General features: G+C 40.2%; 3 protein-coding genes across 3 annotated transcripts; all 3 read right to left on the bottom strand.

Moving 5' to 3' along the window:
• Positions 1 to 4,020: 4,020 nt before the first annotated feature.
• On the bottom strand, positions 4,021 to 6,353 carry LOC139720811 (prolactin-releasing peptide receptor-like). Its single transcript, XM_071632147.1, has 2 exons — positions 5,424 to 6,353; positions 4,021 to 4,122 (listed from the first exon to the last, which is right to left on the bottom strand). Exons 1-2 carry the CDS (start codon positions 6,351 to 6,353, stop codon positions 4,021 to 4,023), a joined length of 1,032 nt encoding a protein of 343 aa, XP_071488248.1.
• A 21,510-nt stretch (positions 6,354 to 27,863) lies between these two features.
• Positions 27,864 to 41,651, bottom strand: LOC139720912 (phosphatidylinositol 3-kinase regulatory subunit gamma-like). The gene is made up of 7 exons (XM_071632239.1): positions 41,411 to 41,651; positions 39,273 to 39,395; positions 38,255 to 38,373; positions 35,671 to 35,847; positions 32,703 to 32,771; positions 30,984 to 31,148; positions 27,864 to 30,213 (listed from the first exon to the last, which is right to left on the bottom strand). The coding sequence occupies exons 1-7, from the start codon at positions 41,612 to 41,614 to the stop codon at positions 30,006 to 30,008; spliced, it is 1,065 nt and encodes a 354-aa protein (XP_071488340.1). The 5' UTR covers positions 41,615 to 41,651; the 3' UTR covers positions 27,864 to 30,005.
• An 8,246-nt stretch (positions 41,652 to 49,897) lies between these two features.
• On the bottom strand, positions 49,898 to 52,990 carry LOC139720812 (uncharacterized). Its single transcript, XM_071632148.1, has one exon. It carries the CDS (start codon positions 52,988 to 52,990, stop codon positions 49,898 to 49,900), a length of 3,093 nt encoding a protein of 1,030 aa, XP_071488249.1.
• Between the last annotated feature and the right edge of the window lie 19,099 nt (positions 52,991 to 72,089).

Below are 72,089 nucleotides of genomic sequence, written 5' to 3' on the forward strand. Positions count from 1 at the left end.
AGACAATATCTTTGGGCATTGCATGGATATGGGGAAATATAGCAACATTTTTAGCATTTGACCTTGACCTTTTGACCTGTGACCTCTTGCCAATGTCACTAAAATCTACTCAACTAATTGCCGTATCATACATCATCCTTGGACCAAGTTTGCTGAAAGCTGCTTCATCCAGTTTTGAGTTATCACGTAAAAAGTTAAATTTTAGGATTTTGACCTCTGTCCGATTTCACTCAAAAATTAATCAAGTAATTGTCCCACCATACATCATCCTTGGACAAAGTTTGGTGAAATTTTCTTGATCCAGTTTTGAGTTATCACGTAAAAGGTTAAATTTTAGGATTTGACCTTGATCTTTGACCTTTGATTTCTGTCCGATTTCACTCAAAAATTAATCAAGTAATTGTCCCACCATACATCATCCTTGGACAAAGTTTGGTGAAATTTGCTTGATCCAGTCTTGAGTTATCGCGTAAACAGATATAATTTCATGACTTGACCTTTGACTTTTGACCTTTGTCCTTCGGACGATTTCACCCAAAATCTAATCAAGTAATTGCCCTATCATTCTTTATACTTGGACCAAGTTTGGTAAAATTCCAGTAAATATTACTCAAGTTATCGCGTAAACGAATGCGGACGGACGTACGGACGTACGTACGGACGGACGGACAATCCGAAAACATAATGCCTCCGGCACCACTTCGTGGCGGAGGCATAAAAAACAAGACAGATGGTCGCTAAGACAGGTGGTAAAGATGGTAATTTTTCGTGCGCAGCTTTCATTGAGAGTTTCTCTTCCATCTCTACATAATATAGGTGAGATGAATGGTTTGCACATTTCCCGGCAAAATTGAACATTTGCACATTTCCCGGCGTCACGTTTGCACATTTCCCGTTGATGAAATTTAGAGATTTGCACATTTCCCGGCAAGTTGTTTGAACATTTCCCGGCGTTTGCACATTTCCCGGCGAGACGTTTGCACATTTCCAGGCGTTTGCACATTTCCCGGCGTTTGCACATTTCCCGGCTCCACAGGGGCACCTCATGGCAGCAACATCAGAATTGCATAACGGTACAATTAAATGCGAGCGAGCTTGAAAATGTTGACATTTTACAGTCCCCAAACTGCCGTTTGTAGCTATATTTTTCGCTTTGGAAATTAAGGGGAGGGGGCGCACCGGGCGCAACTGCTGGCAATTACTGACAGCAACATCAGGAGAATTGCATAGCCATTAAATGCGAGCGAGCGAAGCGAGCGAGCTTGAAAATTTGGACATTTTACAGTCCCAAAACTGCCGTTTGTAGCTATATTTTTTCGCTTTGGAAATTCAGGGGCGCGCACCGAGCGCAACTACTGGCAATTACTGGCAGTACCATCAGGAGAATGGCATATAACGGTTAAATGCGAGCGAGCGAGCGAAGCGAGCGAGCTTGAAAATTGTGACGTTCTATAGTCCCCAAACTGCCGTTTGTAGCTATATTTTTTCGCTTTGGAAATTAAGGGGAAGGGGCGCAACGGGCGCAACTGCTGGCAATTACTGACAGCAACATCAGGAGAATTGCATAACGATTAAGTGCGAGCGAGCGAAGCGAGCGAGCTTGAAAATTTGGACAATTTACAGTCCCAAAACTGCCGTTTGTAGCTATATTTTTTCGCTTTGGAAATTAAGGGGAGGGGGCGCACCGGGCGCAACTGCTGGCAATTTAATACTGACAGCAACATCAGGAGAATTGCACAACGATTAAATGCGAGCGAGCGAAGCGAGCGAACTTGAAAATTTGACATTTTACAGTCCCAAAACTGCCGTTTGTAGCTATATTTTTTTGCTTTGGAAATTAAGGAGAGGGGGCCCACCGGGCGCAACTGCTGGCAATTGCTGGCAGTAACATCAGGAGAATGGTATAACGATTAAATGCGAGCGAGCGAAGTGAGCAAGCTTGAAAATTTGGACATTTTACAGTCCCCAAACTGCCGTTTGTAGCTATATTTTTTCGCTTTGGAAATTCAGGGGGGGGGGCGCGCATCGGGCGCAACTGCTGGCAATAACTGGCAATAACATCAGGAGAATGGCATGATTATAACGGTTAAATGCGAGCGAGCGAAGCGAGCGAGCTTGACAATTTTGACATTTTACAGTCCAAAAACTGTCGTTTGTAGCTACATGTATATTTCTTTAGCTTTGGAGGGAGGGGGCGCCCGGTGCGCCCCCTGGATCCGCCACTGGTAGTCAAGGGTGTCGGTTTATGTTCATGATTGGGGGAGGTATGACCAGCGAGGGGGCGTCGAAGCGACCAAGCGGGAGAAGGATGTCCAAAATCTGCACTTTATATAGAGCATCCCCTAATTTGTTTGTGTTTGTGAGTGCACGTGTGTGTGTTTCATATAGATTGAAATGTTAGGAAATAGCCAAGGTCAAGTCTTATTATTGGCAATGCAAGGCATCTTAATATAGACTAGTATGTAAAGCAACACTGCAAAATCAATGATCAAGCTTTGATAGCAAATGTGTACTACCTATCATCACATTGCGCAACATTGCAGCGACTCTTTTTGCCATTCCGATGTTCTGAGTACACTGCGCACATTCTGCTTGTATTCAAAATGCCAACCAGGAATCACGCTGAATCACAATCTTTTGTCGTCTCTGGGCTTTTTGAACAATGTTTCACTATATATATATACCTCTTTAATTATGTGGTTAAAAGAAATCTTAGAAAAATATCTTTTTTCTTGATCATCCTTTCATGTCGATTTCAAAAGCAGTTTACTAACCCTTGAATTATCATTTTGGTAGGTTTTTTTTTTCTTTTTTTTCTTTTTTTTTTCTTTTTTTTTCACCAGCGGATTGGGGAGGGGGGGGGCACGTGCCCCTCCCCACGCCCCCCCCCCCCCGTAGTTACTCCACTGTGTGAAACTATCGGATTAGATTATTGGCTGTTGCGCATTTCGGCGTGCTTTAATAGGTAACAACTTTTTACTGTTTTTTGTTCATATGCCCTGTACTCTACACATACTGCGAAAACATTGAACGGGACAGCAAACTGGCTCTCGCTCGGTTTGTTGTGAATGAGTGAGTATTACTGTGATGCATTCTTGAATAGAAATTCTGTTTTGTTGAAGCGATATATTAACACCATATGGTAAAAGGCACAACTTCTAGAGGCACGCCACAAGGGTACAAAGGAAAGATGCTTGTTTCTTACTTTTCTAACATCTCTGTGCATAGAGTATGCTGTCTCACGTGTAGAAATGAAAGCAAACGTAATAATTCCTTTTTGTCAAATAAACAAGATTAAGGATGTACATGGCTGGGGTTTCCACCTCAACTGCTGTTATTTCGAGCCCCGAATGGCTCATTACAAGCTAATTATGCATATAATACATATGATGTAGATGTGTCCAGATATGTCAGGAATAAATGGTTTGTTCCTGGGAAATGTTTATCAAAAGACAAAGTGGCTCATCAGCTTTTATTTGACACCTTGCTTGCAACAACATTGTCATGGATCACAGGTAAAGGTATTTCAAAGGTGAAGTACAAAACCTACTCTTTTTTTTTTTTACATTTTTGGTTTGTAATACGATACCAATTTTTCTGCATGTTGTTAGTTTGATCATTTGTTTGTTTTTCACAACAAGTTTGAATTAAATGCTATACCCTCTGGTAACATTTTGAGAGGGCCTGTAATTTCCAATCTCTGGTGAGCACATCATCCAGCCCATACCTTTTATGCACCAACAACTTACACGTGTCCATCTCCGCTGTTGACACAAAGCTGTGAACGACGCTGCATGTCTCTCACTGCTCTTCTAACCATTGCAGGATCATGACGAAGAATATCGACCTCAGGCCAAATATGCACCTGCAAGTCATCCAGATCACGTGGTCACCGTGGTGGGGATGTGTACCCTGCTCTTTAGGTATCCAAGAGGAAAAAGTCACAGGGTGTCAAGTCAGGAGATCGTGGAGGCCATTCCACCTCCTGATTGAGGGCTATTATGTATTGGTCAAATAGGTCTACCAGCCTCTCATGGAGAGCTCGAAGACGGTGAGCTGGAGCACCATCCTGTACCTATCAAAGGTGCCGGAACACTCCCCCATCCTGTCTTTCAAAGTTTTCTTCCAGATGGGGAACATTGTATTCACTGATCAAGTCTAAGTATATGCCACCATTCACGTTTCTGTTGAAGAAGAATGACCCAATCATTTGGCCACCTCGAAACAAGAAAGCCCACGCACTCCATTTTTGTCTGCTCATGTTCACGTCGTAATTGAACTCTGGTGGACGTCCTGCAGTCATGGCAGTCGCGTGTTCCACGAGTTTTTGGATGTTTACTTTCCAGTCCATGCTAAGTGTGGCTTCGTCGCCAACAACGAGGTTTTGCAGGAAATTTGCATCCAGGAGCCACCTCAAAAAGTTGATCCATCTCCAGCAGTTGATGACGCTCATGCACTTGAATACATGCATACATGCATACATGTAAAAATTCAATAGCGCAATGCATGTACGATGGAAAGTTGTTGGCATTATCCCTTAGCGATTACGACGTGCAGTTGTCTCCAGACAGCCTCAATGTTTTCTGGGCATCTCCCACTCCTCGGCCTGCCAGAATTACCCTTGTTCCTTTAAAGGTCCATTCCGTATTGTTGGTATTTGCGCACAAATAACAATGTTGACGCAAGCAAGTTGTCAAATTAATTTTTATTAAAACTGATGAGTTACTTCAGGTTGTAGTAAAATTTCACCCAAAAAATAAATAAATCATGTATTCTTGACATAGCTGATCTTAGAACTTCGGTTACACTCTTTTTAGGAACACACTGTTTAGTGTTTTACATATAGTATCTATATACCCACGCATGTGTGTAATGAGATACATGTGATATAAGTATACATTTAATCATTATATAGTATACATCAGTGCGTTATATATATGACGCACGTGCGCTAAATAAAAACTTGAATATCTAATTTTGAAATGCTCCTAAATGATGTATCTCCCACTCCTTGGTTTAACTGTAACATGTGCGATAGCGCTTATCACAGTAATACAAGAACGGCAGAGTTGATTTTCTTTTCCTGGATCTGAAATAACCTTACTATAGAAACATTGCATACACCTAACGTACGTGTCAACGGCGGCAACAAGAATCCCTTTGGTATGCACAGAAATTTTCTTTTTCCTCGATCGGTTGATATCAAATTATCTTTTTTATTTTCTACATCGAAGATATTCGATACATCCTTGCCGGAACTTTCGGTTGACGATCAAGTAAACGAACACGTTGATAAAATGATTGCAGTTTTTCAGCTGCAACAGGACGTTAATTGCTGTTAGTGCGTGGGACGCATGCCGAGCGAAACGCTGCTTAGACTCCGGGGGAATCATACGTAGTGCCACGGACGGGAGCCAGCAAACGAAGAAGATGACTGTGATGAGCATCAGCATCTGGGTTGTCTTGTGGTCCGCCTGACGCCGTTGCCTGGCAATAGATTTGGTAAGAAGGACTCCGGCCGGTTTACTGTCACGGGCACTTGAAAATGGAATACGTGCTTTACTCACAACGACTTGGGGGTCCACATGGCCCTCTTGCCCATTGTCTGATGTAGACTTGATTTTACAGCTACCGGCACGGGCTATGTTTGTGTCAGCCAGTGAAACCGAATGACCTTTTGATGGATGAATAATTGGCGTCTCATCCACGTCAGCACTGCTATTTCGTGGTGCAGCAATGGTTGAAACAGTTACGTTACCTGTCATCATTAGCTTTCGGAGTTTCTGCTGTTCTTTGATAACAATGTACACCCTGGCATAAAGAATTATGATCGCAAAGAGCGAAAGCAAGAAAATGAGAGCGGGAAATATGACGTAAAATTGTCGCGCCTGCGGATCATACCCGAACGCGTCGCAAGTGTAGATGTCTCCCCGCTTCTTGGAGGTGGCGGTGAAGATGAGGGGAATTTGGACAAGGGTTGCAAGGATGATGCAAGTGGCGGAGATGAGCCACGCCCTTCGAGCCACAATCATTCGGGAAAAAGGATGCAACACCGCCACGTAGCGATACACTGCGAGTGAAAGGGTGATGAACAGAGCCGAGTAAAGGTTTGTCTCCACTACCATGGATTTTGCGATACATGTCCAGTCAGCTGGGCCATGGAACGGGTACACGACAGCTTTTGTCGCCAACGACAGACAGCTGAAGAGGTCGACGAGAGCTAGAGTGATGATGGCGACATCTGTTGCGTTCTTCTCCTTCCGGCGGCCGAAGACGACGACGATGAGAAGGTTACCCGGTACGCCCAACCCTACGGCAACACTGCCAACAGCGAGCTGAATTACACCTGTCATGATAAGACCGTGTGGCGTTCGACCGTCAATGAAGACCTCTGTCGCGACTTCTCAGAGAAATGAATATTTCAATCTAGATATATGTGTTCATTCTATTGTGATCGTGATAGTAGGGGCCTACAAACCAGTAGCCTTCACCGATGCCCCGGTCAAAATGCGTGGTTGCATTTATTGTGTCTTGTGAAATGATGATCGACCTAACCAATTTTCATTACACACTTCTGATTGGTTGGACATGTTAAAAACTGTACCCTATAGAAACATGGACTATTCCATTCTGCAATGATTTTGAAGAAGACGTAAATCTGTTACCTGTCACTAAAAAGTTGCACAGTCATTCTCGGTAGAATAAAGAAGCATTTTCGTATATTCCATTTCTGCACAATCTATCATAATCATTATCACATTACCATATGTTTTTCTAATAGAAGATCATCATTACCAATACTACCAATACGGAAGAGATTACAAAGTTAAGAAGTAATGCATATTCAATACGCCTTCTTTGTCATTTCTTTCGTACGTCTTTACATGCATGCTATATCTTCTCACTAATGGTTGTGATTCTAAACTAATGTTCCCCCAGTTCTGTGGGTTCTTTTTTTTTCTTGTGGTGTTTCATATTTTATTCAATCTAGTGGTACAGGCGTACCACCTTTAGATAGCTATGATTTCCCCCATGAAGGCTAGAGCTCTGACCCGTCTTGCAAAGTGCATTTTGCTTTAGACATTTCAAAGATTCGTTCGCTCCACTGACATTTTTCTAGACTGCCAGAAAATTATCGATCCTTTTAGCAACATCCATCATAATCGTATTGATGGAGGATTACATGTTTTTCTTCTATCTCCTTTCTTACGTTTTCTCTCTCTCTCTTACTCATTCTCTCCCTCCCTATCCGTGCTTATTCATCATTTTGCCTTATTTTCATACTAACATAAAGAAGTATTATGACAACACATTCTAAATCACGAGTACTTCTTTAATGTAGACATAAAAGTAGTCACTATTGAATAAAATATCCGTGGACTTTTTGCGTCATTATTTTTTATTTCTCCTGGTATGTTTGTCTGTAGTGTCTGTCTGTCTCCCTATTCATTTTGTTTGTCACAATCACTTTTATCATGATCACAGAAAGTTCACCAACTAACCTTTCTCGTTTACTATATTTGTATTATGCCTGCCGTAAAGTACAACTCTCAGCAAACAACAAAATAAATGTGGGCGTATCATGGCTGAAATGGTAAGAAAATAATAGTGCACAGACTTCTAAGGATGAACTGAGATGGAGAACAAATACCCCCCCCCCAAAAAAAAAAAAAAAACTCCTACAAAATAACCATCCACAGCATGTACTTTACATGCTGTGGGACCCTGTGGACGAACAGTCGTATTTTGCAAATATGGCTGAACGGGCAATCTCCCGTTTCTTCATACCGTATATGGATTTTTTTCCCCTTGCAAACTGTGTGTATTTTATCTGAGGGCGGAAATAAAAACACAAAACAGCAACAACATTATGCAATCATCTTTTCCATCAGTAAAGCATGTCGAGGATGCTTATAACGATATGTTGGTTTACTTCAGACTCCTAAGCGAGGAAATCTTCTTCTTATCATTATTATTATTATTATTATTATTATTCTCTTCTTCTTTTTCTTCTTTCGTCTTTAGTAATACTCAGATAGGTAGATGGATAGATAGATAGACACGAATACGTATCATGTATATGAAATGATAAACACAAAATTGCTTCCAGACTCTTCACGAGAGCGTACATAGTTGTTGTACAGGCGTGCTATTTAATGACTGGGAGCTCTTCTAAGGCGTATCCGGGCAATTACCCCCAGAGTGCAATTATCCCCCGGCTAAATACTGGTTAGTGGTAAGGTTAGAGTAAAGATTAGGGTTAGTTTAGGTTTAGGGTTAGGAGTTTGGGTTAGGGTGAGGATTAGGTTCAGGATTAGGATTAGGATTATGGCCAGGGGAAGGGTCCGGGGTAATTGCCCTGGGGGTAATTCCCCTAGACCCCTTCTTAGGTAATAACATCGTTTCCAGTTTCCAATTATATTTTATGTATTACTAATTTATCTCATATTATATTTCACTCCGTACATGGTAACAGCGGTATATTCTTAGTAATATTCACAATGCATTTATAGAGTGTATTATACTCATGATATGCCAAGAGTAGTACTGGTGATTTTCTCTTTGCTCCGATCATGTTTTCTTAGTACTTTATGTTATTATACGATGTTCTTGCGATTACTTCATGCTATTAATGTAAAGCAACCAATCCATTTAGCCTCTGGCTGCGAAAGGGTGTTATGCGGTGTAATCAATAATTTATGCGTGCCTGTTTGACAGGTAATTGTTTGACATTCAATATTTTTTATGAATAAATATACCCTTCAATCCAACAAGGAAACCACAAATAAGCCATAAACTCAATATGAAGTTTTTTAGGACTTTCTTTGCTTTTCACACATCTCCAGTAGAGTTTAATTATTTTTTTTCCAGAAGATTTTCCTTTTTCGATCTCTACAGTAGGCAACTAGACGTTTGAGGCATTTCAGTCCATGGTTCCAGGGTAATTACCCCCTGTACAATTTTCCCAGATCCTTCCCCAGGCCTAGCCCTAACCGGGCCCTAACCCTAACCGTAATCCTTTTCTTGAACCTAATCCTAACCTTTACCCAGACTCTAACCCTACCCCTAATCTTTACTCTAGTCTTATCACTTAGTAGACTAACCAATATTTTGCCGGTGGGGGGGGGGGGGGGGTGGGGGAATGGGGGGTGCGGGGGGTGGGGGGGGGACGTGTCCTCAGGGGTAATTTGCCCTAATGCGCAATCCATACATACCTAAAAGTAATGTTCGTATACAGACGTGTATTGATTGACGACGATGGGGAAATCTGTTTTAACTCCAGAAAGTTCGGGCTTCAGACATCCAAATATTTGATTTTTTTTTTAATGCAATTAAAAAAATCGATTTAAATCCAACAGCTGCATGTTTGACATTTATGGACTGGCAAAAAAAAAAGAAATTAATTTTCTTTCCTCCCGTCTCTCTTTTTTTCAGTTTATTAGTCCTCGATTGATGCTAAATAAATCAATAGCACTTACTGGCATTTGATGCGAACTGAGAAAGATGCTTAATGTATATTGCGTCTCGACTCACTATTCAACTCTCCTTTTTTCAATTTGGACAAATTGCAGATTCAATGAAAATAACAGAAGTTGATGTCAATGCAACCTCGTGTAAAAACGGAGGAGGGAATTAGCTATTTCTTATAGCCATGATAGTGGTGAAGACAGCATCGGAGAAGAAGGAAACAGAACAGAAGATGAACAAAGAGACGAAAGGGCAGTGACAGTAGTAGTAGCAGTAGTAGGAGTAGCAGTTAGTGCAGCAGCAGCAGTAGTCTATTAGGGCTAGTTGAAGTAGTAGTTGTTGATGCTGTTGTAGTAGTAGCACTAAATTACCATGATGATGACAATGATGTACAGTGACGCACTGTAAGTAGGGTGTACTGATAGCACCACCTGCTTCACAAGCACCAGGAGTAAGTAGTAGTGGTAGAAGTAGTAATAGTTATAGTAGCAGTAGTAGTAGTAGTAGTAGTAGCAGCAACAGCAGCAGATGTAGTAGCAGTAGTAGTAGCAGCAGCAGAGGTGGTAATAGTAATAGTATCATAATAGTAAGTAGTCGTAGCAGTGGATATTTGTAGTAGTAGTAGTAGTAGTAGTAGTAGTAGTAGTAGCAGTAGTAATATGCCTAGTAGTTAGTAGTAGTAGTAATAGGCCTAGTAATAATAGTAGTTAGTAGTTATAGTAGTAGTAGAAGAAGTAGTAGTTGTAGTAGTAGCAGTAGTAGTAGTAGTAGTAGGAGGAGGGGGTAGTATCGGTAGTAGCAGTGGTAGTGGTGGTTGTAGTTGTTTTCCAGTTCAATTTCACACTTATTGTATGCCAATAGGCGTGTCACTCAATCATGTTCATAGTGCATGAGGCGTATTAATTTCGTAGATACGTCATTCAATTCCGTAGACATGGTAGATAGGACAGCCAAAATCGCGAATTGACATTCAAATTCACTGTAGTAGGTCAACCAAAGTCACTGGCTGGCGTACGAAGTCGTATATAGGACAACTAAACTTTACAAGTGGAGCCACCTCGACCTTATGCTAGAACGTTAGATTTCTCCGTAGTCTAAGGAACTGTTTTGTGCATTCAATTCTAGCATAGTATGTATATTTGTGTTCAATACCATTGTTTTTATAGCTTGTCTTCTTTCATTCGATTTAGTTTTCTTTATAGGGGATCATTCATTTCATTCTGTATAATAACGTTAAGTCACCAAAGAAATAGTGATGATAATGATAATGGTAATAAGAATAATAATGATAATGAATAACACTTATATTGCGCTTGATACTGACGTTTCTAACGTCTAAGCGCATTAATACGGAAAAAATATTACATCAAAATACAGCATTATGCACATATAATATACAAAAAAATAGCATAATTATTTCATCGCATGGCCCCAAAATAGGAAAAATAGCACCTGTGTGCGAACTTGTTTTCGGTTACTCTAGGAACGTAATATATCTTTCTTTCCGTTTATAATCTCCAGTGTCTTTTTTTATCTTTGTATTTTTTCATTATTATTCTCGTGATCATTTACACAATTTCTTTCAATGCATGAACTAGAGACAGAAATCGGGATGTATACATAATACTAATATATGATTTTCTTCGCAAATAGGCCCTATCATACACACACACAAACACACACACACATGTATAATTTTTGTATATAAATATCATATATACATAATTTTGATTGTTCATGTCGACCCTGAAGAAGACGTGCGTATGCGTCGAAAATTTGGTTTGAATAAATAGCACTATTGGACTGAAATGCATTACTATCCTACTTCGTTATCTTATATATATATATATATATATATATATATATATATATATATATATTTATATGTACGAAGTTGCTGGTTTGGATGAATGAATCTTGTAAATGCACAGGAAAACGTCACGATTAATTGTTTGATCCTGCAGTATATCAGACATGTTCAATGGCACTATCTTGTGACGTAACACACCTATTCATTCTGATTCTGTTTCCACAGAGCCATGAGTATTTTTTCAGGTAGGCTAAAATACTTTATAAAAGTCCATTATTATGATTATTATTTTCATTACTGTTTTTATTATCATAAACATTTGAAACATAGATAGTATATGGAAACCAGAAAAGCAAAATATTATTCTAAAGAAGTTTCTTCATTTATGACGAAACGGATCCGTAAATCTACAATAAAATAAAACAAATTAAAACATACAATATACATATTCATTCATTATGTGTTATAAGTATTACTGTATACATATAAATACAGTGCTAAGTTGAATACACTGGTTATGAACATGAATTCCTTTTGGCGAAATTAAATGCTTTGACTTCAGTCTCTTGTCCTTCAGTGCTAAATTTTAATCCACGACGGCGAATACAAGCAAGACGAATTATATTTTTATTGCTCTGGCAAATTCGAGTGACCATTGTGCATTGTGGGCTGCTCGATGACTATTTTGAATGAATATGTTGTAGTTTTGGTTGAACTGTGTCAAAATTGAATAATCTTTTGCATGGACTAAGTGTGACATTGAACAGAGAAACATAATGCAATAATAGAGGTTTTCCCGTTCAATTTCGCACTTTATAGTGCGCTCAAAAGTATAGATAGCTCATTCGATTTTGCACATAATAGAGCATGTGGAGTGTATAAATAGATCCGTCAATAGGCCCTATCGTGGAAAGAGCAGGCAAAATAGCCAACTGGCATTCAAATTTGGAGTAGGGCAGCTCTAATCTCTTTATCACTTTTCTTCTTGCACTTTTAATGGGCTCATTCATTTTTTTCTTACTATATAATCATTTTCGACTATGAAGTCGCCGAATAATGATCTCATTTATCGAATGGCCCCATTGGCATATAATGAGGAAAATAGCACATGACGTGTATATGCGAACTTCTCCGTTTCATGTTTTATATAGTTGTAATGCATATTTTCTTCTGTCATATTCAAGTGAACTTTCTGTTGTTGTTTTTTTGTATTTTTTTCCTGTACATTATCTTTCATCATGCATTTTCTTGTCGTCATTTACACAATATTTTTTAATCATAGCATGCGTGGACTAGAAACTATGGATCCAGCTTTAGGAAGACAATTTATGTCTCCTTAACGTTTTTAAGTATATCATATCAAATATATTTGAATCTCATGCTTTATACAGTATATTTATATTTAGATATTTTCTATAGCACTTGAATATGTGCGAACTTTTGTGTTTGTTTTGTTTGTTTGTTTTTCTACTCGATGAATATTTATTTCCTTTTGTTAAATGTACCTATTTGTTGCCTACCTCGGACGACATATCATGGCGGATGCATAAAAACATGTTAGCCATTTTAACTCACCTTTAAGGCCGTGTCACATCTTTCCGGGCAAGCCTCGCGTGCGACTTGCGAAGAACAATTTTTACTACCCGGAAGTCCCCGCAGATGACCCGCACGTGACAGTACCTAGCACGTATTTCACCCGTAGTCTACCGGAGGTGCACACGCAAATCCTTTTACCCGCAACCATGTTTAGGCCCTGTCACACCTTTCCGGGCAAGCTAGGCGGGCTTGTTGCGTGTAGGGATTTTCCAGCATACCGGACAATTTCTGAGGGCGGACAAGGATTTGGGCGAGTTTTGCATGTGTCTTACTTGCTGGACGCGTTCTACTTAAGTTCTACTTGCGGGTATTCTGTGTTACCTGCGTGCCAGGCGCGCGGGGGCTGACAACTCAGTGAAAGGAATTCCTTTACAGGAATGGCAGAAGTCCCATAGAATGTCATTATCTTGGCCGCATACGGGGACTGCGAAGTACCTGCGTGGGAGTTGCCTGCTAAGGGCCTCCTACTGGCGCTCTGCGTGGACCTCTGCGGGCAATCCCCGCGACTCACCCAGAAAAAGTTTTGGTCATACTCAAAACTTGGCTGCGGATAAATCGGACTTGCGTGCGCACCTCCGGACAACTTCGGGCGAGATATGCACTAGGTACTGTCAGGTGCGGACCAATCTGCGGAGAGCTCCGGGTAGAAAATTTGTTTCCCCGCAAGTCAATCCGCAAAACCTCCCCAAATACGGTATGACAAGGCCTTGAGCATGCTCAAAATTTGTTCCCAGTGAGTCGCGGGGTTCGCCCGCAGATGTAAACGCAGAACACCAGTAGGAGACCTTTACCGGCAGCACCTCGCAGGCAACTCCAGCGCAGGTACTTCGCAGTACCCGTAAGTCGCTCGTAACAGAAAACGGATCGGTTTCAAAGCTCTCACGCAGGTCACACGGACTACATGCAAGTAGAAGGTAAGAAGCACGCGTGTAGCAGGTTAGACACAAGTGCGAAACTCGCAAGCATTCTTGTCTGCCCGCAGAAAATTCTCCTGCGTGCTGGAAAATCCCTACTCGCAATAAGCCCGCGTAGCTTGCCCGGAAAGGTGTGACACAGCCTTTAATAACTTAAAAAAAAAAATGGATGCATGAGATAACACTGTAATTTATAGTGGTTATACGTGAATAGTGTACAATTCTGTAGGAGGGGCAAATTGCAAATTTCTGGCTTGCACTTTCACCGCCTACAGACTCCAAACATGCAGTTATGTCCACAAATACCGGCAAAAGTGTACATCAGAGCTGTTTGTTGTGAAAGTATTTGAAATGTGCCTTATTGGAAAGCCGATTTTATCACTTTTCCGCTCAATTCCAACAGAAAAAAAAAATGATACCGTACAAAATTCATAGTGATGTTCTTTAAACGACAGTATGTCAGATTTGTGCACTGACGTACCCAGTCGAGTATTACTTTTTTGGTTAATCTTAATTTCATTAATATTTGTGTAATTTTTATTCGAGCATCCCTAATATCACTAATCTTTTACATGGCATGCATGAAGAAAAGTAATTATCATCCTAAAGACATTATCTTCCTTAGAAACTGCTGGTGACAATAATTATGCAGTAGGGCATGAATCAATGTCTTCCATCTTTGGTAAACATTTCAATTGTTTTGGAGTGTTGGTTTCGAACATGGGTCCGAAGGGAATAATACATCCTCTGTGATTCCATCTCTTGAACCTCCTCTATTTAATGTAAGTGGGTACTCATTGGCCTGGAGACTAGGTGGTGCCCTGGCAGCGATCGAGTATCCTCTGTAGTGTACTATGAGCATGACAGTATACGAACACTACTTGCAGACAGTCAACCACGACGTACGAAACGTGCACAACTCATGCTTGATTTTGAGACCTTTCCCGGTTTCAGCTGGTCTCGGAGAGATATTAGGACCAGGGCGTTCAAAAAAAAAAGAAGAAGAAAGATACAACTTTGTTAAGTTAAGGAGTATGCCTGGGTAGTCTTGGACCCTTCCAAAAAAAAAAAAAATCGTCAGAGCGGTGGAGATGTGCAACGCCATTGTACACGTTTCGTCGTGGATGACTGTCAAAAAGCCAGTTACTGCCGTGTTCAGTAGACTACAGTACTCTACAAGAAAGGAGGACATATAGCAGAAAGTCTACAGGGTTTACAGTATTCTAAATTGTCTGGCAGATCTCTAGTCACCTGCACGCTTCATACCAGTTGCTGGACCATCAACACGTGAAAATTCACAAAAGCTTCAGGTTCCATTTGTCAGAATTCACTTATTTCAATCCACATTCTACTCGCATGCTATTTGGCTGTGGAACTCTCTTATACCACCTTCAGTCATCAGCTGCATCTCCTTGGAGATCATCAAAAAGAAGGTGCAACTTCAGGGGTGGATCCAGGAATTCCGTAAAAGGGAGGCGCCTTTACAAAATTAAAGGGGGCGCCAGCTGCACATAGAAATTGGTTGAGGATTTTTATCTGCACTCTGTACACCCAGCACTTGACAAATAAGCAAGGTACAATATTATCCCAGCGGTGGACTGTACCAGACAGGAAGAAAAAGAAGAATAAGATGATGATACTGAAATTGACTTCAGATTTCAGGGTTATGGCTGAATAGTAAACAATTGTGTTGAAGGTAGTTTCGACATGATGTGAACACTGGCGAATCAGTTTTGTGAAATCCATGTTTACTCTTGATGTTACGCTCCAGATATTGCTCACATTCCGACAATCTTTTATGTACATGTTCATGGCTGTGTAAGCTAGTTCCATGCTGTCATGCTGTGAATTCCACACCTTGGAGGCTCTGGTATTCACATTTCTCGCCTAGAGTAAAGTCAATAATAGTGTAAACTATAAATGTCCAAGGGATTTTTTTTTTCAGTGGATTTACAGTAGGCCCTGATCAAAGTATACTTAAACTTTCTTCAGTCAGTCGAAGTTATAGCAGTGTTGTTATCGTTGATGGTGACGATCGGAAATTCATTTTGTGTTAACAGAAGATGAAAATGTTTCTTAGAATCAAAGCTGTGTATCAAATGAAATGTGCAGCCCAGATGATGAGTCATAATTGGTTACCAGATAAGTCTCCCTGTTGTAAGAATCTTCTGGAAGACTAGTCATGCTAGTTGTGCGTAGAATCTTCTGATGGAAGGCTAGGCTTAAGACTCTTAAATAAGGGCTGAGTTCCCAAGCCAGGGGAGTTTCCAGAGACCTTGCTCGTGAGAGGGTTATCACCACCTGCCATCTGGATATCGCATGCTTCAGTGCCAGCATATTCTGAAATAATCAACGGATATTTCAATTTTCTGTTCAAAGCTTCATTCCTGCACCTGCAGGAACTATTCTCCTTTATACACTCAGCAAAAAAAAAAAAAGTAAACACCTTTTCAAGTTCATATTTCTTATAACATATATGGCTGAATATTAATGTTTTATATGCCATTTTAAAGGTAATCTAATTGGCAATCAACCTGGAAGGTCAATATAAAGGGAAGTTTTATGCACAAGTGAACACATTGTTTTTCTCTTCCAAGGAAGAACAGAAGAAATTTTTACTTCTGTGTTTTGCAGGACAAACACGAGTGTGTTCACCCATGCGCAAAGTCACGCTCTGTACTACATATTTTCACCTGTCATGGTGATGGCCAGTTGAATTTCCTTTAATGGGATTATGATTCACTGACTTTTATCTAAATCTTATATATATACATATATATATATATATATTACATGAATTGGAAAAAAAGAAAACATAAAATGGTCCTCGCCAGGATAAAGTGTTTTAGTCTAATGCCATTTTAGATTTTTATCACATATATATACGACTTGGAAGTGTTTTTTGTTTGCTTTTTGTTTTGTTTTATTTTGTTATTCTTTGCTCCGTGTAGATGAACATATTACAGTGGATGATCACAATTTCGGAACTCGTGAAAGCTCGTCTAGAATTTCGGGGACACTTCGTGGGATTTTAGGCAAAAATAGGTTTTCAATCGGTTTCACCTGTGGATCAGAAGTCAAGACTTTTCGATTAATTTTCCATTGAACTTTTTCTGGATCATACATTTATTGTTCAAATTTGGACTAAGTCACCTCATTACTTAGAAGTGTATTAGTATAGCAGCCGCTTTCATCAGTTATTCCTATGCCCGTCATCTGCATTTTGTTATCTTGTGTTTTCGTTGCTCATGACACGGAAAGTTACCGAACATGATACACTACATTATTTCAATTTTATATTCGTCATTTTGGGCGATTTCTCCAGGTCTAAAACGTGTCACAACAATCATATATTGGGTTTTTTTCACATTTCTTCCGGGGTTATTAATTTCTGCTATTTTCAGTTTATGAGACAAAAACTGTTTTGTTTTCGCATACTATCATTCTGTTAAATGCCGGGGGGGGGGGGGGGAAGCTGCATCATGGTCTTGAAATGAATTCAGTTCAATTCTATCTAATTCAAGAGGACTTGTAACATGGAGTAATGAAAATAATAGAACGGGACGAGTTTCATCAAATCGGGCCTGATAAAAGCAGCTAATAGAAATTTATCACATCTTTTTACAGTGGGTTTGGTGGGTTCGCAACCATCTCCCGGGTTGGCAGAAAACCAACACAGACACATCTTCGGCACACACTGAAACAGACATTCATACATACATTGCATTGAAGTTGTTTTATTAGCAAAATTCTGCCGACTTTCATGTCTTTTCTTCATACAAGTATCTCAGAGTCAACATCTGAGTACGCTTGACATTCAGCATGGAAGAAATCAAATAAACATTTTGCAACTACATGTATAGCATCATTACCAGCTATATCAATCACGGTGACAAAATACACGAAATACTATAAAAAGAATCACACAAAGTACACAATATACTTTCATGGTACACTTTTCAAGTTCCTTTTTTTTTTACATTATCAACTGACCACATTTAATCTCTTATCAACGACAGCTTAATTTTCTTATATTGGGCTTTTTTTACTCTTTTTTTTCTCTCTTTGTGGACGCTAGATAATGGGAATTGTCTTCTGCTTCCGATAGGGCAACATTACACATGTGTACTCTCACATCTTCCCCATTGCTCACGGCAGTCGGTAGAGTACATGCAAAACGTCACTCTGATAGAGAACTACAGCCTCAAGTCTGGGAGGGACATGAGTAAGACATAGGCCTCTACTAGGTCAAAGTGGGCCGAGTCCTTTCTTCACTCTGGATGGCAATGAACAGTACAAGTGAAGTTTACCACTGTTGGTCTTCTGTTGGTTTGGACTGTGGTATGGATCAGTGTGACATAGCATGATTTCTACCAGAGGAAAAAAAAAAAAAATCCCACAACGAAGACATAAATTGTGTGCAATCGCACGTGCAGACAATGTCTAGGTACATGAGTACATGAACATAAATAAGAGAGCATGCATTCATTTCTTCTCTGTTGCCTACAACACTCCTTTAAGAATACATACGTGATAATTTTGACTGGTGTGTGTGATGGTGTGAATATTGGCTTCCAGGCTACTCTACATGACTGTACAATGTTCTCCAATGTGATTTAATATTGAAGCACACACTGAAGTCAAATCGTTCTAAGGTAGGCTTCCTACTACCAATAGGACAATGAACATGCTTCATATGGATATGTTTAATCTAAGTAAAGCCATCACGATCACAAATTGCAATCAGCTACTGCTCGGGACCCAACTCAGTTGTGCCATTTCAATCTTCAATCTTCTATTCGTGGGTGTACAAGCATCCAATCCATCAGAAAAAATGTTTGACAAGAAGTATTTGAAAATTATGTACTAAGTTCACGAATCAATATTTTCCTGAAAATACTCTGCCACAGCAGTGAGCATACTGCTACCCTCTGACACGGAACACATTTCCAACCAGTAATCTCAAGTAAGTGACTAGACTTCCTGAAAGATGTAAATCACTTTTACCACTCTCTACTTTATCTGTTTCAACCACTTGTCCCTTCATTCTGTGCCATGGCCACAGATTCTGACTCAAGTTCAGGGGAGGTGCTTGGTATAATGAATTAACCATTACTTTCATATACAGACAGTAAGATAATGCAATTTATAACTATATATTTGATAACAGGGAGATTTATCCACTTAAGAGTCTGGAAAGAGCATTTCTGCACATACAAAGATAAGTAAACAAAAGACACATCCGGAATTTATCACTCTGGTGACCGCACCTACATGTAGCTGTTTGCAAACGACTATGGATGATGAATTTGCCAAAAAGCAGGATTGCACTGCCCTTGTTCACCAGAGGGTGATCTAACAAAACCAGGATCCATGGGTATATACACAATAGAAAAGGTGAAACCCCCACCCACACACACACACATCAATCATCTGTCAGCAGGGATTTAGTTAACGTTACAAGCATTGTGGTATAATGTAATAACAAGCCTTCTTTGGTTGTTCAAATTCAGCAAAGGTCCATTACTTCTTTTTCTGCCTTTATAAAAGAACACACAGTCTTAAAAAAAAGAAAAAAATTGAAAAAAATATTCTGGAAAAGGAATATCCCTAATTTAAAAAAAAAAGAAGAAGTAGTGTTTAAATCTGTTTCCCAACTTACATGTCTTCAATTAGGGTGTATCAGCTCAGCATTCTTAATATTTTCTGTTCCACTTACAATATTGAGCACTTCAAAAACAAACATTTCCTTCTATCCTTAATCCATCCCAAACATGTCCACTATCATCACAACTTGAGGTCTAGGGCAGAGTATATATGTTTAACAAGAAACATATCAGTTATGCAAAACGAAACCCACAAAAATACAGAGCTTTTCCCTTCTTTTGTTAAGTGACCTCTTTTGTTTCCTGTCTGAAACTGAAAAAGGAGCTTGTTACGGCTGGTGGCATCAGAATTTACCTATTGACGTCATTGACATCCAAAAATGAATCTAACAAAAAAAGATTGTTCCATGCAGGGGACAAGGTCTTAGTCATCTAGAAATGACATGGCACATTCCCTACAACAGGCAATATTTATCTTTCTCTTTCTCTTTTAATTATTTCATATACAGTACCATACAGCATCTACCAATAAAAAACCAACAAGGAAATCCCTCACTAAAGGCCTTAAAATTCAATCAAATAATGGTCATACACCATTAGTAAAGACAAAAAAAAAAAACAAAACTTGTGTGCCTGCAGCCCAAGGCAAAGTAGACAAAACTGATTACATGAGCAATCAAGTAACAAAAACACAAATATCTTAGCTCTGATTAAATTCACACCTGAATTAATCAGGTGTGAAGTAACCTCAACCATCTAAATGCACCAGACCAAATACTTCGAATGTCTGTTTTAATGTTGCTTTGACTGTTATTTGAACAAGAACAGACTTTGTTCAATCGAGTAGACGGGGGTGGGCCATCAATACAACCACACAGGATGATGCTAAATCTGACGTTTGACTTGAAAAACATTACCCCCTTGCATAAAATTTCACCCAAAATCAATTTCTTGTCCATAACATAACCTGAACAGTTTTGAAAGCTCTTTCATATGATGCAAACATTATTTTTCGAGCCTGAAAGCATCAGGGCACTTCTGCCGGGCACACGAAGACCTATAAACAGTACGCCAGTGCCAGCACCCATCACCTCATACAACGGAAGGAAATAAATGAAAAAGGAATGCAACTACTGTAAAGGTGGAAATTATCGCACATTTCGCGCAACCAGAAACTAGCGCGAAAATAAAAGCACACAAATATTTTTGCTTGCCATATGTTCCAATAGTTGATGTCTTGATTCCGCGGAATTAAAAACACGTGAAACTCTTCTTACCCGGCAGAGCGCGAAAAATTGGTCGCGCAAAAATATCCACTTTTACAGTATATGTATTGACTGTTCAAATTACCATATAGTAATGTTTAAAGATTAGAAAATTACAACAACAAAAAAACAAATGAGAAGAATGGGTTACCACCAGCAATGTTAAGAGAGACAATTCTCACTTTAAAATAGTGTCAGACACGAAAGCCATCTATCTCACAGGACATCAAACTCGAGTCATGGTTGTCTGTTTCTGATGTAACAAAAATTATTGACTGCTGCAATCTGCAACTATCAGCAATGACACACCTGCACTCTTGTTAATGAATCATGTGACTGTTTCCCATGGAAATTCACTTGGGATGCGAAGAAGAAGGGAACATACCATTTTCCAAAAAAAAAAATCCAACTCATTGCCTCTCTCTACTGTTTTGATGTAGCTTAAATTTGGCCCACTAAATCAATGTCAATCATGAATTATGAAAAAAAAAAAATCTTTTCATGAATTCCTATTAAAACTCTTTGCTGTGCATGTGTATGCTGAATGAATAATCAGAAATGTGAGAAGCTTTTTTTTCCTCCCATCGTAACTTGGAGGTGATGTAGCAGTGACACAAAGTAGAACCTCGTCAAGATGAGGTCGGATACAGCAGGATATCCGATTTAACAATTAGGGATACCAGTTAGAATGAAAGAGAGGGCCTGAAATATATTTAACCCTAATCCCACCAGGTTTTTTTGAGTGACTTGAAACCATGGGGGGGGGGGGCCATTTGCCCCCCCCCCCCCCTCCAGATCTCGGTCAGGGATCGCGCGATCCTCGCGAAAATTTGCACTAAGGTAGAGGCCAATGTAATCTACAAGACTGTAAAGTTAGATTCTTCAAATTTTAATCTATGTATTTTATATCAATTAATTTATGCTAATTTATGCAAAAAAAAAATTGCCTATAAATAAAAAAAATAAAGCTCCAAGACTAATTTTTGGTGAACATATTCTTTTCAATATCCTCAATAATAATATTGAAGCAAAAATTCGGCTTCATAATTATTTGATTTTTCATTGTTTATTGAATTTGTTATGTATTTCGTTGATTTTTTACTTTTTGTTTTTGTTTTTTTTTGGTCAAAATTTGTCGCAGAAACTTTTTAAAGCATAATCAGGCCAAAATAAATCATTATTAGTCATTGAAAGTTAAAATATTTATTTTTATATGAATTAATCGCACAAACACAATTTACATTGGATTTGTACACAAAATCAGGTTTTTGAGCAATTTTTGGGTCGACGAATTTCTTCCAAAGCGGTGTGGCTTCAAAACAGTATGCCGGGAGCGACAAATTTGGTCTCAAAAGTTGCGCAATACTTGAAAGAAACTAGAAATGTCGCTATGGCGACTGGTATGCCTCCGCCATAATGCATGATTCTCCTAATAGGTCTATAGTATATGTGGACAATGTGTGATTACATTTTCACAAAATTGGCAAAATATTAAAATGACATGTTTGTCACAAATGTATTGAATGTTTACCTTCCTTGACCTATGTTTAATTGGATGAATAGGAGAGCATGTATTTGGGGATTTAAGAACTTTAACTTGACTTTGACCATTTCATAAGTTTATGCACTGAGTAATTTTCAAGGTATGGAGAAAAAGCGCAATTTCTGTATTGAACAGTAAATTGTTATCATTTTCATCTGGCCTTTGATTTATAAGAGAAGCACTGTCAGGCAGAACATACATAAATTCAGCATGTACTAAGTTTCAAGATAACTTGAGCCACTTCCGAGATATGGAGAAAAAAGTAAGTTCAGCACTTTCACTTGATCTTTGACCTTTTGACCTTTGACCTTCTTGGCAAAAAAAAAATCCCAGAGAAACTCTATTGGGTTAGACATGCATACATCAAGTCTTAAAAAAAAAAATCCTGCTGGCATTGCATAAATATAAGGAAAATAGTAAGATTTTGAAGTATTGCCCTTGACCTTTGACCCCTGACCTTTGACCCCATGAACCCTAAATTCCCTAGATAACCACTGCCAGTCAGTAGATGCATATACACTATGTTCCATGAAGATACCTTGAACAATTTCCAAGATACAGAGAAAAAAGTGAAATTTTAACATTTTACTTGACCTTTTGACCTTTGACCTTTTGACCTCATGACCCCAAACTTTCACCAGAGAATCTTAATTGGGTAGTACATGTATACACTAAGTTTCAAGAAAATATCTTTAGGCATTGCATAGATATGGGGGAAATTGTAAAATTTTGAGCATTTGACCTTGACCTTTTGACCTTTGACCTTGAGCATGTGCACCCAAAAGTTGATAGGCACAACTTCACCCCCTAATACACATACATGCCAAGTTTCATTAGGATACCTCAAAAGGTTTTGGTAGTTACCCTGTCCACAAAATTCATTACGGACGGACGGAAGGACGGACGGACGGACGGACGGACGGAAGGACGGACGGACGGACGGACGGACGGAAGGACGGACGGACGGACGGACGGACAACCCGAAAACATAATGCCTCCGGCACCACTTCGTGGCGGAGGCATAAAAAGTCATAAAATGTTGTGGCGAGAGCATCACGCGTTGCGGAATAATCACGCGAAACGTCGGGGGGGGGGGGGGAATAGGGTTAAATGAAGCTACTTTATATACGGAAAGGCCTGAACTTTGATACCAGTGGGGTCTGAATTCAGGCTTTTACCTGAAAACTGGCATTCCTGAACAATGTACAGTTGTAATCCCTGATTTAAGTGTATAACAAGGTACTTGAAGTAAGAAGGAAATTTCAGTGGTCCAAGGCAGGTCATTATAACAAGGTTCCTCTCTACTTCCTCTTCCATCTCATCACAAAGATAGAAATATGTGACCCGCTTCAGCAACAGGATCCGAAAGTCGAAGGTGGTCAATTTTCTGAAAATGACATGACATTTTTCCCTTACCCTTCCGCTTTTAATTTCATATATAACATGACTCATAAAAGTACTAGGTTGCGGAGATAACAATAATTTTATGAGAGCATGTCGAGTGGTCTAGGAAATCAGCGTTTCGAGAAAACCACCTTCAAAGTTTTCCTTCCGACGCAATAGTGATCAAGGGGAGGTAAGACAGTTTTCATCTCTTGCCACTAGAAGGTATGCTCCTATCAACCTCCGCGATGTTCATTCAAGCAGGGAGGTGTTAGAAAAGGAGAAACAACCCCTGCTCTCCTTTGAAGTCATGCGCAGCACTGCCGAGAAGTTATGCGCTTAACTACAGGTGGAAATCGGGTGCTTTGACAAAAGAGAGCATCAATAATCGGGACTAGCGCTCTCACATCTAGAAATACTTGCCCCTACTGCATTTCGCTCTCTCTCTTTCAACGTGATGGCAACAATGAATTAGTGTACCTTGAATTGGAGCAGCGAATCAAAATGCAGTGTAAAACTGACAATTTTAACAGCAAATAGTTTAAAAGCACGCCGGTGCACGCTTTAGCGGAGTACATTATTTGAAAGATCAAAATATCCCAGATTAAAGGATAGAAAACCAACATGCGGAAATGTGTGCATTATAGAAAAATATTATGTTTTTAAGATGGCCTAATTTTCATTTCATTTCAATTTGCGCATTACAAAGAAACTAGAAATACATAATATTGAATTTTCCTAAACTACTCTTAATCAATTCAAGTATTTCATTCAATATTTTACGGGGAAATAAAGCTTGTAATTCAACGAAAGGTGAAATGCGTTCTTCGTCTCCGAACTTCGCCTTGCAACTAGAGCGGTGCAGAGCATGACTTCAAAGCATATAGTGGAATGCTAGACATCCCATTGTAGCGCTTTGAACCAAAACATGTGTTTGCATGAATTACGTAGAGTTGTCTCTCCTTTTCTAACACCTCCCTGATTCAAGCTTAGCGCCAGTGGTCTACACATGACCAATCAGTAACCAGGATGCTACACACTGACCAATAAGATCACTCCCTCGTTACTAGGGGCGGAGTCTATATGCGGCACTAAATCTAAATCTTCGGACACATTTCTGCTCCGTTGAGAGTCAGAAAATCACAGCTCAGAAAAACGCTTATTTCTTTCCTTTCCTTTGATTATTTAGCTTCAAAATTTCAGCACATGATAGTAAAGACATCAGACTACAAAATTGTATCAAAAACAGAAATTTGATGGTTTTGACCGATTTTGATGATTGACTTCAAACTTGATTTTCTCGGTTCAGCCATCAGCGACTTTCGGATCCTTTTCTTGTAGAGGTCATACATATTAATAGCTCAGATTTGGGGGCAGATCAGCAGGTTACTCATGAAGCGATGACACCATCGTCTCTTCTTAGATGTACTTGTGGAACTTGCCATTAATATCAGCATTACTTAAAAGCATGCAGAACTTTTAAATGCAAAACATAATTCTCAAAAGGGCTCAAAATTTACCATCAACCATTTGGACTTTGCTTGCAGTATGCCAAATGAGTCTACTTAGAAACTTGCCTGGCTAAAGCAATTTGTCAGGATACTGAGTTGCTTTGGAGTACAGTGCACTCCCGTTATCACGAACACGGTGATAACGAAATTCCTGTTACTACGAAGTCAAAATTCAGGCTGCAACATTATCCAGTCTATGTATCTTTATTGTTTATTTGTTTGGTTATAACAAAATTTCGATATAACGAAAAAAAACTGGCAGTCCTGAGGACTTCGTTATAACAGGAGTCCACTTGTATTTTAGATCAAAAGTGTAGGGCCTAAATAATAAATATTAGTGTACAAATGTACCTGACTTTAATTCTACAAGAGCCTTCTCTGTGCAGCAACACTTGGGTAAAACTGATGATCGATTGTGACCTAGCAATCGTAATTCCCAACAAGCTGCATGCGATTCACTCTCGTGCAGAAGATCAGTGGGTACTGCTATGGCTAAATTTGTTGATTATCAATTACTGATTGTAAAATATTACTCAGCAACACAAAATTCAGATATGATCTCAGACTGCGATACTGTCAGCTTTACCTTTTTGGCTAATATTCTCTTTTGTTGTCACCCAAGTTTTAACAGCATTATGTCACACAGTCTTATCCATATGTATTAACTTTACAGCAAAAATCAAACAGTTTCTACAGGCATATAGAAACTGTTTTACCTTTAACATTCATGTTTCTTCCTTGATGTCCGTTTCTTGTGAAAGTTCCACCATTCTGTTGTTTAACTTTCTGCCAAATCTATTTAAAGCCAATTATTACTGACAATGAGTGGCATTGTACGTAGAAGACATGGAATTTGTCTTGAACAATAAAGGAATTTACTCTACAACATGCTTGTGCAGTAAACTGTGATCATTAAATATCAGTGAGTATAGATACATCCTAACAATCACGCCACTAATACCTTCAAGATTGACAATAACTGAAAATCTCAGTCGGATTGCATTGCGCCATCATTACAGATATCCACCCACGCACACTTTGTACACATATTTTGGATTCCCGCTCCGAGGAAATGAGGGCCATAGGAAGGGCTCTGAATAGGCAATCTACAGTATTACAGGGCTGCCAACCTTGAGTGAGAGTTTGGCGAGAGACACTGTGAGGGAGCGGAGCGACCTCCTGGCTAGCGCCTGGCGGCCTGCTGTGCGGCCGTACGTACATACAGTACTACATACACAGTCAGTGTATGTAAAGTGATGTAAAGCACACATCATAGCCATACATGTACTGTAATTTGCCAAAAGTACAAGCTACGCTTACGTGGTATAGGTAAAAACCAATCGTAATCCAATACCTCGTCTTTGCGCGCAAACAGAAAACGATTATTATTGGTTATGCTTTACACCCGCGCAGGAAAATCTCGAAATTTTGGGCTTGGGCATATCGATATTCGGAATATCAGAGAATTTAGAGATATATTTATTTTTGTAGTCATGTACATTCCATTTTGGGGGTTTAGCGTGAGATTTCGTTTATTAGAGTGAGACAGTCAAAATTGGTTGAATTGCATGAGTCTCACGCTTTGGCAGCCCTGGTATTAAGTTACCAAGTATACATAGATGTAATTGCAGACTTCCTCAAGGGGTTCAGTGTATAGCCATAATGATCTGTATCAACAAAATCATTGCATGACCTTCAACATACATTCTTTGCATGCAATGCTGTTCAAGTAGCAAATGGTACACTCATATTTGAACTGGACTACAGTAAAAGCTGTATAGGCAAATTTCTGTATGAATATCTATCAAAACCATATCTAGCACTTACTTAGGCCCATCACTCTGCCATCCCATGTGAGTTGAAAATATTACCCCCTTTGGGGATATGTTACCAGGATGACAAAAGTTCAGCTATACAATGCTATCTTTATAATTCACTAACTCAAGCCAGCTACTGTAAAAGCAGAAATTTTTGCCGAAGTGATTTTCAACACTCGGCCGGAAAGACACATTTCACACAAGAAATTAAAGATATACTATAGATACAGATGACTTGCAGGTTTGAGTGAGTTGGTAGGAATAGTGCCCTCTGAATTGTTTGGCCCCACAAGGTGTAGTCAGTGGATTGGGTTAAGTCAGAGACACTGCATGTAGACAAATTTTACTAACCAAGCAAAAGAAAAATACTGTTTAGTCATCTGTTTTATAAAGGGGTCAAAAATTCCTAATATTATTGGCTTAAAGGTACCGTATAGTTTTGGTTAAGACCTAATTTCAGGTTTCTAACATTTTTGGTGAGATAATGAGAAACCTTTAATGAAACATACATTGTAAAAGAGCATGTAATTCTATGAGGAATTCAACGTTTATTTGATGAAAATTGGCTTTGAAATGGCTGAGATATCAAAAAAAGAGCAATTCTAATAAAGTGTGGGACCCACACTTTCTTACAATTGCTTTGTTTTACTTTGATTTTGGATGTTTCAGTCATTCCAAACCCGATTTTCATCAAATAAACTTTGAATTCCTCTTAAAATGGTATGTTCTGTACTACGTCATAAGTGTTTTCTTAATATCTTGCAAAAAGTTAAAAGCCCAATTCTCATCTCCACCAATACTGAACCATCCCTTTAAGTGCGCGCCAACTGTAGTTTACTGAATCCATGGAATATCATGCATCTGGTACGTCCAATAATTACATGTACTGGACACATGGTTACGGGAATTGGCATAACCGAAAGGAAAGCACGAATCGGGGGGGGGGGGGGGGATGAAAGTATTGCATGACAATTATCCAATCAGATCGCAAGAATACGGTAACCAATCTTACAAAATATCATTACATATAGCAAGCAGGAAATGGGCACTTTTAATTTTCACGCTAGTTCCATGTTGTGTGAAATGTGCTACATTTTCCACTTTTACAGCAATGTAGTCATTCATACATGTATGTCAGGATGACTGAAAATGCTTGTTGTTGGGACAATTTTACTGACATCTCTTATTCAATCTGCCCTATAAAAGAAATATTATCATTAGTTTTTGCATACAACTTTCACCAATAAAAAGACAAGACTGCCTACTTCTTGTACTTGGCGCAAAACAGCTCAGCAGCAACAATGTTCTAGACAGATCACATCTCCTTTCATTCTTTCGTTATCCTCTTTGTTCTTGTACTATTTGGTAATTTGGAGGGTTGTCATCAAGGGGCCATTCACTCCAGTTCAATGAATATGTGACAAAATAAAAGTGATGTGTTTCCATGGTTACCCCTATACTCCAAGAAAGGCGGGGTAAGCCAAAGAATGCAGTAGAAATAGTGTCATATTTCTATAGCAAGTTACACTCAAAATGTGTTACTGTAAGCCAACAATTCCGAACAAGAAGATACATGTAAACGCTGATATAAGCAACCCAACAACGCACGTACAGTAAGAAACTGTGGCACATACACTTCAATACAGCACAGCTTTTGTACTGAAAGAGTGCCTCACAAAATTTTCCATTCAAACAACCCCTACACCTAGAGTTATCACAGTTACCACCTACTACCTGCTATCCACATTTCCACTGTAAATCACTTTCTGAGACAAGGGTGAACGAATGTAAGTAAATGTTAAATTCATTGCATCCCTTTGTCCCTGATATCTTTTAGGAAATGACGATTCCAACAGAAACTAAAAATACAACATATTACTTGCTTACCTCAGAAGAGGATTGATAAGCAGAAATCAGAAAATCTCCTAAGTTAAGTTTGGTTTCACTCTAAATACTTTCAGCAAATGGAAGCCATTTTATATGACGGGGAAAATATACCATCCCATCATGGTAGTAAAACACTATTAGCAAAAAAAGAAGGAATAGTATAATGTTCTTTGTTATCATCATGCCTTTCTAGAGATCTACAGTGTTTATCAAATCAACCCTTATACAGAATTCATATTTTCTCTAGTGCATATTGCAAAATGTATGTACTCTATATATTAATTGTGGCACTAAAAGAATGAATTCATAGATATAGTGCAATACTGAAAAGACATAGTTCGGAAAAGAGAATTTCGATAGAGTCATAAAAATCTAGCATTGACAATGACAATGTCTAACATTCTGTCTTGCTTTTATCTACATTTATCGTCCACATTACGACGTATAACACATTGTGAATAGCATTGCAGGTTTTATACGTTGAAGACATTTCCTGATCTCCCCATGGCAGAGATCTCATTCTGCAAGCCAAGGTCAAGTTGGAAGTGGCTTCCCTGCTATACAGCAGCACTGAATATGCATGTAGGGGCATTGTGGCATTGTTACAGACATTCTGAGTTTCAAAGTTCATCATTTCTTTCATACTTGCACATTGTAATATCATTACAAAAAAAGCAACAACAAATTATTATCATGGTACAAAAGAAAATTACATAAATTCATTTGATAAACATTAAACAGAGTCTCCAAATATGTCAACTGCAAAAAATTTACACTCTCAATGCATTACACATATGCATCAAATAAACGTAGAACTTCTTAACCACGTTAAACTCATGATGCGTGTAAGTCAACACTCACTAGTTTGATGTTAGTCTGTCATTCTATACACCAAATGAGTGCAACCTTGCCTACATATGACACAAATGCTCCCTTGAAGGTACGGTATTGACTCTTTACCGACTGTCCACAACTTTCACACAGTCGATAGACCAAATCTGCATCCACATCACAAGAAGATTCTGACAGCTTCACCAGTGTAAGCTGTAGCAGACTTTCAGTGTAGCTAAATGTACAAATATTCATGTAAAACATACATACGTAGATCGCTTAGAGCTCAGAACACAGGGTTAAGATACCAATGAGGGGTGTGTTGACCCCCAACCCCACCAGCTGGTACGGGTGGAGGTGGAGGATAGAGACAGCTATCTGTTGTTTCCAGTTGGCTGGGGGCCATAGACGGGATACTCCAGCATGGTGTCAAGCTCCTCATTATGCTGGGCAAGGTTGATCTGTTTGTAGGCCAAGACCAGTTCCTGGAGGGATGAGTACAGGTTGTAAGGCTCCGCAAACCCAAAGCCAGTCAATGTGTAGTTTATCTTGCAGTGACACACTTCTCCCTGGTCCTTGGCCCTACAATATGAGGTGATTTATACAAACACAAGATACAAAGAGTGTAAACTAGGAAGGCTTGCAGGAGAGAATGTACATATCATATAGACAGCTCAAAAGACTGCTTAATACCAAGCTCTTCATGCATGTGATAAACACTGTATCATAGTAAAATATTCCATATATTATACGTGTAGTCCTCAACCTAAACAATTTAAGATATGAATGTACAAATATTTACAACAGTTGACGTAACAAGTCAATGATATTTATGAAGAAGTGGCAATTTAGCATATCAGCGATGTGATAATTCTAAACTCTATTTCTAAGAGCAAAAACACAATGCACACAATACTTACATACACAGACACACCACAAAGCCCTGATTGTTATTGAGATGAGAATACCATATGAGGGGGAAAGTATGATTTTTATATGACGTACACAAAGACAGACACTCACAAACAAACACACAAATGCACTCAACAAGGAGTATGGAGTTCATTCAGACAGACCCCCCCCCCCCTTTCCCCCTTTTTCTTACTGTATACGCTGTTATTTTCGCGAGGGTTTAATTTTCGCGTATTTCACGAATCACAGTTGGATCGCGAATTGAACAACACGCGAAAATGTCTACATGCGCTTTGTTATTAACTAATAGAGCATTAACGTAAGCGTTGGCGTCGATTCGAGAAAACAACATCTCGGGAAAATGTCTATGACCTGGTTATTCGCGAAAATAACAGCATATACAGTAACACTGGCTACACCAACAAGCGTCTACGGCTTACACAATAGAACAGGCCCAGTCGGTCTGCTCTCTGGTCCGCCTGATGAGGAATGTGCCCTTTGCCTTGCCCCACAACAGCTGCTCCGCTTTGGCCCTCGTTGTATCCGGTAGCAGCCAGAGAGCGTCGTTGTGATGGGGTAGTTCCCTCTCCACTGGACCGACCATGCTGCACAAAACACACAGAAAAAACAAAAACAGAAAACAGTATGTCTCCGGCGACATTTTGTGATGGAGGCATGAAAACAGATGGAGAAGGAGGAAAATAAAGACAAGTGTTGACACGACTGAAGGAGATTCATCAGGCTGGAGAAAGAACTATCCAAGATAAAGGACTTGATGTCTGTACCATAAACTTCTGCATACATCAAAAAAAAAAAAAAAAAAAAAAAAAAATATATATATATATATATACAGTGGACTCCTGTTATAACGAAGCCCTCGGGACCGGCAGTTTTCTTTCGTTACATTGTATATAAAAATTTCGTTATGACCAAACAAATGAACAACGCAAATACATAGAGCGAAAAATGTTGTGGCATGAATTTTTATTTTGTTATAACCGGAATTTCGTTATAACCATGTTCATTATAAGAGGAGTACACTGTATGTACCAATAACTGTACACATGGCACAGTACATGAAAAATACAGAATATTCAAGTAATTATTACAAAAACAGATGCCTTAGCCACAGATATAACTGACTGGAGTTGAATTGAGGGAGGGAAAAAGATAAGAAGGGAAGGAGAAAGAGAGAGAAAAAAAAAAGTAAAGAGAGGAAGACAAACAGAAACAGAGAGATAAGCAATGGTTCCCATAAGGCACTACCTAATACACTGCATGTGATCTGTCAACATGAAAGCCTAATGAAGTCACCATAAATTGAGTTTATGATTTTGCTTTTCATATTGCTTTGTTGGTGGTGTATAAATTTGTCCCTGAATCCAAGCTCGGAAATGATGTTTAGAAAAATTGGTCCAACAGTGTGACAGCCAGCCATAAGACAAACAACGTTATGAACAAAATTGTCTTAAAACAGTATATACAGTGGGGTGTAATGGGGATCCAAGATAGATAAACAATTGCTACATATACTAAACACACCGTAGAAACTCCTAAAACACAAAACACACAAAAAAGTAACAAACCCAAACGTAAGAAATTAGAGGTTATAATGCAGAAAGTTTGAGACAATGTTTGCCATTGGAAAAATCTGAACAACATGGTCCTACATGCTACCACAACTTCTTATCTGTAAATATGGAACTATAAAAAAAAAAGAAAATAGGGTTGAATATAAATGGTACTTTGTAAGTGCTTCAGAGCAGTGAAAATATGAATAAGTGGATTCATCATACTCAATACTTCCCATAGACAAAAGAGTCCAATAAACCATTCAGTAAAACACCTTCTTAGCATGATGATAGTACTCTGTGTTTCGCTCGAGAGTGACAGCTGAATTGTCAAATTTATGCTGAAGTATTTCCTCATCATCATGCAGTTCCATAATTATGTTCAAGAAAACTCACAGAATTTCTGAAATTAAGCCACCCTAGTGTTTGTTTAAAAGACATGTCATCTTCAATGTCTGTGACTTTATCGGAGTAACAAGATGACAGGACATTGTAAGCATTTCCTTGACTGACTGCCAAAATGGACATCTTACATGTGATTTATGCTTCTCGCAAAACAGCAAAAGACATCACTCGGCTTGTACTTACGCATCCTGATTTTCTGCACTCAGCAACATGTGTATCTGATCCTGTTTGACGCCATTTGATGCAAGCCACCTTTGGGGAATAGACAGGAATGCAAAACAGTGTCAACAACAAGGACAGTAAAGCCCCCGTTCCACTATCACGATTTGGACCCCGATCTGTCCCGATCTAGCAGATCGGGAGAGAGCGGCAAAAGTGTACGGGGATCGGAAGCATCGTAGCAGCAGCGTGTAGAGGTCGGGGTTGGAGCGGGCAGTTTTTCAGATCGGGAAGAAACTTTGAACCGGTTCAAAATTTCTTCCCGATCTCCCCGATCAAAATTGACATATTTTTAATCGTACAGCAAGCGGGGAGAGCGTAGTGACAGCGTAAACGCAGCGGGGAGAGCGTAATGACGGCGTAAACGCAGCGGGATGAGCGTAACAAGGTCTTTCTGAGCGTAGTAACATCGGCACAAGAACGGGAAGTAATTTTAGCTGTAATTTTCGAAGAAGAAGAAGAGATGAAGAAAAAGAAGAGAAGAAAGCAGCGAAGTGGCTACCCAAAAGGCGAAGAAAGAGAGACTGCACGTGATGCTGAAAGAGGAGGAAGAGGACATAGCAGAATTTTGAAGAATATGAAATCATCTACAACTGGAGGAAGACGGACTATAAAAGCAAGGACATCAAGAAAAATCCTTTGAAAAATCATCACGTCTTTGTTTATACAATGCATTGCTGCAAAAGAACCGTGAGTTGAGGAGGCTCTTCAAGTTCAAGTTCAAGTTGATTTATTTCACTTCCAACAAACAAATAATAAAAAATACAAAGAAACGCTCATATACACAGACGTCATGAAGTCAGTACCATAATGCGATGAACAGAATAACATTGTAAAAGAGATACAGGCAAATTATTAACAGAGATACAAATAACAGTTACGTCACTGTGGTAAATGCATACAAAATATTGCTGGAAATGGAGGGGACTGCTAAAAAGCAGAGCTTGTAGTATTAGAATGCAGTCCCCTCATAGAGAAAAATACATAATCGCAAAAAACAACAACAACAAACTTCCCTAAGCGGTAGCAAAAAAAAAAAAAAAGACAGAGAGAGTAATACACACATACACGCACACATACGGACGCACATTAACAAACACATGGCGGCTCTCTTGTAAGGAAAAATTGATGAGAGGATAGAAAGATATAGTAGTGAAGAAGGTAGTAAGTCCGAGGTGGACAAGGGGGGGGGGGGGGGGGGGGGAGGAGGGGAGAGGAGAGGGGAATGGTGGGTCATAACCAGGGCACTGGAGGCACAGAAGCACGGGCTCGCTGATGAAGAAAGAGTAGTGAGAATAACGAAGCAACAACAACTTTGAAAATCAAAAGTAAAAAAAGAAGAATGAATCTTCGAGGTCCACAGTATATTTCTTCGGTTCTGCATGCTAATAAGTTGACTGACTGCTGACCCACAGTCGAATCGGGGTACATCGGGGCACATCGGGCACTTTTCAGCTCTCTGAACGGGGTAACAGCGTGATAAGATCGTATAGATCGTTCAGAGCGTAGATACAGCGTGCATTGATCGGATAACATCGGCAACATCGCACTAACAGCGTAGCTACATCGTTCTAAAGCGTACCGGCAGCGGCAGAGATCGCAATGTCTAATTCCCGATCATCGTAGTAAGAGCGTAGCAAGCACTTGGTAGTCGTAACTGCAGCGTACTTAGAGCGTCCTAACATCGTACTGTGTCCAGATTGGCTCAGGTTTTACCCGAGCCTTCCCGACCTGAGAAAATTGTCAAATCGTAGCGAGAACGGCATAGTGGAACGGGGGCTTAAGGAATGTATGTGCATTAGTTTGTTTCTTGTTATTGAATAATTAAAGAGAAATATGACTTCACACTGGAAACAGATAATGCTTCTGACAGATCTCACTCATACGGCTCCATTTTATTTCCATCATTCTAAACTTTCTCTGCATGACCGACCACTCCCACTATCACTGACCACTCCCACCATCCCTTCCCCCCCCCCCCCAAAAAAAGAAGAAAAAAACCCATTAGTAATACATCAAATACACTGGATAGAACTATTCAATGCCATACGACCCATCCATGGCAAGGCATAACAATGGAAATTCTTGGGAGTGGGAAAATAATGAGGACGGCAAATGCATGTTGATTCATGAGGGCCAGTTTTGGGGGGGGGGGGGGCATTTTATTAAAGGGGAAATCCACTCCAAATACACCATGTATATGTTAATCTGATAAGAAAGCGTAAAATCTTATGAGTTCAACGGTATAATTTTGATCAAAATCGGATGAAAAATAAGGAAGTTACAACATTTTGAAGTTTTGCTAATTTTGGGGGAAACAGTTCTTGAACAGTCAATATGAATATGCAAATGGTAAAGTGAGCATGTCATCCCCTCACAACTTGCCATATAGTTTGTGCATAAAATTTTTTAATTTCCAGTTTTTCATTCAAATGGAATCATGCCCGAGGCTTCAATCCTCGTATATCTAACTGATCACTATTCTGAAGTTATTTAACCAGGAATAACAGCATGTTTCAGACTTCACTGACAGAAACATTAAATTTTCGTCATTTTTTGTACACGATCAATGGAAAATTGCGACGTTAGGGCATGGTTAGTTCACTTATTTGCATATTCATATCCACTGTACAAGAAATGTTTTGCAAAAATTAGTAAAACTTCAAAATTTCATAACTTCCTTATTTTTCATCTGATTTCAGTCAAATTTTTACCGTTGAACTTCTAAGATTTCACTCTTTTTTATTGGACTAACTAATATATAAACTGGATTTCCCCTTTAAGCATTCTGTCAGATTTTCCAACAAATTTGCTCTCAGCCATTAAGATGCAAGGATTTCTACAGCTTAAACAGTTTGTCAGAAAAAAAATATTTGCTAAAACCCTCGACGGAATGCCCCCCTGGTGATCAGTGCACACAGGAGCCACTTACAGGACGTATTGGTCGCGCAGATTGCGCAGGTCGATGATGTTGGGCTTGAGGCTGTTCATGGTCCGGTCCTTCTCCCGGCTGGCATCAACTTCCCTCTTCAGCTCCTCTTCCAGCGCCTCCTTGCTCTCCTTCACCTCTCGTAGCCGGTTCTCAAGGAGCTCATAGTTCTGGAGCAGCCTGTAGGAGGGGGTTGGGCATAGGAGCAGATCATGGAGAGGGTGTCACTGAGGATACTCACACCAAAAAAAGGGGGCCTGCAAACTTTGTTACATCAAAAATAGGAAGGTGTAACACAGCTATCAGGGAGATACTACTGTGTTACTTGCATGTCCATAGCCGATATCAATTCCCAAATCAGGGGAGTATCTAAAATCTATTGTCACAATATGACAAGGGTAGCTAACATTCTAGGGAGCCTCCTACAAAGCTGCAGAGACTTGGCAGGAGTGCAGTTATGTATGACAATCATACAACAGATGATAATGCCTATTACTTTGGTATGGGTGACAAATATCATAAACACAGCTTTAAACAGCTACATTTGTTCCTCACAGCCATAGCACCAGTGTCTGCCATGAGATAGCTCCTGTCATGTAATTGTCTTCTTCCATCTGAGACAGCAGCACAAGATAACTTAAACCAGAAATAACTAGAAATGTCGCTACAGCGACTGGTTATACCCCCGCCAAACAACATTTCATAAGCTTTGGTCAAAAAACTGAGGAAGTAGTTAAATCCGCAAGATCTTTCCTTGATCTTCTGCCATTAATATGCCGTTACCATGGCAACGTACTTTCGGGTACTGTCGAAAAATGCGTCTTGCACATCTACAACCAAAGGCACACATCTGTACCAAGTTTCATGGAAATTGGGCAAAAACTGAGGAAGTAGTTTGCAACACAAAATTTTCCATCATTTTGGCTCATAATATGTGAGCTGTTACCATGGCAACATACTTTTTGTCACTGTCAAGAAATGTGTCATGCTGACCTATATCCTAAGACAAACATTCAATATGAATTCCATGAGAATTGGAAGAACACTGATGAAGCAGTTTTGCCATGAAGCATTTTGCCCTATATTTTACCAATAACATGACGTTACCATGGCAACGCACTTTTTGCCACTGCGGAAATATGTGTCTTGCACATTAACATATTCAGATGAACATCTGTACCTAATTTCATAAAAATTGATCAAAAACTGTGGGAGGAGTTTGCGACGCAAGATTTGTACCCATTTTTGCCCATAATATGCCGTTACCAAGGCAACATACTTTTGGGTACTGTCAAAAAATACGTCTTGCACATCTACAACCCAAGGCACACATCTGTGCCAAGTTTTATGGGAATCGGTTGAAAACTGAGGAAGTAGTTCGCGACGCAAGATTTGCAACGGACCGACCGCCCGACCGCCCGACCGCCCGACCGACCGCCCGACCGTCCGCTGATTCCTATATACCCCCTTCAAACTTCGTTTGGCGGGGGTATAAAAATGTGACGTCCAGAGCTATGTTTCTTATAAGGGCTTTCATGTATTCAGACATTTTAGTGGCTTTCAGCTTGCACAAACTGTCACAGCACCTTCACTGCGGCCCAGTTGATGTGACATGAAGTTAAAACTTTGAAGCAATCTGTTCCAGCAACAAATGGTTAAACGAAGGGGTCAAAAGGACTTCACACACAAAAGGTTAAGGGTCAAGGGTTGAAAGGTTTATGGGTCAAGAAGGTCACGGAGATTACACCTAGGTATTCCCTACATGACATAATATCTGTACTATGCGTCACTGTTTCAAAAGCACAATGTTTGTATGATTTGAATATATGCAACTATAAAATCCCAACAGAGAGCATGAGGTGGAAAACCACAACCTGTTTGCAACCATTTAATCGTAACGTCCTCCATATTGAATTGACTTTCAGACGTGGGAGACTGGCAGGGGAAAGATATTCAAAGAATGCTCTGACCACAAGCTTTGTAAAGCTACCATGAGAACAATACACCCCTGGGCTGAATACCGTACATCACTGAGGCTTTAAATCCATGTTGTGGGGACTTGTGCATACTAAATCATAAAAACACTCAAATATGATTCATTTTTCGGCACAGAACAGTTTAGGATTTATTAATATCAACAGCAATCTGGCACTTCTTCATGGCTGCAAATGGCAAATCAGTGTTAGGGTTCACCAAAAGAAAAAAAATGGTCATAAAATCATTATGTAAACTTAATGATAGTCACAAGCATAGTTTATTATATATAATATAAACATTTGTAATGTATAGAACAGTGGCCTCTGGTTTTAAGCACCGATGCAGAAATACAAGCACCTGTCCGTCATGACATCACAAAAGGGAGCTATCAATCTGTCGATCAAATAGATTACATGCTACTGTCAATGTTGTCTGCAACTATATAATTAAGTCAATACACTATTGTTTCAGCACTTTTGAACTTTACTCCACAATGCACTGCCCAGTTTAACCCTTTACCCCTCATGACTGGCTGTGCTCTGCAATCATTAAATCGAGTGTGCTAACTCGTACGAACAAAATGGGTTAATAGCCTTCTTGGTGAACTTACATGGCCTTCTCGGTTGGCGGACAGTCTTGATGATATCTCTTGTGGATCTGCAACTGTTCCCCCAGCATCAACACAATCTCATTGAATGCGTCACATGCCTGACGCTTGGTTTTGATTTCCTGTTGACAGGCCACAAGATGACTTACTCACGAAATACCACAATCTACAGTTTTCACCAACATGAATATCACTAGAACATCATGGGCTTCAGAGCTTGATATATTCATTTTCAGATCATTTGGTAGAAAACATTTATTGCCATGTTAGCTTTACATCTCTGTCTACTACAAATATTCATGGCACAATCACAACTACATTTGGTTTCAATGTACTCTGTTCCATACATGTGAACTGTAATTGTAAGTAAACACAGCACAATGACTAGTAAACGGTTGCACATTTCAATGAAAAACCTGGTCATGGCAAAAGTGTGGTCTGGAATGATGCAATTACAAATATTAGATACAGTGTGAAAACCACCTACCTACATACCTTACCATGAATATTGCAGAGATGAATACACAAAATTCTTAGCACTTTTGAGCCCTATTTCCTTACCATACTCTACCCAGCCACTCCACATCTGGATGAATGAACAAACTTTTTATGCACATACACAAATATGTTGCATGGTGCACATGATTGATCTTTATCATAACATCTACCTTGCACATCAGTCATGATTCACTGGCAAATGGGACTACACAAAGCTAAAAGTAATTACAGGTAGCTGATGCTAACATGATAGTGGTGGTGATTAAACAGTGGTATGCAGAGGCTTCAAATTCAAGTGAAGAGACTGGACGAACAAATGTCCCCACAAATTAATCAAATTTACAGAAACCTTCCAAACAACGGTTGATAGACTCTGAATAGTACTTCTGAAGCGGCCATTGTAAGGAAACAGAACAACCCCCACCCCCCCCAAAAAAAAAACAAACAAACAAACAATCAAATAAATAAATAACAATAAAAAACATCCTAGAAACAGAAGCAAATCCTAGAGAGAATGACATACCTGGGCCAGCTTGTTGTATTGATCATAGAGCTCATCATACTGACGTGTCTTCTCCAGATACTCCTTGTTTTTGCCCTTGAGTTTCTGGATAACCATGCCTATATCACTGTCTTGCATGTCCTCCTGTAACAGAGTGTACAAGATTGAAATAATACCAAATGCCATTGGCAAGGAGACCACAACCTACAAGGCATGCAGATGTATATGATTTAGGGAAAGATGATTGGCAAGGGGATGAACATACAAAACCTTCTACCAAACGGGTTTGAAATACTGCTGCGGACTTGAGACACCTCACTATAGCGTCAGTCCGGAGAAAGCATCAAAGGACTTATCACCTTCTCCGAAATAGCATTTCAAAGAATAAACTGGTTTTGGTATAAATATTGAGTTCTCTACATACAAAAAAATTGCTGCATTTGGCTGTGACAGTTATGAGGATGGGCTGTCATCTTTCTCAAACGATGGCTAATGGGCAACAGATGTTTGACTACTAATCAGCAATCACCCAGGTAATAGTGTCCTCGTCCATCCTTATGAACTTATTTTGCAATAAACTGATTTGCTAACTAATCAAAATTTTGTAACTGCCACTATGATAAAGGTCATTTTTGACAACCAAAGAGTTTGCCCGAGTCTTGCCTGACATAGCAGTATGTAAAGCACGCACACTGGATTTGACATATTGGAATACACTGAATATGTACAGGTTGATGAGATAGCCAGGTCCTCAAAGGGAAAAAAAAAAAAAAACAAATCCATAAATCTGAATACATTTGTAAACAATCCCATTGAATCTCTTTACTCTTCAATACAAATAATTTGCCACTTCAAGACATAATAAAACGCTAGAAGTTTTATTGTATTGTTAAAGGGAATGAAACCAAAATACATGTACAAATGTACACTGCAGATTGAGTGAATACAGTAATGCTAGTAGACTTTCAAGGAAAGGAGAAAAATCAGACACTCCATTAAAAAATTTTGAATTTTCAAAGTTTTGGTGCTGCTATCGCTGGCTAGAGAGACTGCAACAGTCTGCAATATCAGTAAAGGACAATGATATTAACTAAATATGAAGAAAGAAAATCTACAAAACGTCATTTTGTTTCCTGAACAGCACACATTCCCTCAATCGTTACTGACAGACTATAACAGCTGATACTATTCCCCCTACTTTCTGAAAGTCACATGCTTTTCCATTATGCTAGAAAAGAGAAAAATATGCTGAATTATTGATATTAAATGAATACACTTAAAGACATATCATTCATTTTGCATGCAAGTTTTTGAAAATTTGGTGAGAACACTAAGGTATTGAAGAAAACAGTATTTGGAAACCTCCTGTAAATTTTGAACTCAAGAGGGTCTTTATTTAATGAGTTAAATTGACCATTAAGATTCAAATAATTGTTTTCGTACTACAAAAAAAATTACAAATCTAAACTACTAGTCTAGCTTTACAGACCTGCATGATGCACTTATGTAGTTCATGGAAAGTGGTGTGTTGTTATCTGCCACAGATAACAAAGTAAACGAAGCTAGCGAATTCTTCCTTTCTGACAGCTTTAACATGCATACAATGTACCTCATACCTACCAACATTTCAAGATGAAATATCTTACTTGTGGATTGCAAAAATCTTATTTTATATGCAAACTGAAGTTAAAAATCTTACTTTCAGTCAAATCTTCAGAAAATACACATGAAAGGCATATCTAAATATTTTTTCAAATCTTATTTCTCTGACAGAAAATCTTATTTTGCTATTTTTAATGTAAAAAATCTTACTGAATCTGATAAAATCTTATTAGTTGGCAAGTATGGTATCTTTTGTTCGAAGTATAAGGATCATATTACAACCACAGGCGGGTATACATGTATGCAGCTGTGCCTCGTACACAGGATACGTTACGGTGAGCATTTGGTGCATTATTTGAATTTTAATGGCTAACAACTTTCAAATATCACAGAAATGTTATAGCTTTACAATAGTCTTGTCATTCTGGTGGAATATATCATGTTTTGTGCTATTTGGGAAGGAATGCAAAAGGGATGGCCCATCTTTAATATATATGTTGCATGGTAAATCAATGAACACAAAAACAATGAGAGGTAACAAAAATTATTTGACATACCTGATCTCTCTTTGACACTGGGGTGGTCAACTTGACATCAAGTCTATTGTTGTACTGGGCCAGAGATACGTGCCGGTAGTGGTTGATCAGTTCCACGACCGAACTGAAGCGAAGCGGCTCCGAGAATCCATAGCGACCGTTTTTGTGGACGATCTTGATCAACTTGTTGCTACCACCATGCCTGGAAGACAATAAGAGACACATTTGGATCACTTTAACCTGTTGAAGAAGAGTTTCGAGTATATTCAGGCAGGTGTCTATGGGAAATGCATGTTGTAGCAAAATCAGCCAATCCTCAATGGGTTAAAGTGAGACAGCGCAGACAGATGATGAAATTTTTTTTGATGAAACAAGATCCTGATGGAACTGAAAGCAAGACAGAATATGCAAATAAACATGATTCTAAACAGCACGAGGTCCAAGACAATGGAAGTTGTACTTTAAAAGATGGAATACCCAACGGTGAATACTAGCAAAATGTAATCAAATGCATCGTGAAAAACTACAGTGGGTAAGGAAAAAACAAGCAAGAAATGCTCGGGTTTCACACAGCATCCTTGCCCTGGAGAACAATGGACTTTCCTTACTCACAACCCGAGATATTTGAGAGCATACAAGGATATCACATTTGCAAAGCTAAAATATGAACTCACTGAGATGAGTGCACACCCAAGGAGAACAAGACATGAATTGTTCTCCTTTACACTTTCAAGAGCTTGCTGGCCAACAGCAGGGGCTTGTGTGCATACACAAATGCTGCAGGTCTTTATTATCTCTGTTAGCATTTAATGGAGTGTGGTGTACATGGCATGCTTACAGGATGTAGACACCAAATACAGATGAAACATAACTCCTTTAAACACTGTTGCCAGCAACTCAGGTTACTTTATGCTCTTAAAGTTTTAATCTTCTTTATTTTATTATTATTATTTTTTTTTTTTTTGGGGGGGGGGGGGGTGTACAGGCCGACTGTTACATGCAAGACACTGTATGTATTATGTGTCAGAGACAACCTTCTTTCCTGTTTTGCACTTGCACTTACAATACATCTTAAAGGAAAAAATAACAAGTACATTGAATGATGAAGTGAGGTAAGATGTTCTCAAAATGTACACACAGTGTCTAGATGACATCTCGCCTATCTCAGTGATTACAACACAACTTGTGATGGGCTTTCTGGACAGCCCATCTTCACTGCCCACATTCCTCTGTTTTATGCCAAGACATCAATCCTCTCAAAGAGGAAAACAAAGAATTTGGCAAGATACTCTATCAGAAGAAATGTGTTGTGAGTCAATGCATGGGCAAAGATTTTTTTTTTTTTCTATTTTCCTCATCTGAGGTACTTTATTTTTCCACATATCTTCGCATATTTACAATCACATTATCTGCAAGTATCCAAAAGGCATTCAACATAATCATTATGACAGGAAAAAAATAATTGAAGGGTACATCAATGGTACCAACCAAAGTAATTGCGTATTCTTCTTAATCCAATATCATCGAATCTCGTTTGGTTGCACTTCAAACTGATATAAAATCTTAATTCCGCTTTCAAATCTTCTATTAAATGATGTACATTGAACAAACATTTGTTTCTTGCATTGCGTTCTCTGACATAATTCCTGTAGACAATGAATTGGGCATAATTCAAAAAAAGGTTTACTAATTTCATCTTTTTGTTACCTATATCATATCCGAGAATAATGACTTTTTCATTGATATCTATCACAAGATCGAAAATATTTCGAATTAAAACCGAAACCACTCTCCAATACATTTTGATTTTTTTGCATTTCAGCAAAAAATGACAAGTGGTTTCTTTACAATTACATACAGTACACAAATTATCATTCAAAATTTCCCATTTAAACAAATTGTCTTTACTGGGCAGTATTCGATGAAAAAGCTTAAAATTAAATTGCTTTATTCTGTTATCATTAATCTGATGAAACTTATATTGCAATACCTTTTTCCAATCAAAATCACAGGGTAAATTCAAATAACCTTGCCAGAGGTATAAACATGAAGGTTCTTGTTTTTTCTTATGCAAAAATAATCTATAATAATGTTTAGCTGACGTTTTCTGTACACTGATTTTATCACCTGTTGACAACTCAATAGCATCAAATTCTTCTGTGTGCAGCACTACAGGAGTCTGTATATTATTACGTAACTTGTCTAACCAAAACCTGGGGAATGCTTTTTCTAACTTAGACAATTCAAATGAGGCGAGCAGCTGCCTGTCTCGGAAGGTTTCATTTATGGATGTAACGTCTTTCCACTCCCCATCTTCTATAATCTGTTTCACTGTGATAACATTTTCCTTTATCCAGCTCTGGAAACATAACATTTCGTTGTCATATCTAATATGACTGTTATTCCAAACAACTTCTTTCTTTATATCATTAACATTAAACATGTCTATGTACTTTAACTCAGACCATGAACAGAAAAGGTCAATGTAAAACTCAGGTATTTTTCTCCTTCTGCATATTCTTAATATATCATTTTTCTTGCAATTAAATTTCCAACACAAAGGCATTCCGCCAATTTTCTGGGTCCAATATTGAAATAAAATCTTCCATGACATTTGTTCCTCAGAAAAATACTTCTTAAACCATGATAAACGGAGAGATAAACATTTTGAAAGCAAATCGACCATTTTAAGTCCTCCTCCTGTTTCTGGGTTGCAGCATACGGTGCGTTTTACCTTTTCCCGTTTGGAATTCCATAAAAAAGAATACAGTAATCTATTTACTGACCTAATGATCTTTAAGGGCACAGGTACTGCTGTAGCTGTGTATACTAACTGAGATGTAACTAATTGTTTGATAATGGTCACCTTTCCATACAATGTCAAATTTCTCATTCTCCATAAATCTAGTGTATTTTTTATTTTCCCTATTTTGCCTTCCCAGTTAAGGTCTTCAACTTCTTTATAGCATTTCCCAACATATATACCGAGACATTTTATGGCGTCTTCTGTGAGATTTAATTCTCCAATAGTTTCAATATCTAAGTTCAGTCTCATAAACTGAGATTTTGACCAATTAATTTTTGGGCCAGCATTTTCACCAAAAAATTCTATTTCTTTCATTACTTCTGTGAAGGAATCAACAGAATCAACTAAAATTGTGGTATCGTCAGCAAATTGAATAATTCGAATATCGTTATACTCATTTTCCGATTCAATATTAGGTACTAAAATACCTTTTATTTGAACATTCTGCTTTATCTTTGCTGCTAAAATTTCTGCAACAATGATAAACAAAAGAGCTGATAACGGACATCCTTGCCGCACACCTCTTTTAATAAAAAATTCTTCAGATATCCAACCATAATTCATTACTCTACCATTAGCATTACTATACAACGTTTTGATCCATCTAATGAAAGATTCTTTGAATCTTAGTTCCTTCAACAAACCAAACAAAAAATCATGATTAATAGTATCAAAACCTTTCTTGAAATCCAATGACATAATAATAGCGGGTGTTTCAGTACATTGACAGTAATCAATTACATCTTGAACTGTCCGTATACACTCTGATGCAGAACGATTTTTCATAAAACCATATTGGTCCTCGGATATAATACAATGAATTATTTTTTTCAATCGGATTGTCAGAACACGAGCCGCCAACTTATAATCTATATTAAGCAACGAAATTGGTCGCCAATTATCTAATATGTTCTTATTACCTTTCTTATACAAGAGTGTTAAAATGGCTTGACTTTGAGAAACAGACAATTCTTTTTTATCATATCCCTGATTCAAGCTGTCTATTACCATCTGTTTCAGGTCTTCCCAGAAACATCTATAAAATTCTACACTAAGACCGTCACTGCCAGGTGACTTATTCAAATGCATAGATTTGAGTGCAAACCAGCATTCATTTTCTGTGAGCTTCCCCTCGCAGATGTTTGCATCTTCCTCACTTAATACATTAAAGTCTAAATTACGAGTGTAGTCTTTGATATCAGACTTGGAATCATCTTTTCCGTAAAGACTGCTATAAAAATCATGTATTTTTTTCAAAATCTCTTCATCTTCTCTGAAAATCTTACCATCTATTTCAATACTATTTATTTCTTTTTTTTTACCCTTTGCTTTTTCAAGCTGAAAAAAATATCGAGATGACTTCTCTCCTGACTCAAGCCACCTTGCCCTTGATCTAACATATGCACCTTTACATTGATATTCATACCATCTATCTATCTAATGTTTTAAACAATTAATCTTGTCTAAATCATCAATATTTTGGTCTTCATTAACACTCATACTCAATCTTTTATATTCTTCTTCGATGCTCCTGATATATTTCTTCTTCTTTTGTGACAACTCAGATGCATATCTAATACTGTATTCTTTTATTTTTATCTTACATATTTCCCATCTTAACTGAGCATCAATTTTATCACACTCCATTTTAACCTTCTGAACAATATTCTTTATACCTTGTTTATATTTTTCATCTTTAAGTAATGAATTATTCAATTTCCAAAAACCCCTTCCTCTCTTTTTTGTTGTCACCCGAAGCTTCATTGTCACCGCATTGTGATCACATTTTAACACTGGTTTGATATCTAAGGAATGTACATACGGAGCGTATGCCCTGGAGACTAGCCAATAATCAAGGCGTGAGCATATACTGAGTGACAGGTGTCTCCACGTAAATTGCCTCCTCTCCGGGAATTTTTTTCTCCACACATCTATTAAATTGTAACACTGCTGAAATTTAACAAAATATTTTTTTGGTAAATATATGTAAGACATTCCGTTTGTGTCTAACTTTTTATTTTGTACACAGTTCCAGTCTCCTCCTGCAATCATAATTTCACTTGGTTTCTTGATCTTTTTCACCCAGTTATGTAATGATGCGTAAAACGGCTCTTTTTCTGCGTTTTTCGCCGGAGCGTATACATTTAGGCAGAAATAAACAGAATCATAGCTTACAAATCTCAACGCAATGGCTCTACCGTCACCTTTGGAATGTGTCTCTATGACGTCAATTGGAAGGTCGTTTCTGATTAAAACAGCTACACCTTTTGAGTGTTTTGTTCCATGATCGTATATTCGGAAACCTTTCCATTCATTTGAAATTACTTTTTCTAATTCTCCTGATAAAAATGTTTCTTGTAAGAAAGCTATATCACATTTTTGACGTTTCAACCATAAGAATATTTTCTTCCGTTTGAGTGTATCACATATTCCTCTTACATTTAAAGAGACAAAATGGAAACACTCCATCGCTCTTAATGAGATTACCTGTTTTCTAATTAATCACGATCAAATAATCTACTCACTTCTGCTTCTTCGTTGGTTTCATTTTCCTTTTTTTAGATTCCTTTGTCTTCCCAGCAGCCTTCGGAGGAGGAGTCTCCGGGGATAACGTGGAATCATCATTGTCGCTGTTCGTGTAGATACTGCATGTTTCATCATCACATTCTCCATCCGTTTGCTGTTCTCTCTTCTCGTCATCACGCGGCGTGCTTTCACTGATCTTTGCCTGTGATCGCGTGCGATATGATGCTTCACATGTCGTACCAGATGCTCCTGCACTACATGAGGCTGATCGCGTTCTCGACGGTGATCGAAGATCAATGGCCTCAGATCTTTCGGGATCGTTGGTCTGCAATGGTTGTTGCACAAGCTTCGTGATGAAATCAGCGAGATGAGTTTGTCGCGTCTTGGTGCTTTGACTCGCAGTCTCGATGGGGTGTGTTGGACCGGTACTTTCGGAGTTCTCACGTGCCGTAGGTTGTCGCGGTGGTGAGGCTGTCACAGGGGACTTTCCTCTGAATGTGGGGAACGAAAGTCCTCCCTGCGACTGGGATCTTTTCTATAGTCAAAGGCTGACTTTCTCTAAATGCAGCAGATTGTTAAGCAGACCATTCACTCAATCAACTCCTTCAACTTGTGCAACTACAGTGCCTCGAAATAAGTAGCCAATTACACAGTGTTCTTATAATGTAACAAGCAATAAGATTTATTATACTCGTCTCAAATTATGGTCGTTTACAATTATAATAACATGGTACAAACTTGAATACAGATTTCCAATTCCACTTGATCTTGAGCTTGGTTGCTCTGCTCGTTGGTTTATTCTAGAAGCTCCCGTGCTTGGTTGCTCTAGGTTGTCGACGATGCCCTGCCTGAAGTAGCGGGTCGTCTCCCCTTACTTCTGGTCCTCTCTGGAACCCTAAACTTGGTCCTCGCTGGAACCCTAAACGGTGGCTCTCTCCCTGGAACCCTAAACGGTGGCTCTCTCCCTGGAACCCTAAACACCCTGTTAATTTAATAACATGATACCTCCCTTATAATTTGTGGTCTTTAGTTATTCCTGATTCTTATTCATATAACTTAAACAAAACATATGATTATATATTCCATCATATCAACATTGATTAGCCACACATAATTTCCATAATAATGTTTCACCATGGATAATTATCTTTCAATGTGGAATAGGGGTGATTAATCAGCCCATTAAAATCTTAGCGTTGTTCTAATTCTCTATTTCTTTCACAATGCAATTAAAATTCGGTTTGACATACAACCATCACACATACAATGCAATATCGGGAATTACATAGGAACTTACAAGGCATAAACAACTTCAATTAAATGATCGTGTACTTACAACAGTTGTTGGTGTTTACACTCGAATCCTCCTAGATTCTCTGCTGGATGGTCAGGCTGTCCCAGCCGAAATGCAACAATCCCTGAATCACACTGATTCCAAATAACACTCTGCTACTCTAACTTCGCAATCTCGAAGTACCGTAGCCTGGTCCTGAGTGTTCCGCAAATAATGTGGCATCTGAATTTTGTGCCCAAACACTGCATATTTATACATTTGTTGGACCATAGGTCTCCATGTAAAATTAATTAAATGAAGTCAAGTGACTTCCTAGAAAGTTTTCATAGAAGTCCTGCCCCCTTTTCTTATTGGTTGGCGTTTTCTGTCTGTCAAAACTTTCCTGAGTATCTCATTTTGCATTGGTCAAGCCTCTGCTTGACGTCATCACTTCCTGTCCACGGAAACCAAAATTCTTTGAAGTGGTCCTGTTTTGACCTAGCTAGAAACTTGTGTTTGACGTCGTGAATGACGTCCACATACCAGATAGTATGAGGCATACTACCAGGGATACCCTTTCCTCGTATTTTGACGTCATGTAGGGTTTACTCATCCCTAAAACATTTAATTCCAAATCACTCTCTTTTACTTTGATTGTGCATCGCAACATCTCCTTATATGGTTATTTTGATGCAAGCTTTTGTCTTTAAAGCTGCACTTCTTTTGTAACCATTGCCATAACATCAATTTCTTACATGAGCTACACAATAACCAGTAGTACAATGAGACAAATTATTACGTGACAAATACAAAATATGTCATATCATGACACAACCCCCCATTTCAAGATAGTACTGCTATCTACAATAGTATTTTCACGTATGAAACTAATTTGTCCGTACATACACATGACAATATCAACATTCGATAATCCCCTTGATATGGGTAAACCTGCCCCTCTTACTCTGGACATCGGCTAAGGAAGTCTGCCCCAACGTTATCTGTTCCCTTGACAGCGGTCACGTGGTAGCGGTAGGATTGGAGGGCAAGTGCCCAGCGCAAGACTCGGTTGTTTTGCAACTTAGCCTTGGCAATGTACATGAGGGGACGATGATCCACCTCAAGTTCAAACTCTCTCCCATATAGGTAAACATCGAACTTTTTTACTGCCCATGCAATTGCGAGGCACTCTCGCTCTATGACGGCATACCGTCGCTCTGTGTCTGACAACTTCCGGCTGATGTATGCGATAGGGAACTTCTCTCCCTCTACGCGCTGCATGAGTACTGCGCCAATGCCTACGTCAGACGCGTCAGTCGCAAGTATGAACGGGGATTCATGGTCTGGAAGATGGAGTATGGGGGATGAAGTCAGTCGGGACTTCAGCGTGTTGAACGCCTGCTCTTCCAGGGGTCCCCAGTCTACGCGGTTGGCTCTGTCTTTCTTTGTTAAGTCCGACAGCGGTGCGGCGATAGCTGCGAAGTTGGGTATGAACTTGCGGTAATACCCAGCTAGCCCTAGAAACGCGCGTACCTCCCGCTTTGTTTGCGGCACTTCCGCCTGCAAGATCTGCTCTACTTTCTCGGGGTGAGGCTTCAGCGTGCCGCCACCTACGACATGCCCTAGAAAGTCGAGCGTCTTGAAGCCCACATGACATTTACTTGGCTTCGCGGTTAACCCAGCATCTGCAAGCCTCGAGAGTACAGCTTGCAAGGAATCCAAGTGTTCTTCCCAGGTCTCGGAGAACACAAGGATATCGTCGATGTAGTTCACTACATTGTCGAGTCCAAACAGCACTTCTCGCATCAGCCGTGAGAAGGTGGCTGGTGCATTCACCATACCAAATGGCAGCACGGTGAAGTGAAACAGGCCTTCAGCGGTGACAAATGCTGTTTTCTCCTTATCAGACTCGGCCATGGAGTATCTGCCAATACCCCTTGCTGAGGTCGAACTTCGAAAAGTACTTACCTCTTGACAGCTTCGCTAGGAGAGTGTCAGCAATCGGAATAGGTTCTGGGTCAAACACAGTTATAGCATTCAATTTGCGGTAGTCGACGCAAAATCTGTTACTTCCGTCCTTCTTTTTCACTAGTACGATCGGTGACGCGTACTTGGATCGTGATTTCTCTATCACGCCCATCTTCAGCATTTCGCTCAATTCTGCTTTTACCGCAGCTTGCATAGATTGTGGTAGGGGATACGGCTTGCTTACCACGGGGTCAGCGGTAGTAAGTGTCACTGAGCATTCCATTGCGTTTGTTCGCCCTGGTACATCGGTTAATTGCGCATCAAACTGATTTAGCAGATCGGTTACCTGCGCTGCTTGTGACTCGGTCAGTTCCGCATCTATCACCACGTCAGCCACGCTCTCATTCTGCGATAAGGCGGGCAGTCCTATGCACGGTCGGTCGAGATCGGGTTCGACCTCCTCCTCGACCACGGAGATGGCATTCGCTTGGACTCCATTGTCCCTACTTCGCGCACGGTCAACATACTTCTTCAAGAGGTTAACATGGTAGGTCTTGACCTTGCCATTGACCTCAACTCTCACATCACATCGCCCTAGTGTGCCTGTGACCGTATACGGTCCCTGCCATTGCATCAGGAGTTTGCTTGCGCTCGTTGGCCTCATAATGAGCACTTTATCGCCAACCTCAAACTTCCTGTCACGCGCCTTTGCGTCATAGTACTTGGCATATCTTTTCGATGCGCGCTTGAGCTCCTCATGCGCCACTTTGCAAGTCTCCTCGAGTCTCGCTCGTAGGTCCACAACATACTCGTATGTTGTTTTGACCTCTTCGTCGACTGTTTCCGCTTCCCAGATTGTCTTAATCAGGGAGAGAGGTCCACGTACAGTCCTACCATACAGTAGCTCAAACGGACTAAAGCTAAGGCTAGCTTGTGGTACCTCCCGATACGCGAACAACAATGCCGGTAAATAACGGTCCCAATCTTTGGGTCGCTCTGCACTCATTCGTCGCAGCATGGCTTTGAGAGTTCCGTTGAATCTCTCAACCAACCCATTGCACATGGGATGGTACGGAGTTGTGTTAAGCTGCTTTACGGACAGCAAACGCCCTAACTCCCTCATTAGCTCAGAAGTGAACTGCGCCCCTCTATCAGAGAGAATCTCGTCTGGCAAACCTAAGCGGCTAAACATCTCGACAAGCGCCTCAGCCACTCGCTCGGTTTCAATGCTCGGTAATGCAATAGCTTCTGGGTAGCGAGTTGCATAATCGACCAGCGTCAAAACATACCGATTCCCACGATCGGTCTTGGGGTCAAAAGGTCCTACGAGGTCAATCGCCACGCGCTTGAACGGAGTATCAATGAGCGGCATGCTCGCGAGCGGCACGCGACCCACGCTCCCCTTATTCACGGTGCGCTGACAGATATCACATGATATGCAATATCGCCGGACGTCATCTCCCATACCTGGCCAATAGAAGCTTTGCTGTAATCGGTCGAGTGTTTTCTGTGTTTTTAGGTGCCCAGACATTATGCCATCGTGGGCAAGCGCCATTAATCCATCACGGTATGCGCTCGGTACGGCCAATTGTCGAACTGGCTTGCCATATTCCAATTTTGTAGATTGGAATTCGCGATAGAGCAGGCCTCGATGCACGAGAAACTTGCTCTCATTTCCTTTGCTTGTGGTCGTTTTCTGACCACTCTCCGCTGCTCGCCAAGCTTTCGCTAGCGTCGGGTCAGCCTTTTGCGCTGCTTCATACTCACCTTTACTCGTCGCGAGTGAGAGTGCACTTGCTGTCGGCAGTGGTTTGAGGGGTTTCGCACTTTGCGCCTTCTGGCCACGTGTCTCTACCGCCCCTCCCTCGGATGATTCTACCATCTCTTCCTCCTCTACCACTACCTCGTCACTATCAAGTGACCACTGTGGATCGGGATTATTTTGGTCCCTGACCCCGGGAATATTCCCCAAAATAAGCTCATACATTGGGTCTTCCATAACCAGAGCTTCCACTTCCCCAGTGTAGAAAGGCGTGTCTACCCATACCCTAGCAATGGGGAATTCTCTGACAGTCCCGTCTATCAAAACCACCCTCTTCTTCTGCCCTGCAACAATCTGAGGGGTTCTAACGAACACTGACTTTACCACGGCTGTACTACAGCCACTGTCCCTTAGAACGGACACTACATGCCCTTCTACTTTTCCCTGAAGAACAGGCATGTTCACACCTGATGGTCTGACTCCCGAAGAGCATCCTGCCTCGAGAAGGGGTATTTCATCCCCCGAAGCTAGCTTCACATACGAGCCCGGCTGTCTTGCCGTTTCATATCTAACGGTGTTAGCCTCAATACAGGCAGCCCCCTTTCGGTCCTGACTAGTCTTCTCCTCAGACCCCTTCATTTCATCCAAAGCAGCAGCCCGGTTTAGTCTCGGACTATTCGTTTTGGCCTGGCAGTTTCGAGCCAAATGACCTGCCTTCCCACAAACATAACAACCACTTGACCCCTTATTTCCTTGTGGGCCACTGAATTTGGAAGCCGAATGACCCTGACTTTGGCCCTTGTCAGGTCGCTTTTGGTCTTTGTAGGAGTTGCTCTTTTGTTCCTTATGGGGGTGGGCTTGACTGTATTGATCCGCTAGCTTCGTCATTTCATCTAAGTTTGTCGGATGTCTCTCGCGAACAAACTGCTTCAGCTCTTTCGAGCTCCTGGCATAAATTTGATCCATTATCATCAATTGAATTAGGTCATCAAACTCAGCCCTAAAACCAGCTAACTCTAACCAACGCAAGAGATAGCGCTTCAGCCTCTCGGCTAACTGACTGTGAGTCTCGCCAGGCTCTACCTGCGAGCTCCGGAATTTAGCTCTAAATCCCTCTTCGTTCAACTCATACCTTTGGAGTAAGGCAGCCTTTAATTCATCGTAATCATTTGCAAGTTCTGACGGCATTCGGGAATACACTTCCAGGCCTTTGCCCGTCAACAGTGTACTGAGGGGTAGGGCCCACTGAGTTCTGGCCCATCCCATGCTTTCCGCATATCTCTCGAATCTGCATAGATAGGAATCTAAGTCATCTGTTTTCTCATTGAAAAGAGGTAATTTCACCTTTTTCATGCCATTACTAGGGGAATCATTCCTAGGTCTGGCTGCTGCGATTTGCAGCTCCAGCTCTTTTATTTTCTCCAAATGTTCCCTTTCCTTTTGTCGTTCCTCTCTTTCCTTTTGTCGTTCATCTCTTTCCTTTTGTTGCTCCTCTCTGAGCTTTTCTTCCTTCAAGTCTAGTTTCTCCTTTTCATCCCTAGCAAAATCGACCAATTCCTTGCCTGTCAGCCCTGCCTCCTTCCCCACTTTTATGAGTTCAGAATACACATCCATTGCAATGTACAGTCACGTTACTATAGCAACAATCACTCAATGTAATCTGACCTTAAGACACTGGACCTTGAGCCTAACTCTCACTGGCCAGACAAGTGGCCACTGGCGGTCTAACCTTTGGCTTCTTGTTTCGAGTTATCAGTTGCACATGAGTTGACTGGTCTAGTTATTAACTTTTAACAATTGCTGCCCGGGTTCTCCACCAATTCTTGTCACAGGGGACTTTCCTCTGAATGTGGGGAACGAAAGTCCTCCCTGCGACTGGGATCTTTTCTATAGTCAAAGGCTGACTTTCTCTAAATGCAGCAGATTGTTAAGCAGACCATTCACTCAATCAACTCCTTCAACTTGTGCAACTACAGTGCCTCGAAATAAGTAGCCAATTACACAGTGTTCTTATAATGTAACAAGCAATAAGATTTATTATACTCGTCTCAAATTATGGTCGTTTACAATTATAATAACATGGTACAAACTTGAATACAGATTTCCAATTCCACTTGATCTTGAGCTTGGTTGCTCTGCTCGTTGGTTTATTCTAGAAGCTCCCGTGCTTGGTTGCTCTAGGTTGTAGACGATGCCCTGCCTGAAGTAGCGGGTCGTCTCCCCTTACTTCTGGTCCTCTCTGGAACCCTAAACTTGGTCCTCGCTGGAACCCTAAACGGTGGCTCTCTCCCTGGAACCCTAAACACCCTGTTAATTTAATAACATGATACCTCCCTTATAATTTGTGGTCTTTAGTTATTCCTGATTCTTATTCATATAACTTAAACAAAACATATGATTATATATTCCATCATATCAACATTGATTAGCCACACATAATTTCCATAATAATGTTTCACCATGGATAATTATCTTTCAATGTGGAATAGGGGTGATTAATCAGCCCATTAAAATCTTAGCGTTGTTCTAATTCTCTATTTCTTTCACAATGCAATTAAAATTCGGTTTGACATACAACCATCACACATACAATGCAATATCGGGAATTACATAGGAACTTACAAGGCATAAACAACTTCAATTAAATGATCGTGTACTTACAACAGTTGTTGGTGTTTACACTCGAATCCTCCTAGATTCTCTGCTGGATGGTCAGGCTGTCCCAGCCGAAATGCAACAATCCCTGAATCACACTGATTCCAAATAACACTCTGCTACTCTAACTTCGCAATCTCGAAGTACCGTAGCCTGGTCCTGAGTGTTCCGCAAATAATGTGGCATCTGAATTTTGTGCCCAAACACTGCATATTTATACATTTGTTGGACCATAGGTCTCCATGTAAAATTAATTAAATGAAGTCAAGTGACTTCCTAGAAAGTTTTCATAGAAGTCCTGCCCCCTTTTCTTATTGGTTGGCGTTTTCTGTCTGTCAAAACTTTCCTGAGTATCTCATTTTGCATTGGTCAAGCCTCTGCTTGACGTCATCACTTCCTGTCCACGGAAACCAAAATTCTTTGAAGTGGTCCTGTTTTGACCTAGCTAGAAACTTGTGTTTGACGTCGTGAATGACGTCCACATACCAGATAGTATGAGGCATACTACCAGGGATAGGTCCTACCCTTTCCTCGTATTTTGACGTCATGTAGGGTTTACTCATCCCTAAAACATTTAATTCCAAATCACTCTCTTTTACTTTGATTGTGCATCGCAACATCTCCTTATATGGTTATTTTGATGCAAGCTTTTGTCTTTAAAGCTGCACTTCTTTTGTAACCATTGCCATAACATCAATTTCTTACATGAGCTACACAATAACCAGTAGTACAATGAGACAAATTATTACGTGACAAATACAAAATATGTCATATCATGACAACTACTGCTACTACTACTACTACTATTACTACTACTACTCGTACTACTACTACTATTACAACTACTGCTGCTGCTACTACTACTACTACTACCGATACTACTACTACTACTACTACTGATACTGGTACTACTACTTCTACTACAGCTACTATTACTACTACTACTACTACTAGTCGTAGTACTTCTACTGCTGCTACTTTTACTACTACTACTACTGCTACTATTGCTTCTACAATTATAGGCCTACTACTATTTATACTTCGAGTAGTTGTAGAGATAGTACACGTAATTCCAGCAGAGCCATTATAGCAGGCTAATATCAGGTTTTGGTTATTGCAGTGGTGGATTGTTATCATATTAATATTTCACCTATATATTCACATAAACTTCCTACCTACTTATCCATTTATCAGTATTTTGTTTGTCTATTCGTGCACCTGTAGCCCATACATACCAGTCTTTCCATCTGTTACACTTTAGGCTTATCTATCTATCTATCTATCTATCTATCGATGTATCTCTCTGTGTATATGTTTTAATGTTCGTCATTATATGAATTCATAAGTAATCATCTACTAATATCCTTGTACCCCTCTTTCCCTTCACCTTGCGTGGTGGTCAGACCCTAGCTGATCCCATCAGGCTGATAACCGGGGGCGGGGAGGACCGAAAGTGGTGTGAGCTTGGTGATGACCTCAAGCAGGCCTGGGACAAAGTTCAGAACCAAAACGACGACCTAGACCTGGCCCTGCAGGTATTAAATGACCAGACCTTACTATGATACTAGCATCGATCTAATTTGGCCTCTAGATAGACAGGGGGGGGGGGGGAGAATACACCTATGTCTATTTTCAAGAATATATACGTCATTATAGTATATTGTAATGATAGTGACTTATATTATGATATAGTTATTTTCCTTTCTCTGTCCTTATATCTTTTGACGTTTATATCTTGGTCAATTAATGCCTAAGCCATTATGAATGTTCATCATTTCAAGAAAAAAGATGACTGTACTTCGTTTGGTCTACATTGTAATCTTACATAACCGCTGCATATTCAATTGCTTTGGCAACAGAGAGAGTTTTTTTTTCAGCCATTGTCCCTGTGGTTAGTTTTTGATATATTATTGGTGTGGGGTTTTTTAGCGTGATGGTGAATATCTATCAATTCGTTGAATAAATTATCCAATCTTGTAACTCATGGAGTAATTCATTCTTTCAATTATTCATTATCATATCATTTCAGTTCCTATTCGATCACACACTTTTCCATGCCTTCAGCGATTCAGTCATCCATTCCATCACATCTTTAATTATCCCATTCTATTCATCTGTATATATTTTGACCTTTTCATTCACAAAATCTATATGTCATCAACCAGTCAGTTATTTTAATTTTCCCCGCTTATATTGCAGGACGCTCGTGAGAAAACGGCGCGCCTGCAGCTGGACTTTGACTCTCACACCCAGGAGCTGAAGGTATATGCAGGGCTCCAAACTAACTTTTATTTTTGGTGGCCCAAAGGCAAACATCCGACCTTTTTTGATGGCCCGATCAGGCCACCAAATTCTTCATTTCTGAAAACACCGTTAGTGTCGAGCCCTGGTATATGTAATGTAGATTTTTTGTGACAAATCATCATATATCATCTCAGATAAAGACCCAGCTGGTATGGGCCTCTAATGACTTTAGATCATATTCATGATACACTATATTTTAGTATATAGCTCAACGGTCTAGTTCCACATCTAACGTAGATAATGGTATACTACACATACACACACACACACACACGCACACACACACACACACACACAAATGAAATAAAAATCCGACGGGCCAACAGCAATATGATACGTGGTCATTGTAATTTGTATTATCATTACCAAGCAAAATAAGATACATTTTCGAAATATGTATGTCACTAACCTCGATGTTATTCAACTTAATGATTATGCATCTTTTTAGGTATATAGAAGGATTGGTCCACCTACCTTTCGTAATTATTTAAGGTGTCAAAAATTCACTGGACTTATGACTTTGAGTGCCCTCCATGGGCTCCGAAGAACTTCAAAAGATGTTTCGCTGAAGCTATACTTATTGGCTTAATATGATTATAATTTGGAGCATTGAACGTAATACCTAACGACGGATTCGGACTGAACACAAGGCACACAAACCCATAATGCGCCTACCTATTATAGCTGTCATAATATCTTAGTCATTATTCTTGTCTTTACCACTGCCATAAGTCATTTGTCCGTAGTACCTAGTACTATTATCATTGTTGTCATGCTATGAATCTCTGTGTTGTTAAACTCTCTTTCTAATTTGGAATATTCTAGATTCTGGCTACTGATATCGGCGTCGGCCTCGCTCCCGACATCACGCCGTCAGCGATAGTCGGCGTGCTCAACACCGCCTTCGACGACCTTCGGAAAGTCGCCGATACCCGCGAACAACAGCGGATCGAAGCTTGCGACATGATCATGTCGAATGAGGCGGAAATCCAGGTATAGCTCAGACACATTCATACATATTATACACATACACGCGTTAAGAAGAAAAAAGTGTATCCATGTACATCATGTCTGAATTTCAATGCATTTGAAAAAAAAAATTGCTAGTATTTATAGGGCTTAACAAAATAAATATTCACTCACGCATCACAAATGGTGACCACTTTGAACCATGTAGTGTATTTACCTAGTTAGATTAACGCGATTCCTTCCGAAAGTTTATTTCATTTAGTTCATGCCTTCATGCATGCACATTTGTATCAGACATACATAATAATGAATTACAGTATTTTGAAAGGCACAAACACACAGTCACATACACGCGCACACACAGAAACACACAGTCACATACACGCGCACACACAGTCACACACATACACACACACACACACACACACACACACACAGACACACAATCAATCAAAATGAAATATGAATGAGAATGTATTTTCATATAATGACGTCGTAGTGACGTCACGGTCGACTGATCACTATTATTTTATAAGATCTGTCGTCTTTGAGACATGATACATATATGGTATAATTTTGAAATTGATAGGCCAAGGACTTTCTGAGCTAACCTCTGCACAACTTTTGGGGAGAAATAAAGAAATAAAGAAAGAAGAATAAAGAATTAGTACAGATACAGAAGGTGATCCGAGAGGATACTCGGATCACCTAATAACTGCAACTATGGGCATCAGTAATATAATGTTTCTCTGTTATTGTTATTTGATAATTTTGACATCAGTATACTGCACCTTTTGAATCTAAAACAGAAAAAACAGGCATGCTTCCGTAATACAGTGTATAATCAACTCTTTTATGCTACAATATCTTTGAATTGTTCCTTTGCCACTACCCAGGACCTCAAGAGAAAGGTCGAGGGCCTGACACACTCTTTGGAAGAGTTGCATGCCCTTTCAGAGAAAAATCGGGCCAAGAAGGGTCGAAGGATGCGCTTCCGGTGGCGACGGAAGATCTCCGACTCAAAGAAAGTACGACTGATTTTATGTAGACATTAAACTTTCACTTTAACATAAAACTTGGTACAGTATAAGCAGGTGAAATCATTACAAGTATTGATTCCTTCATTTCAGTTGGTGATGGGAGAATTCTGGCTGTAAATAAATACGACTATAAGTACAGCTTTAGGGGGCACCGTTGTCATGAATTTATCAACGCAAGAGAACCACGAGTGTTATCATATTTGATATTGTTGTGCTTTTGATTGCATAGATAGTTATACTCATCACTGAACAAAATCACTATGATGCAAGAATTGTATACAAATTGCACCATCCTCTGTAGAGAGAACGATGTTGTTTATCATTGCTCGTTGTCTTACAGCGCAGATAATGATGCAAAGAAAAATACACTTCTGTATGCGCCTGTGTGTTACACGACAAATGAATATATCTGTAAAGTTCAAAATTCAAATTCATTTTCATTTCCATCAAATAAACAGAGAAAATTGAATACAATGTATAAGCAGAAAATATTTCAAATATGATTTTAAAAACGCAAATTGATAAAATACATGTGATAATGAGTAACAAATTGAGGAAAACATAATTGTATCATCTATAGTTATAACAGACCGCAGTATCAATTGCAGCTCATAATCTACATGAGGAAAATTAGTGCAGATAACATCGATGATAATGATCCAAGACGAACCAAAAAAGAAAAAGAAATTATGTTTGTTTTCCTTTTCGTCTCAATTCAGCCCATTGATCTCTGTAAGCTGCAGGATGATATCATCGAGAAGAACGCCAAGATCAGGTGATTATCATTGATTTTCATGTTTATTCGTGTAGTTATTACATTTTCTATTAACATGATAATTGCCATTTACCATTGTCATGGAAATGAGACGATACGATACGATATCATAATGCTCGGTACCTCTTCTGGGTTCTATTTCATATAAGACCTTAGGATGGCAACTTCTCACAGCAACAGCCAATGAAGAAGCTGGATACTTGTCATTACCATGACAATTGCCATTCCAGCAAGAGTTGCCATCATAACTTTTTGTAAAATGGGGCCCTGGAGTTTGCGATATTGATAGTCGCAACTTGTATAGCGCACAGGTCCACCTTTCGGTACTCATGGTATGTACACTCTATCAAAGCAGTTGTAGAAATTTAATTAAAGAACCAGCCTCAAGACATAATGACATATACATTATGGCAGATTATCAATTCTTACTTACGTCATCAAAATGCATGAGCACGCTCTTATCCAAATCACATTAGACTATCCTAATCATCATCACACTTTTCAGCGTCATTAACATCATTGTAACCACAACACCACCACCAGTACTACTTTTGTGATAACATCATCACATCTTTGTCATCAACATAATATGTATTACGACCACTATCTATCCTCACATGAATGAATCGTTAATCATCACCATGATCGTTGTCGATGTCGCGTTCCAGCCTTCTCGAGGGACAGATGACCGGTCTGGCCGATGACCTCAGGGTGATTGAGAAGGCAGGAAAGAAAGTCCAGGAACGGCTGGAAAGAGTTCAGAAATCCAGGACTGAACTTCGGCAGGAGGTCACGCTCCTTGAGTTCGACAACTCGAGGAAGGAGCGGCTGATCCAAGACCTTAGGAACCTCGTCAATGTGTAAGGGATTTGTATTTGTACGAAAAAAAAATGTACACCACCTATCAGAAATGATTGGGTTTGTGGGTGTCCGCCCCTCCTGGATGTATGGATATGCGTATGATGAGTATATGAAATACAATCTATGGTATATGTCTATGTTCCATACATGTCACGCATGCATTATTCAAAGCACAATTCGTATTATATATATATATATATATATATATATATATATATCCCAATTCACCGCTACTTGAATCTCATTGGAAGATCCAGCTGAGGCACGCGGCTGGTTGTTATTCATAACTCTCTGCCCCAAAAAGGAACATGCGCACAAAGAGTTGAAAGGTTGGTCCGTCGGGTATTCGAGCTTGGGTCTGCCTCAACCGCTATGATGTCTCCGTGGCCGAGCGGTTAAGGCGTTGGCGTTCCATGCCAAAGACCCGGGTTCGATTCCCGGCATAGACCAATTTTTCAACTCTTGCGCTTTTCCGAAAAAGGAGGAGTGTAAGAGGAATAATGATGTCAAAGCTACGCAACGATTTCTCCTTCCTTTCTCATATATCACATATTCGAAATACACAATGAATTATGTGTGTGTGTGTGCAAACAATGTGCCAACATGGATTGTACATGTTTACAATGATATAAGACATCAATACTCTTCTGGAGAGAGCTTCTTGATATATTGAACCATAATTGGTTACAAAGAGCGTTAGAGTCGAGAGTTGTTAGAGTTTAGCCATTGAGAATATAAAAAAACCATGCTTACATGAATATGGAATTAGCTTAATCAGTGTTAAAACAAACAATCAGCAACCATAACAAATCCGAATGTATTAACGATGAGTGTTTCCTCCGGAAGAAATGAACTTGTATCGTTTGTGCTTTTGGTTTCATTTTGTTTAGCCTGCAGACCAACTGCGTGGACCAAAAGGCCATCGCCTCGTTCCCCGTCACAAACATCGTGGATCACGTGACCATCGCCTCCATGCCCAACGTTCAGTGCCAGAAGATCTCGGCCAAGGACATCCTGCCTTTCAAGGGACGCAGGCGGGCTGGCGAGCTCCGCAAGATGAGGCTACTCGGTAAGGGAAGCTACGGCAAGGTGTTCCTCGGCCGCTACAAACCGACTGATGAGCCTGTCGCCATCAAACAGCTCCAGCTCGAACTCCCCACTGTCAAGTGCAACCGGATTGCAGAGAAGCGCTGGATTAAGGGCGTGGCTCTCAAGGAGTCTTTGGTGCAGCAGCTGGTGTCAGGTTCGCCTTACTTCCCCAAAATGATTGGAGTCGTCACCTTCGAAGGCATCCCCTGCACCGTGTCCGAGTTCGTTGGCAACAAGCGGACCGGAAAGGCGTTTCCCCTCTACTCAGCCCTCTCGAGGAAGAGACCGAAACCCAAGCTGACCTCGAAGACCATGCTTCACGTGTGTGAGGACATCACCAGGGGACTCATGGAACTCCACCAGCATGGACTGCTGCACAACGACATCAAGTGCAACAACGTGCTGCTGGAGAAGCGCACCCAGCGATGGCACGGTGTCCTGATCGACTTCGGTCTCTGTAGCACCACGTCCTACTCGCGTCAGAAAGACTTCAAGTCTCGCGCCAAGAGTGAGTACAAGGCGGGACGCGGCCTTTTCTTCCTCGCACCCGAGGTCGTGCTCGACGGCAAGCGTTACTCCGTCCTCTCCGACATCTTCTCGCTGGGCACCCTGTTCGAGACCATCGCAGAAAGCAGGGGTCCTCAGGACCTTATGGAAGTCGCCCGGGCGTGCATGGAGGAAGACCCGCTGAAGAGGCCACACACTATGGATGAGGTTTTAACGAAGATCGAAAACGCCCGGTCTTCGGTCTGATCGGCGCCGGCTTGGGAGGGGTAAAGCATGCTGCGGTATTATAGGTGCCATTGAAATCAACACCGCAGCATGCATATAGTTCTCCTTCCCCTCCCTAGGCCGATGACAAAGTCTAACACCTGACTTTTGATATAAGGAGTACAGGCACCATCAGTTTATCGACTTCATCAGTGATATTCTTCTGATGGGAAAACCAGTTTAATCGGACAGTAGTGGTTGCCATCCTGAAATAAAGTCGAGGTTCATACAGCGAGGAATACAATGCAAATTACGGAGGAAAACTATCGGAATTCACCGTCCTCCATTAGTCCCGTGATCAGGCGTGGTCCAGACAGCCGATTCAACAACAGCCGGATGGTTCGGCAAGTTTTCAGCAGATATTAATGGGAGGCCAATATTAGACAGTGTTAATGAAATGGCCTTAGAGAGGAGAGGGTCATCTTTCCGTCCAGAGACTATGAATCAGAGGCTACACGTCCACTATACACTGTCTGGGACTGATTTTGAAGATTTGGTTGCAACGAAACATGGATTGACAGTTCGCATAAACATAACACCAGCTCACTCAAGAAAACAGATATAAGAACGGAACAACTGGAGACAGAAATGATGAGTATGGGACCTACAAAGCACAGAAATAACGAAGTGGAGGCAAGACAAAATTTAGCATAGGCCTACCATGTGCAAAACCAAACAATAACGAAATAGTGGAGACTAATAGTCTTAGAACTAATGGACATGATTCAAGCAAACAAACAGAATATGAAAGCGCAACAAACAGGCCAGTGGACCTAGACGTCAACCAGACAACATGAACGATGAGTATATCACCTCCTTCGATGGCAACAAAGCAATCGTGGAATTGATGCGGGAAATGCCAAGAATACAAACGAGCAACACTAAAGTGCAGCAGATATACTGAGCCTGCTCCAAACAAAGCAAAGGAGGCGAAAGAAATGAGCAAGCCCCAAGCTGAAATCTGCCAAACGCAAAACTAAACTGAAGACTGGGGCAGGCATAACGGACATGCCCATAGAAACCAGAAGAGATATAATTGAAGCGAGATTATCATGAGCGTACCAGAAGCAAAAGTCATCAACAAGTCATTGGTGACAAAATAAAATGGCAAATGTAGGAGGAAGCAAAAAAAATTACCGATTGCAGCAATGTTGCACCTAGTGAAAACGGGATTCTACTACAAAATTGGACAAAATTATGAGGACATGCAATAAGCAAAAGAATAAAGAGGCAGAACTGACATCCATCTACACACAAGAGGCAGGCAAGAAAGACTAAAATATTGACCGCAGAAATACTGGCCATGATGAAAATGAAATCCGCTCTATACTGAATATGCCTCGAAACAATGATCGTACCCGAAGCGGGTATCTGCAAGGACTCGGTGACTGCAGGAATGATCACGACTTGCAAACAAGGACAACCTGGAGAAATATAAACGACCATATGAACAGACGGAGAGAGAGAAACAGAAATGTTCGGCGTGCCACACGCTGCAACCAGTAACAATGCAGTGGGGACAGAAGTAGCGGCGGTATCATAATCCTACAACCTCAAACCAGCAGAGACAGCATGTGACTGAAATGGCATGATGAAAAAAGAAAACCCCAGAAAATCAGCCACGAAATCATAACAAATAATAAACATGGGGACCTGTTGACTGTAGCGACGACTCAGAAAATGAAGTATGCGGAAACCATGCAGATGTAAATGGAGGCCGTTGGCGAAAATTTCAAAAGTAAAATTGGAAATCGCAGGCAAAACACTTTTAGGTTACTGCAAAAGAAGTCTTGAAAGCCATTTTAACGGCGTTTGAAAACTGATGCAGATATGAAATAGGCAAAATATAGAAACAACAGCAGTCCCAACGTGGACTAAAAAACGAAGCAAAATACCAGCCTTCAAAGAACAGAAAATGAAAACGAAGAGGCCAGTGGGGGGATAAGAAGCTAGCAGAGGAGGTCGAAAGTAGGGTAGAAAAAAATCGACCATGCCATAATAGTTTCTTCCAGCCACGACTGCGTGATCGAAGAATCGAGGAATATGCCCAAAACGAAATCAGCACATTGGCATTAGAGGCAGACACAACAGACTAAATTACTGCAGATCATGATGAAAATGAAATCCACTATATACCAAATAAGCTTTTGAACAACTATCATTCCAGAAGCTGGCACTTGCAAAGTCTGAGGATTCAATGACAGCAGGGGTAATTGTGACGTGCCAACACTTACAGCCTAGAGAATAATGTGCAAGAAATTAATGGATAGAAGCAAAAACCAGGGGAGAATAATGTAGCAACCAGCATTCATCAAATGGAGTCAAAAGAAGTGGGATTATCTTACAACAAGCACAAACCAGCAGAGATTGCTTGCAAAAACACCTCGGGAAATTAGCTCCGGAAATAAGCAAAATTAAAATAACATGTGATCGCGTTGTTAGCAGTATTGACTGAAATGTGAAGCATGCCCAAAGCAGGGGCAGGGGTCAGAAGTGACCGGGAAGCCACAATCTGTAGTCCAAAAGAATCATGTGATGTCAAACGGAAAGTAAAGGACATCAAAAATCGCAGGCAAATCATTGTGAGGTTGCTCGAAGAACAGTCATGATGGGCATTTCAAAAGCGTTTTTAACACTGATGCATTACGGAATGGGCAAAACCAGAAGAATCTACACGGAGACAGCAAGCCCAATGTGGACTCGAAAACGAAACAAAATATACCACCAACGAATGGAAAAAGGCTGTGCAGCGGAGGCCGAAAGTATATAGGCAGAAGAACTTACCATGCCATAAATTGCTTCAGTCAAGGCTGCGTGATCGAAGAAACGAAGGACGTAAATACCAAAAACGAAATTCAGCGGCGAAACAACCCCAAATAATGATAAAGCCAGCAGCAGAAACTAACAAACACCAATTGGCGACATAATTGATGTGACAGCAGAAACAATGAGAACGTCATACCGGGACCAAAAGTAACGAGCCTACGTATTGGCGAACCCAGCAACTATACTTATAGGTGGTTGCACATTGAAAAGATAAGCCATAAAAACGAGATCAATAAGAAATGAAATCAGCAGTGGTCTTGCGGAAAGGAGCACTATTGCACGTACAACAGAAGGAGGTAGAACTACTATAAGTACGTCATAGAAGCAAAGAAAAAAAACTGCAAAGAAAACGTGAACACGACAAAATTGTAACGCCAAGTGCAATATAGAAAAAAAAAAAACGTGTACACGTCAGGAACGAAAATCAGCAGAAGTCACGAGGACAGGACTATAATTGGTGTGAGGAAAAAAATCAGCGTGCTCCCACAAGCGATAACCTGAACATAAACTATGATAAAAAACAGAAAGGATGAATTCAGCAATAAAATCATGGGGAATAATGAGCACGTCATCAGCGACAATAAATTGCAGGGAAAAGTTATGGACGCGGCGGGTGCAAAAACCTACAAACACTGAATGGAAGCATGAAGAAATGATGAACGTGCCATAGAGATTCAACTCGCAACAAAAAGTGACAGCGAGCGAAAATAAGCTACCTAACAACCAACGACCAGCGGAAACTCTCGATACTTGCATGGTGTATGGCAGACTAAAGACTTCCGCAAAAAGGGGGGGGGTAGAAATCTATCATAAATGCAGATATAAAGAACCTACAAAGAAGAAAATGGCATCGCCGAATACCATTGGAAAGACAACAACAACAATAACTAATCTGTTCTGGCAGAAACCAGCAATGACAAAATTGTGGCGGATCGCAATAACTTCCTGCTGTGACAAGTACTACAAGGCATGTTTATATACCCAAACTGCAGTGCCAACATAACAGGCGCAAAAACAGTGATCATGCATGACAAAAGTTTTGTAAAATTCAGAGAATAGCCCCATGTCAACTTTGTGAGAACAACATCTGTGTCTTCGAGTCAAGCAGGATGGGACGGACAATATACGCCATGCAGGCAATAAAGAGGCTATATCTTACGCCTTGGAGTCAAGCACGCAATACATTGGTTATTTCATTTCTGGCTTATCCCCCAACAAACAAAAACAAAAGTTACATGCACAAAAAGTTGTCTTCGGGGCCAAATCATTGTGAGGTTGCTTGAAGAACAGTCCTGATGGGAATTTCAAAAGCGTTTTTAACACTGATGCATTACGGAATGGAGAAAAACCAGAAGAATCTACACGGAGAGAGAAACAAACAGCAAGCCCAATGTGGACTCGAAAACGAAACAAAATACCACCAACGAATGGAAAAAGGCTGTGCAGCGGAGGGGAGAAGCTAGCAGCGGAGGCCGAAAGTATATAGGCAGAAGAACTTACCATGCCACATATTGCTTCAGTCAAGGCTGAGTGATCGAATAAAACGAAGGATGTTAATGCCGAAAACGAAATTCAGCCCCGAAATCAGCTCAAATAATGATAAAGCCAGCAGCAGAAACTAGCCAACACCATCTGGCGGCACATACTGGAAGTGACAGCAGAAGCAACAAGAACGTCATGCTTAAGTAAAAGTAGCGAGCCCAAAAAGTGGCGAACCCATCAACTATATATACTATACGAAAACAAGCCAAAAACGAGATCAGCAAGAAACGAACTCAGCAGAATCAGTGGTCTTGCGAAAAGGAGCATCATTGCACATATATCAGAAGGAGGTAGAACTATAAGTATGTCATAGAAGCAAAGAACAACAAAAAAAATGTAAAGAAAACGTGAACACGACGCTTTCAGGAAATTGTGACGCCAAGTGCAATTCTATCATTATAGCAAAAAAAAAAAATTGTGAACACGTCAGAAACGAAAATCAGCAGAAGTCATCAGGGCGGGACTTATTGGTGCGAGGAAAAAATCAGCATGCTCGCACAAGCAATAAACTGAACATAAACTATAATGAAAAAAAGAAAGGATGAATTCAGCAATAAGATCTTGGGGACTAATGAGCGCGCCATCAGCGACAGCTAATTGCAGGCATAAGCTATGGATGCGGGGGTGCAAAACCCTGTAAACACTGAATGGAAGCAGAAATAATGAATGTGCCATAAAGATTCAACTCGAAACAAGACGTGAGATCGAGCGAAAATGAGCTAACAACCAACGACCAGCGGGAACTCTCGATAATTGCATGGCGTACGGCATAATAAAGACTATGCAAAGAAGAAGAAGAAGAAAAAAGTCTATCATAAATGCAGATATAACTGAAGGCATCGCCGAATACCATTGGAAAGACAAAAACAATAACTAATCTGTTCTGGCAGAAACCAGCAGTGACCAAATTGTGGCGGATCGCTATAAGTTCCTGCTACTGACTAGTATACAAGGCATGTTTATGTACCCAAACTGCAGTGCGAACATAACAGGCGCAAAGACAGTGAGCATGACAAAAGTTTAGCAAAATTCAGAGAAGAGCCCCCTTGTAAACTTTGTGGGAACAATATCTGTGTCTTCGACATGCACAGGAAGGGATGGATGGTTTACACCACTCGAGCAATAGAGAAACTTTCTTGAGCCCTAGAATCAAGCACGCAATACGTTAATATTTCAGGAGTTATCTCAACCCAATAAGAAAAAAACAAACAAGCAAACAAGAAAAAAGAAAAGAAAAATACATCAACAAAAGTCGTCTTCCCTTGACGGAATATCAGTTTTAATTCAAAAAGAAGAAAAAGAATGTTTTTAATCTATTCCCATAGAATAATCATTTGAAACGATCTTTGACGCAGACATAGATAAAAGGAAAGACGGACTATGAAGAAAAAAATGTACCTGAACGAAGCAAAACTTTAAAACAAAAAAGACAGGAATGATGAGTATCTTCAGAAATGACCTTAAACTTGAACAAACTAGGATGATTAACCTTACTGCCATCATTAGTCAATGCGGGGAATATTACGATGTTATTATCATCCTGAATGTATTTATTTATGTGTATTTTTAATCATCATCACCTTGTTATAAAGATGGTGATGTGAGATGTACCGCAACGCAACGTAATTTGAAGCAACCGATATGATCTGACATAGTATTTGATAAGATATTTAGATAAAAATTTCCATAATGATGACACTGTAATTAATGCTTTTAATATTATTGTTTATAATGTTGATTGTATATGCATATTTTGTGAATAAAATGTACTGAAATAGAACATTCTCAGTGTTCCTGATTTTTTTTTTTAGAATGTTCTAATAATTGCCGAGAATCTGGGTGTTGAAGCATGTTTCATCAATGCAGGGGCGTCACCAGCTTTTTTTCAAGGGGGGTGCGTTTTGACCCTAATGTAACGAGATTTTTTTTTGGACTGACATTTGGAATATAGGAAGCTCTCAATCCCTAGACTTTTACTGTTGTTGAGGGAAACCAAGCGGGGAAAGGGCACCGGCGTAGCTAGGATTTCATCTTTTACAGTAAAAAAACTACCACTTGGAGCTATATTTTTTCGCTTTGGAAATAAAGAGGGGGGGGGGGGGGGGGAGGAGGGCGCACCGGGCGCAACTGCCGGCAATTACTGGCAGCAACATCAGGAGAAAGGCATAACAATTAAATGCGAGCGAGCGGAGCGTGTGAGCTTGAATATTTTGACATTTTCACAGTAAAAAAAAAAACAAACAAAAAAACTGCAGTTTGTTGCTATATTATTTCGCTTTGGCAATAAAGGGAGGGGGCGCACCGGGCGGAACTGCTGGCAATTACTGGCAGTAACATCAGGTGAACTGCATGACGAATAAATGCGAGCGAGCTTGAAAATTTTACATTTTACAGTCCAAAAGCTGCCGTTCTTAGCCATATTTTTTCGCTTTGGAAATCAAGGGAGAGGGGGGGGGGAGGCGCACCGGGCGGAACTGCTGGCAATTACTGGCAGCAGCATCAGGTGAATTGCATAACGATTAAATGCGAGCGAGCGAAGAGAGCGAGCTTGAAAATTTTACATTTTACAGTCCAAAAACTGCCGTTCCTAGCCATATTTTTTCGCTTTGGAAATTAAGGGAGGGGGGCGCACCGGGCGGAACTGCTGGCAATTACTGGCAGCAACATCAGGTGAATTGCATAACGATTAAATGCGAGCGAGCTTGGAAATTTTACATTTTACAGTCCAAAAACTTCGTTCTTAGCCATATTTTTTCGCTTTGGAAATTAAGGGGGGGTGGAGCGCATGCCACCGGCGGAACTGCTGGCAATTACTGGCAGCAACATCAGGTGAATTGCATGACGATTCAATGCGAGCGAGCGAAGAGAGCGAGCTTGAAAATTTTGACATTTCACAGTAGAAAAACTGCCGTTTGTAGCTATATTTTTTCGCTTTGGAAATTAAGGGGGGGGGGCCACCGGGCGCAACTGCAGACAATTACTGGCAGTAACATCAGGGGAATTGCATAAAGATTAAATGCGCTCGAGCGAAGACAGCGAGCTTAAAAATGTTACATTTCACAGTCCAAAAACTGCCGTTCTTATAGCCATATTTTTTCGCTTTGGAAATTAAGGGAGGGGGGCGCACCGGGCGGAACTGCTGGCAATTACTGGCAGCAACATCAGGTGAATTGCATAACGATTAAATGCGAGCGAGCTTGAAAATTTTACGTTTTACAGTCCAAAAACTGCCGTTCTTAGCCATATTATTTCGCTTTGGAAATTAAGGGGGGTGGAGCGCATGCCACCGGGCACAACTGCTGGCAATTACTGGCAGCAACATCAGGTGAATTGCATATGATGATTCAATGCGAGCGAGCGAAGAGAGCGAGCTTGAAAATTTTGACATTTTACAGTAGAAAAACTGCCGTTTGTAATCATTTTTTCACTTTGGAAATTAAGGGGGGGGGGTGCGCCGGGCGCAACTGAAGACAATTACTGGCAGTAACATCAAGAGAAAGGCATAAAGATTAAATGCGAGCGAGCGAAGAGAGCGAGCTTGAAAATTTTACATTTTACAGTCCAAAAACTGCCGTTCTTAGCCATATTTTTTCGCTTTGGAAATAAAGGGAGGGGGGCGGAACTGCTGGCAATTACTGGCAGCAACATCAGGTGAATTGCATACGATTAAATGCGAGCGAGCTTGAAAATTTTACATTTCACAGTCCAAAAACTGCCGTTCTTATAGCCATATGTTTTCGCTTTGGAAATTAAGGGAGGGGGGCGCACCGGGCGGAACTGCTGGCAATTACTGGCAGCAACATCAGGTGAATTGCATAACGATTAAATGCGAGCGAGCTTGAATATTTTACATTTTACAGTCCAAAAACTGCCGTTCTTAGCCATATTATTTCGCTTTGGAAATTAAGGGGGGTGGAGCGCATGCCACCGGGCACAACTGCTGGCAATTACTGGCAGCAACATCAGGTGAATTGCATATAATGATTCAATGCGAGCGAGCGAAGAGAGCGAGCTTGAAAATTTTGACATTTTACAGTAGAAAAACTGCCGTTTGTAATCATTTTTTCACTTTGGAAATTAAGGGGGGGGGGGGGTGCGCCGGGCGCAACTGCACACAATTACTGGCAGTAACATCAGGAGAAAGGCATAAAGATTAAATGCGAGCGAGCGAAGAGAGCGATAAAATTTTGACATTTTACAGTCCCAAAACTGCCGTTTGAAGATATATCTTTTTTGCTTTCGAAGGGGGGCGCACCGGGCGCAACTGCTGGCAATTACTGGCAGCAATATCAGGAGAATTTAAATGCGAGCGAGCGGAGCGAGCGAGCTTGAAAATTGTGACATTTTACAGTCCCAAAACTGCCGTTTGTAGCTATATTTTTTTTTTTTTTGCAGTAAGGGGGGGCGCACCGGGTGGAACTGCCGGCAATTACTGGTAGCAACTTCAGGAGAATGGCATTACGACTAAATGCCAGCGAGCGGAGAGAGCGAGCTTGAAAATTTTGACATTTTACAGTACAAAAACTGCCGTTTGTAGCTACATTTTTTCGCTTTGGAAATTAAGAGGGGGGGGGGGGGGGGGCGGGGGCGCACCGGGCGCAACTGCAGACATTACTGGCAGTAACATCAGGGGAATTGCATAAAGATTAAATGCGAGCGAGCTTGAAAATTTTGACATTTTACAGTCCCAAAACTGCCGTTTTATATTTTTTTTTTTGCTTTCGAAATTGAGGGGGCGCACCGGGCGCAACTGCTGGCAATTACTGGCAGCAATATTAGGAGAATTCAAATGCGAGCGAGCGGAGCGAGCGAGCTTGAAAATTGTGACATTTTACAGTCTCAAAACTGCCGTTTGTAGCTATATTCTTTGCAGTAAGGGGGGGGGGGGGGGCGCACCGGGTGGAACTGCCGGCAATTACTGGCAGCAACATCAGGAGAATGGCATTACGACTAAATGCCAGCGAGCGAGATTGAAAATGTTGACATTTTATAGTCCAAAAACTGCCATTTTGCTATACTTTTTCGCTTTGGAAATTAAGAGGGGGCGGGGGGGGGGGGGGGGGGACGCCCGGTGCGCACCTCCCCCTGGATCCGCCACTGGTAGTCAAGGGTGTCGGTTTATGTTCATGACTGGGGGAGGTATGACCAGCGAGGTGGCGTCGAAGTGACCAAGTATGGGAAGGATGTGCAAAATCTATGTATATAGTCAACACTGTATAGAATACACTTGTACTAGTAGAAAATTATGTATAAAATCAGTGCTGCCAGAACCAGGGGTGCGAATTGCTTTTGCGCACGATTTTTTTGTTTTTGTTTTTGTCCCCGATGCAAAATGTCAAAAAAAAAAACAATATAAGAAAAAATAATAATCATTTAGTGTCCGGCGTTGAGGTCGCTCGCAGACTGAATTTTTTTTTTTTTTTTTTTTTTTTTTTTTTTAGTCTGAAGGGGGGTGCGTTCGCCACCCAACGCACCCCCCCTGGTGACGCCCATGCAATGTTTCAGTACGGTACATGATAGATCAGATATAGGC

Source organism: Diadema antillarum, unplaced genomic scaffold (assembly GCF_040938485.1).
Source record: "Diadema antillarum isolate AM-2024a unplaced genomic scaffold, OU_Dant_1.0 scf00000134, whole genome shotgun sequence".
NCBI lineage: Eukaryota > Metazoa > Echinodermata > Echinoidea > Diadematoida > Diadematidae > Diadema > Diadema antillarum.

Coding starts and splice junctions, on each gene's coding strand:
- LOC139720812 (XM_071632148.1), bottom strand. CDS start 52,990: ATGGGATGGGCCAGAACTCAGTGGGCCCTACCCCTCAGTACACTGTTG.
- LOC139720912 (XM_071632239.1), bottom strand. CDS start 41,614: ATGTGTCTCTTATTGTCTTCCAGGCATGGTGGTAGCAACAAGTTGATC. Junction 38,374..39,272: donor AATACAACAAGCTGGCCCAG/GTATGTCATTCT, acceptor GCCTGTCAACAG/GAAATCAAAACCAAGCGTCA. Junction 32,772..35,670: donor CTGCGCGACCAATACGTCCT/GTAAGTGGCTCC, acceptor TATTCCCCAAAG/GTGGCTTGCATCAAATGGCG.
- LOC139720811 (XM_071632147.1), bottom strand. CDS start 6,353: ATGACAGGTGTAATTCAGCTCGCTGTTGGCAGTGTTGCCGTAGGGTTG. Junction 4,123..5,423: donor TCATCACAGTCATCTTCTTC/GTTTGCTGGCTC, acceptor CCCATCTGGAAG/AAAACTTTGAAAGACAGGAT.